Below are 72089 nucleotides of genomic sequence, written 5' to 3' on the forward strand. Positions count from 1 at the left end.
AAGGCCGTTGTATTACTTGATGAGATCACGTACACTTGTGTGTGCACTTGGGCCCAACAGTGGCCGCACGAACTAGAGAGTATACGTATGCACTAAGAGAACTCGAACCTCCCATTTTATGAAGGTGAAACGAGAACCAAATCATGTGATATAATGTGGGGGAATCGAACCTCCCAATCAAAAGATAGTAATAAGGGAGAGTCAAACCTCTCAGTCATATAGACCCCCATGTCGGCAACCGCAGTTTTTAGTGTTGGTCTCTTTAGACCTCTACTTTCACAAATCAGCTAAACAACCCTCATTAAATCTCAATTAAAACAAGCATCACATATTCCCATTCGTTGAACCATATTACACATTAAGGTGTACATTGTTGGTATCGTCATACCAACTACACTTTCAAGGTAAAAACGGCATGCAAAAACTATCTTATCACTTAGGGGAATTCACAACCCCATTGGTTCAATTAAACATTAGCTTGGGGAATCATACAACCTCATAAGGTTCAATTAAAGATTATTATGCTTCATTAACCTTTCACATTATTCAATAGTTCAAGAGTAGTCATCATGCATACTTTTCATATTCAACACCAATTTCACAATATGGGGTTAGGGTTATCACCACTTCAAAAGTCACAAGTTTGGGAAAATCATAATTCCCTAGTTCATTCACCATACCTATGTACTCACTAGTTCAAAACCATAATTAAAGCATGAATTTTATTATGTAAACCACTGGAAAAACATTGTTCAACAACAAGCATTCAAAACCCTCAACCCTTGTTTTCAAACCAACATATATATATATATATATATATATAAATATCTCATGAACAATACTTTAAGAAATATGATTTTAACAAATTAATAATGAGGGAAGAGTAACATGCCTTAAATATCAAGTTTTACAAAAAGAATGCAACCCTTTAGCCATTGGATGACCTACTTCTTGGAAACCCTAAGTATGGATGCTTGAGTGAATTTGAGAGAGCTTGGAAGTGTTTAAGTATGTGATGAATGAGAAACAACCCCTCCTAAGTTCTTTATAAACATGGGGTTTTAATTGGGTGAGAAGGGAATTGTCCAAAGTTCCCTTAATTTAAAATTAAAATTTAGTCGTCAATGACTATGGGTCACCATATGACTTGTATAGACTCATTACGACTCATCACTATGATTCATAGAAAAGATAGTTCCCAAGACAACCACACAATGGTGACCCTACGACTCAACTAGTACCACTCGTAATGGGACCCTACGACTCATTGGGTCCAATCGTAGTCAACATAAAACCCAATTGGGTAAATACAAGACATTCTATGATTTATACCCAACGACTCGTAACAAGTCCTTACGACTCTTAGTGAGACACTCATACTCAGAGCATAAATTTTCCACATACTTACTGATTTGGTTATGATTGGGTCCTTAGGATCCGTCAAGACTCCCTACGACTCGAATCCCTAAGTCATACTCAGGATAGCAACTCAAGTACCTTTCATTGTACACCTTATGATTAGGGACATATGACCCGTTAAGACACCCTACAACTCGTAGGGGTAAGTCATAGTCAAGATATTAAAGATAAAATATCAGCAATTTTCAAGGACCAAAAATCTGGGGCATTACATACTCCCCCTTTAGGATCATTCGTCCTCGAATGAAAACACAAGGCATTTATTGGTACGATTTGACTCCACACACAACCTCACTCACCTTTAACAAAGATAGAAAACAAAGATATTAAGGAATACACATACCTCAATCACGATTATCTGGAACAAGAAACAAGAATGAATACTTGGACTTTATGTCCTCCTTGGCTTCCCTAGTGTCTTCTTCAACCTTTTGGTTCCTCCAAAGAACCTTCACCGATGCCATATCCTTGGCCCAACAACCGATGGATATGCTGATCTGAAATCTTAATCAGGACTTACTCATAAGATAAGAAATTCAAAATACCCATCTCCTCCAATGGGACAACCATTAAAGGATCACCCACGTACTTTCTCAATATCAAAATATGGAACACCGAGTAAATGGAGCTCAAGCTATAAGGCAACTCCAATTCATAAGTGATATTACAAACTCTCTTCAAGACCATATACGGACCAATATAACGAGGGTTAAGTTTCCCCTTCTTACCAAACTGCGTCACCCCTTCATAGGATAAAACTTTAAGAACACCCAATCACCAACACAAAACTCTAACTCCGTTCACCTAACGTCCACATATAACTTTTGGAGACTTTGGGTGGCCTTAAGTCTATCCTAAATCACCTTCACCTTCTCCATGGCTTGGTGAAATGTACCCGGACCAAATAAATTATTTTTACCAACCTTAAACCCTCAATATGAGACCTAAAACTCCTACCAACTACCACAAAAATAAAAAACACAAGTCCAAAGCATATCTTCCAAAGCCTGAATCATCCTATCTACTTGCCCATTCACCTGCGGGTCGAAGGTGGTACTGTAATACCTCGCATGCTTCTAATCCTGTGATTAATACTTGAGTACATGAATTACCATAAATATACTAGTGATAGGATAGCTTATGATGAATTAAGAAAGTTCATATGAGTCACTTAAGGTAATACAAGCTAAGAGTTTTTGAATCCATCAAGTTTTAGTGTTTGATTTTTCAAGGGTCATATTTGAATGAGTATAACTCAATGTTAATATGGTATTTTGTCTGATTTAGACCCACCAAATTGTAGATAATCGAATTATCTTTCCAACGATATAAATTTTGCCTTAATCCAATACCCGAGTGAAAAGTTATGCCCATTTTCGTGAGACACAGTAAGCATAGGCGATTGGTTAGGCGCCGCCTAACGCAAGCATAGGCTATTGGTTAGGCGCCGCCCAACCCAAGCATAGGAGATTACTTGGGCGCCACCTAAGCCATTTCTAGGTGTCAAAAACACTCCGTCTTGAGTTATTTTAAAGGTAATTAAGTCTTTAAATACTCCTTACACGTCCCTAAACTTAACCCTACGAAATATATAGCTTCTAAACCTATTGCAACCCTATTTTCATCTCAAAGCTCATCATCCAAGAGCCCTAAAGGATAAAAACAACTAGGGTTGTATAAGTAAGCTTGAAGATCTGATTTCAAGGAAATTTCTCCATCAATCATCAAGAATCTTCCTTCTAAGGTATGCGTAGTGTTCATTTATGGATTCAATTCATTCATAGAGTTCAAGAATCAATCTTTAAAATACAAAAGCTTGGTTGATTATGGTGATATGATCATACCCATGTTGATTCTTGATTGTTTTCCTCTTTTTCATTATAAAAGTATGATTTCTATATTGTTAGGTGTTGATGATCATGTTGTTGATATTGGGTGATTCCCAAGATGGAATCTTTATATGTTTTTGTGAATTCATGATATCATATGAGTTGGAAACATGTAAATTTGGTTGGTCATGATGTTCAATTTGATAAATTCACCTATGCTTAAGATATGCATGTAAGGTGTTTGATAAAATGCCTAAGGAACTAGAAACCATGCAATATAGCTAAATTGTGACTAAGTGAAGGATTCATGATTTGCCCTTACGTTCCAATGACTTCTATGATTGATAATGTGCCTTGTAAATGTTATTGAAATACTCATGAACTATTCTTATGAGATTATGCTATGTTTACTTGCAAATCCTACCTATGAACAAGATGCATGATAACTATGCAATCCACATGAACTTCCATGCTATTGGTATGTGTTGTCAATATGATTATGCAATGAACATGATATTAAGATTGTGCAAGTACTTCCATGTGATATGAAATCCTTTTCATGCAATACATTATTGATAACCATGCTTAGTATGAGATCCCTACTTATGATATTATAAATTATGGACTCTACTCTTATGATCAAGTCAGTCATGTGTGTCAGTTTCTTTCCATCGAGTCCTGGGGGTACTTGAACCCAAAAACTATAGCTGTGTGCCTAAATCCGTGTCATGTTTGATGATATCCAAACTCAAGCTATGATTCCATAGACTTCAGTCAGTCATGTGACTCAGGAAAACATAATGATCTTAGTCAATTGTCAGATATCAGTAACATTCCGCCAGTCAACAAAATTCAGTAAGATGAAGTCATGAACAGTCAGTTATTCATGTCCAGTCCCTCCAGATGGGAGTAGAGGTTAGCACCGAGTGAACCCAAGGATGGGAACTCACCCGTCAATTCAGGGTGTGATTCTTAGTAGCAATCCTTGTGTTCAAGAACTACGTAGCCAGCGTAGGTTGAGACCCACTGTTCTTATTGAGTACCCGGAAGATAAGGGTCACTCATAACTGTCCTTACCAATGGCGAGGAATTGACACCCCTCTAATCGGGGCAGAGATTGGACCCTAGCTTAGCCATAATGGCATACACAGGGCATGTCGGTTAAACACTAATTCCCACAGTTTTAGTAATAGTCTCAGTAAAAGAACTCAGATAGTTCTTCAGATTTCAGTATATATAGGACTGTCAGCTACAGTAATCCATGTTATCAGTTTCAATAACAGTCTCAGTAAAATAACTCAGGGTATTCTTCAAATTTCAGTATATACAGGACTGTTAGATACAGTCGTCCATGTTATCAGTTTTAGTATCAGTCATGATAGTTATCAATAAACCATGTATTAGCTTACAGGTCATGCTATCATGTATTCATGGTCCCAGTTTCTATATATATGTGTTTGCACTCCCACGTTCATATTAGTCAGTCAGTTTATTCATGTATGAAACCCTTTATGTTCAGCCTACTTTCCTCGTATACTCAGTACTCCAGTTGTACTGACGCATTTACGCTATGGTGCTTTCTTTTCATGTTACACCATAGGTTCCGAGACACGAGCTCCAGCCCAGCAGTAGCGGTAGCATTCCAGTCGCAGAGACACAGTGAGTCCTCATTGATTTAAGGACAATATGATTTGATTCACTTATTTATTTCTTTAGTTCAGTTTTACGGAGTTATTTGGACACATGTTCCTTTAAATCCTTATTCAGATAGTTTAGAGGCTTTCAGATTTACTTTCAGATTTAGTTGTTTTAGGTATTTTCGCTCACATGATTGTATGCAGTTGAACCTTGTGGCCTTACAGTTCCATGTATTCCGCATTATTATATCATGATTTGCAATATACAGGTATAGATATCAGTCATGGGTTAGCTTGTGGTCTCTCAGGGTCATGACCACCGTGTAGCATTCCGGTTCAGCAAATCGGGGTGTTACAAACTTAGTATCAGAGCAGAAGGTTCAATAGAGTCCTAGAAAGTCTGTAAGCTGTATCTAGTAGAGTCTTGTATATGGGTGTGTTGCGCGCCATATTTATGTGCGGAAAGCTATAAGATGTTTTAGGAATAGTCCCCTTTCTTCATTATTCATGTCATGCTAGTGAGTATAATCACAAGTTAAACTCTCAGTCTAATCAATTCGTCTCTTATTCCAGACCATGGCCCTAAAGAGAAGAAACCAGCCAGCTCTTCAGCCCGAAGATCCTTTGGGCGAACATGTTTCCCATGCGGAGTTTAGTGCCACATTTACCACACTTGCTCAGTCCATGGTTACATAGAATGAATGGCCACCAGTTATTCTGGCCAATCCAGTGGCCACTCCCAAAGAAGGTAGGGTCGGGACTTCACCCGGATGAACCCTCCATCTTTCTATGGGTCTAAGTCTGATGAGGACCCTTAGGAGTTCATTAAGTCCAAAAGGTCATTGACATCATAGGTGTTACTTTTATTGAGAGTGCTAAGTTAGCCACCTACCAGTTACAGGATGTTGCTCATGATTGGTATAAATAATGAAAGTCTGAGAGGTAAGATGATACAGGCCCTATCGAGTGGAAAAAATTTGTCATGGCCTTCTTAGACAGATTCTTTCCCTAAGAGCTGAGAGAAGCCAAAGTTCTTGAGTTCTTCAACCTTAGGCAGGGGAATATGACGGTTAGGGAGTATTCTCTCAAATTTACTCAGCTAGCCAGGTATGCTCCTCATGTGGTTGCAGATAATAGAGCTAAGATGAGCAAGTTCGTGTCAGGGGTCAACGATAGCGTGGTAAATGAGTGTAGGTCTACGATGATGATCGGTGATATGACCATATCAAGACTTATGAACCATGCCCAACAAGTAGAAGAGCAGAAGTTTAAGATAAGGAAGAGTCAGAACAAGAGAGCAAGGTCAGGTAATTTCAATTTTGCTCACCCCAAGTCAGATGGAGGAAACTGTTCACAGTTTTGCTCCATGTCAGCCGTTCCAGCTCCTTCTTCTTCCAACGCCCTAGTGCCAAAGTTTAGAGACGATAATAGAGACAAAATGCCAGGCTCTAAATCTCAAGGCAGTGTTAGTAGTGCCCAAACAAATCCACTTTGTCAGACTTGTGGTAAGAACCACAAGGGCATTTTCAAAGCCGGTAGTGATGCCTGTTTTGGTTGTGGCAAACCAGGCCACAGAATTAGGGAGTGTCTGTAGTCAAGTCTTTAGGGTCAACAAAATCATTCTATAGCTCAGTCTAGTCGCCCGAACCAGCAGGGTTCCATTTCCAGTGCTACCAGTGGGCAACGCCTAAACAGACTCTATGCTTTTCAGTCCCGGCAGGATCAGGAAAATTCTCCTGATGTTGTTACTGGTACATTACAGATTTTCCATGTTCATGTTTATGCTTTGCTAGACCCAGGTGCATCTTTGTCTTTTGTTATTTCATACATAGAAAGCAATTTCAGAATCAGTCCCAAAGTCATAGCAGAGCCTTTCTCAGTCTCTACCCTAGCGGGTATACAGGAACTACCCAATTATGATATCTCAGAAATCCACGTCAGCAGATTTAGTAGAGTTAGAGATGACTGATTTTGATGTCATTCTTGGCATGGATTGACTTCATTGTTGCTATGCCACAGTCGACTGCAGAAATAGGATAGTTCAGTTTCAATTCCCGAATGAGCCCGTCCTAGAGTGGAAGGGTAGCATTTCAGCGTTCAGGGGTCAACTTATTTCCTGCCTTTAAGCAAGGAAAATGATTTCTAAGGGGGTGTGTATCATCTCGTGCATGTTAAAGATTCCAATTTTGAGTCTCCCAGCCTCAAAATAGTCCCTGTTGTTAATGAATACTCAGATATCTTTCCTGAAGATCTTCTAGGCATTCCTCCCGAAAGGGAAATAAACTTCGGCATAGACCTTCTTCCGGATACTCAACCTATTTCTATTCTGCCATACAAAATGGCACCAGCAGAACTCAAGGAACTGAAAGATCAGTTGAAAGATCTCTTAGATAAGGGATTCATCAGACCCAGTATTTCCCCATAGGGTGCACCAGTATTATTCATGCGCAAGAAAGATGGTTCTCTCAGGATGTGTATTGATTATCGTCAACTCAACAAGGTCACGGTCCAGGATTGATGATCTATTCGACCAACTTCAGGGTGCCAGTTACTTCTCCAAGATAGACCTCAGATCAGGCTATCATCAGCTCAGAGTTAGAGAATGTGACATTCTGAAGACAGCTTTTCGTACTCAGTATGGTCACTTTGAATTTTTAGTCATGTCATTTGGTCTTAGCAATGCCCCAGCAACTTTTATGGATTTGATGAACCGTGTGTTCAAGAAGTACTTAGACATGTTTGTCATAGTCTTTATAGATGATATTCTGGTCTATTTTCGCACAGAGAGTGATCATGCAGACCATCTCAAGATTGTTCTTCAGATTCTCAATGATCACTAGTTATTTGCTAAGTTCATTAAGTGTGAATTTTGGCTAAGATCAATAGCATTCCTTGGCTATTTTATTTCCGGTGATGGTATTAGAGTAGATCCTTAGAAAATCGAGGCAGTAAGAAACTGGCCCAGACCCATATCTCCATCAGATATTTAGAGTTTCTTGGGTTTCGCTGGCTGTTATAGATAGTTTGTCGAGGGATTTTATTCTGTTACATCTCCCATGTACAGATTAAATCAGAAGAAGATTAAGTTTCAGTGGTCAGATTCATACGAGAAGAGCTTTCAAGAGTTGAAGACTCGACTCACCTCCGCTCTAATTCTAGCTATTCTAGAGGGTTTAGACGATTTTGTAGTCTATTGTAATACATCCAGAGTGGGTTTAGGTTGTGTCCTCATGCAGCATGGTAAGGTCATAGCCTACGCCTCCAGACAGTTAAAGCCACATGAAAAGAATTATCCTACTCATGATCTTGAGTTAGCAGCGGTAGTTTTTGCCTTGAAGATTTGGAGGCATTATCTCTATGGAGTTCATATAGATGTCTTCACAAACCATAAGAGCCTCCAGTATGTCTTTTCCAAGAAAGATCTCAATCTTCGCCAGAGAAGGTGGTTAGAGCTCTTGAAGGATTACGACGTGAGTGTTCTTTATCATTCGGGAAAGGCTAATGTTATGGCCAACGCTCTCAGTCAACTCTTCATGGTAGTATTTCTCATGTTGAGGATAGTAAGAAAAAGATAGCTTAGGAGATCTATCAGCTTGCCAGACTAGGCGTTCCCTTAGTCGATTCTTCAGAGGGTAGTGTATGTGTTCATAGTAGTTCAGAGTCATATCTAGTTTCTGAGGTGAAAGAGAAACAAGACAGGGATCCTAGCCTTGTCAAGGTCAAAGAGTCAGTTCAAAATCAGAAATTCGAGGTTTTCTCCCAAGGGGGAGATGGTGTTCTTCGTTGTCAGGTTCGTCTATGTGTTCCAGGTGTAGATGAATTGAGGTAGCAAATTCTTGCAGAAGTGCATGGTGCACGATACTTTATTCATCCAGGGGACACTAAGATGTACCGTGACATGCGGGAAATCTATTAATGGAGTGGGATGAAGAGAGATATTGCAGATTTTGTGGCTAAGTTCTCTATATATCAGCAGGTTAAGATAGAGCATTAGAAACCTAGTGGTTCCATGCAAGAGTTCACCATTCCTACTTGGAAGTGGGAAGAAGTTAACATGAACTTCATGACAGGTTTGCCTAGAACTCGTCATCAACATGATTCAGCCCGGGTCATTATAGATAAAATGACCAAGTCAGCTCATTTCCTTCCTATTCGTACTTCTTATTCCACCGAGGATTATGCCAAAATCTATATCAGGGAGTTAGTCAAATTACACCGGTGTTCCACTATCTATCATCTCAGACAGAGGTACCCAGTTCACTTCTCACTTTTGGAAAGCATTCCAAATAGGTCTCGGTACCCAAGTCCATCTCAGCACAACATTTCATCCTCAGACTGATGGTCAAGCAGAGAGGACCATTCAGACTCTTGAAGATATGCTAAGGGCGTGTGCAATTGACTTCAAGGGAAGTTGGGATGACCACTTGCCTTTGATTGAGTTTGTATACAACAATAGCTGTCATTCTAGTATTCAGATGGCTCTATTCGAAGGTCTCTATGGTAGGATATATAGATCTCTGATTGGTTGGTTCGAAGTTAGTGAGGCCTCAGTCATAGGTCCTGATTTAGTATTCAACACCTTAGAGAAAGTTTAGTTGATCAGAGAAAGACTCCGGGCTGCTCAGAGCCGACAGAAGTCCTATGCAGATGTTCGTAGAAAGGATCTCGAGTTCGAGGTTAATGACTATGTCTATCTTAAGATCTCTCCCATGAAAGGAGTGAAGAGGTTCGGTAAGAAAGGGAAACTCAGTCCCTGGTATGTCGATCCCTTCAGAATTCTTGGTTGCTTCGGCAAGGTAGCTTATGAGCTTGAGTTGCCTTTAGATCTTGCCTCAGTCCATCCAGTCTTCCATGTCTCTTTGGTAAAGAAGTGCATAGGTGAACCAACATTTGTTGTCCCTATTCAGAGCATCGACATTCAGAACAACCTCTTTTATGAAGAGATTCCAGTCGAAATCTTAGATTATCAGACTCATAGATTGAGGAACAAAGAAGTCTCTCTAATCAAGGTTCTTTGGCGAAATCAGTCTCATGAGGGAGCTACTTGGGAAGTAGAAGCAGATATGCATACCAAGTATCCTCACCTCTTCCCCGCCAATTCAAATCAAGCTCAAGGTAACAGTTCTCCTTAAGCTTATTAAGTTTCATGTTCATGTTTCCAGAATAAACTTGGTACCTATTAACCGTTTCATACTCATTCATGCATTCATGTATCAGTTGTCCGTGCATCAGATATGCATGAGTTCAGTATGTTTAGCATGTTAGTAATGAGATCAAGTTTCAGTTCTTCATGTTCAGTTCAGGTTCTATTGTCTTGTATCCCTTCTCAGTAAATTCTCATTCGAGGACGAATATTCTCAAGGGGGAGATATTGTAATACCCCGTATGTTTCTAATCTTGTGATTCATACTTGAGTACATGACTTACCATGAATATCCTAGTGATAGGATAGCTTATGATGCATTAAGCAAGTTCATATGAGTCACTTAAGGTAATACAAGCTAAGAGTTTTTGAATCCATCAAGTTTTAGTGTTCAATTTTACAAGGGTAATCTTTGAACGAGTATAACTAGATGTTAATGTGGTAGTTTGGCTGATTTAGACCCACCAAATTGTATAGAATTGAATTAGATTTCCAACGATTCCAATTTTGCCTTAATCCAATGCCCGAGCGAAAAGTTATGCCCATTTTCGTGCGAGACAGTAAGTACAGGCGATTGGTTAGGCGCTGCCATACCCAAGCATAGGCGATTACTTGGGCACCGCCTAAGCCAATTCCAGGTGTCAAAAATACTCCGTCTTGAGTTATTTTAAAGGTAATTAAGTCTTTAAATACTCCTTACACGTCCCTAAACTTAACCCTACGAAATATATAGCTTCTAAACCTATTGCAACCCTATTTTTATCTCAAAGCTCATCATCCAAGAGCCCTAAAGGAGAAAAACAACAAGGGTTGCATAAGTAAGCTTGAAGATCCGATTTCAAGAAAATTCCTCCGTCAATCATCAAGAATCTTCCTTCTAAGGTATGCGCAGTGTTCATCTATGGATTCAATTCATTCATAGAGTTCAAGAATCAATCTTTAAAATACAAAAGCTTAGTTGATTGTGGTGATATGATCACCCATGTTGATGCTTGATTGTTTTCCTCTTTTTCATTATAAAAGTATGATTTCTATATTGTTAGGTGTTGATGATCACGTTGTTGATATTGGGTGATTCCCAAGATGGAATCTTTATATGTTTTTGTGAATTCATGATATCATATGAGTTGGAAACATGTAAATTTGGTTGTTCATGATGTACAATTTGATGAATTCACCTATGCTTAGGATGTGCATGTAAGGTGTTTGGAAAAATGCGTAAGGAACTAGAAACCATGCAATATAGCTAAATTGTGACTAAGTGAAGGATTCATGATATGTCCTTACGTTCCAATGACTTCTTTGATTGATAATGTGCCTTGTAAATGTTATTAAAATACTCATGAACTATTCTTATGAGATTATGCTATGTTTACTTGCAAATCCTACCTATGAACAAGATGCATGATAACCATGCAATCCACATGAACTTCCATGCTATTGGTATGTGTTGTCAATATGATTATGCAATGAACATGATATTAAGATTGCGCAAGTACTTCCATGTGAGATGAAATCCTTTCCATGCAATACATTGTTGATAACCATGCTTAGTATGAGATCCCTACTTATGATATTATAAATTATGGACTCTACTCTTATGATCAATTCAGTCATGTGTGTCGTTTCCTTCCATCGAGTCCTGAGGGTACTTGTACCTGAAAACTATAGCTGTGTGCCTAGATCGATGTCATGTTTCACGATATCCAAACTCCAGCTATGATTCCATAGACTTCAGTCAGTCATGTGACTCAGGAAAACCTCATGATCTTAGTCAGTTGTCAGATATCAGTAACATTCCGCCAGTCAACAAAATTCAGTAAGAAGAAGTCAAGCACAGTCAGTTATTCATGTGCAGTCCCTCCAGATGGGAGTAAAGGTTAGCACTGAGTGAACCCAAGGATGGGAACTCACCCGCCAATTCAGGGTTTGATTCTTAGTAGTAATCCTTGTGTTGAAGAACTACGTAGCCAGTGTAGGTTAAGACATCTTAACCCATTAGATTAGGGTTGATGAGGTGACTTAACCCGTCATTTTAGCGTTCCCACCATTTTCATTGTGTACCCGCCAGATAAGGGTCACTCACAGCTGTCCTTACCAGTGGCGCGGTATTGACACCCCTCCAGTCGGGGCAGAGATTGGACCCCATCTTAGCCATAACGACATACACGGGGCATGTCGGTTAAACACTATTTCCCACAATTTCAGTATCATTCTTAGTAAAAGAACTCAGATAGTTCTTCAGATTTTAGTATATATAGGACTGTCATATACAGTCATCTATGTTATCAGTTTCAGTAATAGTCTCAGTAAAAGAACTCAGGGCGTTCTTCAGATTTCAGTATATACAGGACTGTCAAATACTGTCTTCTATGTTATCAGTTTTAGTATCAGTCATGACAGTTATCAGTAAACCATGTATTAGCTTACAGGTCATGCTATCATGTATTCATGGTCCCTGTTTCTATACATATGTGTTTGCACTCCCACGTTCATATTAGTCTGTCAGTGTTGTTCATGTATGAAACCCTTTATGTTCAGCCTACCTTCCTCGTATACTCAGTACTCCAGTTGTACTGACTCATTTTTGCTATGGTGCTTTCTTTTCATGTTACACTATAGGTTCTGAGACATGAGCTCCAGCCCAGCAGTAGCGGTAGCATTCCAGTCGCAGAGACACAGTGAGTCCTCATTGATTCAAGGACAATATGATTTGATTCACTTATTTATTTCTTTAGTTCAGTTTCACGGAGTTATTTGGAGACATGTTCCTTCAAATCCTTATTCAGACAGTTTAGAGGCTTTCGGATTTACTTTCAGATTTATGTTCAGATTTAGTTGTTTTGGGTATTTTTGCCCACATGATTGTATGCATTTGAAACTTATGGCCTTATAGTTCCATGTATTCCTCATTATTATATCATGATTTTTAGTATACAGGTACAGATATCAGTCATGGGTTAGCTTGTGGTCCCTCGGGGTCATGAGCACCGTGTAGCATTCCAGTTCAGCAAATCGGGGTGTTACAGGTACTAAGGTTCACCTTAGTCCTCAAACCTCTCTGAAATAACCTCTAAAGATGAGAACTGAGTACCCCAATAAAATTAAATGGAAATGGGAGTACCGTGCAACTTCACGATATCCTCAATAAAAAACTTGGCATAATACTCAGAAGAGAAATTAGTCCTTACTGGCAAAAACTGAGCAGACATAGCATCCTATCTATGATGCCCCAAATTAAATCAAACTGCTGGAGAGACCGCGGAAGACCAGGAACAAAATCTATAATAATTATTTCCCATTTCCATACTGACAGCTCAATCTCTTGAGACAACCTACCGGGCCCCAAGTGCTCCACCTTCATTTAATGACACACCATGCACTTAGCCATAAAATTTTTCATATCTCGCTTCATATTGTTCCACCACTAAATCTCCTTAAGATCATGATACATTTTCATCGAACTAGGATGAATAGTGTAACACAAATCATAAGCTTTATCCAAAATCCTTCCTCGCAACACATCAACATCGGTACCACATAATAAACCTAGATACCTTAAGATACCATCACCACTAATCTTGAAAACCATCACCTTCTGCCAACCTACATCATTCTTGATTTACATCAGAATAGGATCTAACATTTACTTCTCCTTCCTTTAGCACCTAGGGATGACCTCACCACCCCTTGAACAATCACACCACCATTTTCGAAGTCCAAAAGATGAAATCCAAGATTAGCCAAATGGTGAATATTCTTTGCCAAATCTTGCTTCTATTCATCCAAATTAGATAAGATTCTGGATGACAAAGAAGACTCATGTCGTAGTCCTTGAGCAACTCAATCCATCTCTTTTGCCTGAGGTTTAGATTTTTCTGAGTGCATACGTATTGCGCTAACTCTTTTGATCAGAATAAATATCGACAGAGACCTTATACAAATAATATCACTAGATCTTTAATTCAAACAACACAACTAATAATTCCAAATCATGGGTCAGGTAATTCTGCTCATGAATTTCAATTGTCCAAAGGCGTAAGAAACCACTTTGCCATGCTGCATTAAGACAAAACCCAGTCCCACTCGAGATGTATCACAATAGACAACAAAATGATCAATGCCCTCAATAGAGTCAATATCAAACCGGAAGTCAACTTATCCTTCAGCTTATCGAAACTACCCTCCTAGGCATCAGACCATACGAATTTCACCTTCTTCTAGGTAAAGTTAGTTAATAGGGCAGTAATACAAGAGAAACTATTCATAAACTTTCTATAATATCCGGCTAAACCTAAGAAACTCCGAATGTCTTATGGATTCATGGGCCTTGGCTACTTCTTAACCACTGTAACCTTCTGTGGATCCACCATGATCCCTTTACTAGAAACAACATGAACCAGATAGGCCACAATATTTAACCAAAACTCACACTTAGAAAATTTAGCATACAACTGTTGCTCCTTAAGGGTTTCCAACACAAGGCGGAGGTGATCGACATGATCTGCCTCACTTTTTTAATTCACCAAATTATCATCAATAAAGATAATCACGAACAAATCTAAGAACTAATGGAAAACCTAATTCATAATATCCATAAATCTTGTCAGAGCATTAGTCAAACAAAAAGACATCACCAAAAACTCAAAATAATTATACCGTGTAGAGGAGTAGTTATAAACCCTGTAGACCATTACTTTTCTCTTCTATTATTTTGTATTTCCTTTCTTTCTTTTCAATTTTTGGAAAGCAATCTTTGAGATATCCACCTCCCTAATCTTCAACTAATGGTACCCAGACCAAAGATCAATCTTAGAAAAGAACTTAGCACTCTAGAGCCGATTGAACGTATCATCAATACTCGAAAAGGGGTACTTATTCTTCATGGTCACCTTATTCAGTTGGCAGTAATCAATACATATCTGAAAGGACCCATCATTCTTACACACAAAGAGAATAGGAGCACTCCATAAAGACACACTAGGACAGATAAAACTCTATGAAGAATATCTTTCAACTACTTCTTAAGTTCCTTAAACTCATCTGGAGCCATTCTATAAGGAGGGATAGAAATACATCAGTGGCCGAAAAAAGAACAATTCCACAATCGATTACCCTGTTGGGAGGAATACCAGGAAGATCATCAGAAAATGCCTCGAGAAATCATAGACCATAGGGGCTATTTTCAAGAAAGGACTTTTGGATCTAGAATCCTTAACATGCATAAGGTGAGAAACGCACCCTTTAGAAACCAATTTCCAGGATCTAAGATACGAAATAAACCTTCTCTTAGGTACTAAGGAACTACATTCCCATTCAATCACCAGCTCATTTGGGAAATGGAAAATGACCCATCGGGTCCGATAATCAAGATATGCGTTACACGATAACAACTAATCTATCCTCAAAATCATATCAAAGTCTAATATGTCCAACTCTATCAGATCCACCAGGGTCTCCTTACCATAGAACGACATCACACAACCTTTATAGACCCTTTTAGCCACAATAAAGTCACTTAATGGGGTAGACATAGAGAAAGGGTCCGAAATACATTTAGGATCAAAACCAAAATAGATAGCTGCATATGGGGTTACATAAGTGAGGGTAAAATCGAGATCAAGTAGACAATATATATCATGAGAGAAGAGTTTCAGTGTACCGATAACAACATCAAGGGATACCTTAAAATCCTAGCGAGTAGCAAGAGCATACAAAAAGTTCTAATCAGTCCCAAAGCCAGAAGCAGATGCAACACCTTTTAGTGTAAAGCTGATGAAGTAGCAGCAGGAATTTTATTTGACCCAAAAGCAACTTTACATGGATAATCCCTCTTCATATGACCGATATGACCATATTTAAAGAACTTGTTCCTTCTCACTTTACAACCACCATGATTCACCTGACCATGAAATCTATAGGGAGGGTACGCTGAAGCTTTCTAATCCCCACTAGCCTAAGGTTAGGCTCTTAGTTCTCTAAACCCACTATTATACAGAGAATGATGATCACCCAATGGCTTTAGATAAGGAGCACTAGCTGTAGAGTAGAAACCAGATTAGATTGCCCTACTTTTTCTTAGACCATTTTTCTACGTCTCTACCCCTTTGCTGTTAACCTCCACCCTGATTTAAATAATGAAACTTCTTATTTTACCTTTTATTCATCTCTGCTTTATTATTGTTTTCCTCTTCCACTTGTTTCATATACACAATAAGTCTAGAGATGTCCATATCCTTATTCAACAAGGCATCCTTACTCTTTAAGATTAACTAACGGGACAACCTAGAGGTAAACTTCCTCATTATAGCCCTCATGCTAGACACTATTTTAGGAGCATAACACGATAACTAATGAAACTTAAAGGATTACTCATTTTGTATCATCCTACCTTGCTTCAAATTCATGAATTCCTCGATCTCTACCTCCCTTAACTCTTGAGAAAAAAAGCGATCAAGGAAGGCACTAGAGACATCATCCCATAAAGTGGACTCAGCATCGTCGCCCCTAGACTGGTCCCACTCCTTCTACCACTTATATGCCATATCCTTCAACTGATAAGCTACAAACTCTACAACTCCACATCAGTAACATACATTACATAAAAGATCTTTTCTATCTCATCAATGAAATTTTAAAGATATTTTTCAAATTTAAAATAAGTGAAAATAGTAGGACTCAATCTCATAAACTGGCCAACTCTAGTGGCCTTAGAGGATAGAGCAATAGAAGCAATACACTCAGTTTGGGAGACCACCAAATAAGTAATAAAATGAATCTACTGGCAAAACTCAACATTAGACACACCAGCATGGGGTACCTAAGAAGGGATGAAGGAGCCGGTAGAGCTCCCTTAGGGCAATCAGATGTGGTGACCCTCGACCGGGTCAGAACTCCTATAGTAGGATGAGCTCCGTCCATATTGTTATTAGAGGAGACAAAAAAGTTTCCACAAATATCAGATCTTTTGGAGGTATGATCTAAAAAAAATATATGAAAATTAGAGGAGATTCAAGACCTTAGATTCTATAGTTTAAAATAGAACAACAAGAAAGGGAAACATTCCTAAATTCCTCGTAGCCTCTCCCTTATAAGTGTGGCGCGTAACACATCCATAAATGAGACTCTACTTGACAAGGTTTTGTTGGACACCCAATGATACCAAACCTAGGCTCGAATACCATCTTTTTCATGACCTAAACTTAGGTTTGGCCATGGTGGGTATATCAAGTCCAACGTGGACCAGAGACCACCCCTGAGCACCTATCTAAATAACATAATATCCCCAATGTTGGATGAATTCTAAACATATAACAAGATAAGCTTATAGAATAAAGAGTATGTCTATAGCTAATAACCATTGACCGTCCAATCCAACTGATCAACATCACCCAAGTTCACAGTAATCCAACAAATCCTTCTAACACAAGAGCAAAAAACCAATCTTGGTTAGGACATTTCTCTGACTCTGACAGGTGACAATGACAATGGAAATGATAATAAAAGTAACTATCAACTTAGATCTAAGAATAAAAGCTGGTCAAATGCCTAAGCCTTTCGGGGAATGGAAGTTCACTACTTCACCATAACATAATAAACTAACGAACTAAGCCGACCAACCTAACTTTGCACAGGAAAAGTAGAAATAGCTTTGGTGCCTGCTTCGCATGGGGATTCAACATACAAAGATGGTTAGTGGGGTTAATACTAGCATGTAACTCAGGGATAAAGATAAAATAATACCATGATCAACAGTTAAAAAATCATTCAAAAGTAATACATATAATCAAATACATATACATATACATATATATATCACATGCGAGATAAGGAATAAGGCTTAACATGTTCTTTAAACTTTTGCCTGGATGGTGTAGCTCAACCATCATATCATAAGAAGGCACCCATGGTCTATATGGGCCAAGATCTCCTCCTGCTGGTAGGGCTCTAGTACGTGTGGCTGCCTTAAATAGAGGATATACATATGCACTATGGAGGACTCAAACCTTCTAAAAAATCAAGGTGACATGAGCACCAAATTATGTCATATAATATGAGGGACTTAAACTTTATTATCAAATGATAGTAGTATGGGGCACTCAAACCTCCCAGTAATATATACCCCTATATTGGTAATTGCAGTTTCCAGCGTTGGTCCCTCGGGACCTCCACTTTCATGACTCAGCTACACAATCCTTATTAAAACCCAATTAGAATAAGTATCACACATTCCCATTCATTGAACCACATTACAGATTAAGGCATATATTGTTGGTATCGTCATACTAACTATACTTGCAAGGTAACAACAATATGCCAAAATAATCTCATGTGGGAATTCATAATCCCCTCAGTTCAATTATACATTAGATTAGGGTATAACGCAACCCCATAAGGTTTAATTAATTATCATTATGCTTCATTAACCTTTCACATTATGCAATAGTTCAAGAGTAGTCATCATGCATACTTTTCATAGTCAAAATTAATTTCACAATATGGGATTGAGGTCATAACCACTTCAAAAGTCACAAGTTTGGGAAGATAAAAATTCCCTAGTTCATTCATTATACCCATGCACCCACAAGTCTAAAATCATAACTAAAACTATGGAAAAACATTGATCAACAACTAACATTTAAAATCCTCAACCCTTGATTTCAAACTGGCATAAATATCTCATGAACAATACTTTAAAATATATGCTTTTAACAAATTAACAATGAGGGAAGAGTAACATGCCTGAAATAATAAGTTTCATGGAAAGAATTCAACCCTGGAGTCCGTAGATGACCAACTTCTTGGAAATCCTAAGTATGACTGCTTGAGAAAATTTGAGAGAGCTTAGAAGTGTTTGAGTATGTGATGTATGAGAAACAATCCCTCCAGTGCTTTATGAATATGGGATTTTAATTGGGTGAAAAGGGAACTATCAAAATTTCATTTAATTTAAAACTAAAATTTAGTCGTTAATAAATACGGGTCATCATACGCTCATATAGACTTATTATGACTCGTCACCATAAATCATTGTCAAGATAGTTCCCAGGACAGCCACACACTGGTGACTCTATGACTCAATTGGTACCACTCCTAATGGGAACCTATGACACGTAGGGTCCAATCTTAGTCAATATAGAACCCAATTAGGTAAATACTGGACATTCTATGATTTGCACCCAACGATTCATAATAAGTCCTTATGGCTCTTAGTGGGACACTCCTACTTTGAGAATAACTTTGAAACACACTTACTGATTAGTTTATGGTTGGATCCCTATTATCCGTCAAGACTCCCTACGACTCATATCCCTAAGTCTTACTCAGGCTAATAACTAAAGCACCATTCACTAGACACCTTATGACCAAGATCTCATGACCCCTTAGGATACCCTAAGACTCATAGAGGTAAGTAATAGTCAAGATAGTGAGGATAAAATTTCAAAAAATTTTAAGGACCAAAAACCCAAGTTGTTACATGTTGGGCTAGTTTTCGAAATACAATTTTCATAAATGGGACCCACATGGGATTTTGCACAATTTTGGACCCAAATAACAATGGTGTAAAATGGGAATCATTGTTCTTATTGTGATGTGTATATTGTAATTTTGATAGCTTGGAACATTTTGCAAACTTCTGGTAAGGGAAAATTGATGATTTAGCGGATTCATTGAGCTTTCTATGGTATTCGAGTAGGCTAAGTTTTTCTTTCTTCATAGATTGAGCTATGTCATAGTATTTTTATGATATTATATTATGATTTGGGATGAGTTTTAGGTGTTGGTGATGGAATTTGCAATACTTGTGTTAGTTGGACCTTTTAGGCCATTCAAAGACTGTAATTTAGGCATAATTGGCTTAGTTGGTCATGTTTTAGGTAAAATCTCTATTTTATGGTTGATGTTGGCTTAGTTAATATCTAAAAGTAGATTTATATACCTTAGCCTAGTATGGGGTAATATTTGCCTTGTAATGAATTTCAGGGATTAGTAGTGGTCACTTCGACCCACCTTTGGCCAAGATATGTTTTGATCCTTGTAACCTTTTATACATTTGTTATAAAAATTTAAAATTCTTACTAAGGTAATATTGAGGGTATTTGGCACTTGATAGTTATGATGGGTTGGTATTAGGAGTTAATGCTTATTGGTATTATGATAATGATAGATATATTTACTGGTTTGAGTCTAGGTATTGTTTATGATATTGATTATATATATATATACATTATTTCAAGTCTATGTATTGTCCATGATAATGATTATATAATTATTGGTTCGAGTCGAGATATTTATTACAATATTGATTACCGATTCAAGTCTAGGTATTAACTATGAAGTTGAATAAATAATTACTAAATTGAGTTTGGATATTGATTATGACTACAATAATACCTGTACTGATTTACGTTTGACAAGGTAGTACAATATTGATAATATGGGTACCAGTTTAAGTTCAAAAATAGGAAAATTATTATAGTGTGGCATAACATGGATGAAATATAGTTAGATTAGGAAGGTTGGTAAATAATGGTGATCGGGTTATACTTTACTAGATTTTATCTCTAGGCTTATGGGGGCCTGCATTGGGTTACTTACTTTTCTGCACTTATTAGCTTATAGGGGCTAATTTTGTTGTTATAATTATTTGTTCTTTATGTAATTATTTTTGTTTATTTATTTAATTGTGTACATCAATGTGAAAGTCATTCTTAGGTTTGTACCCCTTTTCTTCACTTAGTTATGTTATCTTGCATTTTTTCATATTTATATCATGGTTTAGCTTAGTTGGCCGATGATGCCTATTAACTACATGTGTTTTTTGTACTTATACTAAACTTCTATAACTTTTTGTTAAAATTTGAGTATTAGTTTCCATTGTTGATTTGAGGATCATGCTGAGGTGGATTTCAGTGATAGGGTGAGCTCTTGAAGTTAGAGTTGCCTCATTTTCTTCTATTTGTATATGTCTAGTCTTTTGTTATGAGATAGATTGCATCGACTATTCTAAAGCTTATGTTGTGGTGTAGTGGCTATTGTACTGATTCTACCAGGTCATGGGATGGTTTTCTATGTATGGCTACCTTTCAAACTATTTCTATTGGCTTACTTATTTGTGAATTGTATTGTCTATTTTGCTCTTTTGGGGGCATTTTCCATCAAGTTAGCCTATTGTAAAAGCTCTGGATTATGATTTAGCTTACCTACTAGCTGGGTTTAATAGGTGCCATCATGACTCATAAATTGGGTTGTGATAAATTAGTATCAAAGCATAGGTTTTACTAATATTATTGGTACAAACGTAAGTGTCTAGTAGAGTCCAGCGAATCGGAGCGATAACATCCATTTCTTATATTTTGGAGGCTATAGGACATTCTTAGGAGTTTTGCACTTTTTCACTCATTTCATGCGAAGTGTCTGATTTTGTTTCTAGGACATTACATTAGTTCACTCTTTCAAAGATAGCTAGGACACGTGCTATCGCTACACATGATGAGGGTCCTAAGACCAAGCATAGGGATCCTATAATTGTTTGTGGATGACCCAAAGGTCATAGACAGACTCAAGATGTGTCCCTAGCCTGGGGAAAGGATCTATGGGCTTCACCAGACCCTATTCCTACTCTTGAGCAAGAGGTTCTTCTGTCCTAGCCAGCGGTAGGCTAGGGACTTGCTCAAGAATCTGATGGTGCATAGTCTACAGATTAGAGTGGTAATAAGAAGAGGCACAATGTGTACCTGTGGCTCCTAGAGTTGAATTTCCTCATGTATCATTAGTTGCTCCGTTGGTTGTTTCTCAACTAGTGGTATCCCAACTTCTATGACTTTTGAGGAAAAGAAGATTTTGGGCAGATTGTTGAGATTGGCTCCAACTAGGTTTTCTGGTGACTGAGCGAGGATGCATATGTGTTTTTGATTGCTTGTGAGAATAGGCTCTATAATTTTGGCCTAATTGAGACTCGTGGTGTGGATTACACTATCTTTCAGTTGGACTTACAGATCAACATTAGTAGAGAGGTCATCTTGATTTTGGATCCTCTCTTTTGACATTAGTTAAGTTCATTAAGATCTTCTTTGTAAGTACTTACCTCACAATCTTAGGGATTGTTTGAGGGATCAGTTCTCTAGGTTAGAATAGGGTTTCATGATAGTTATGGAGTCTGAGGCTCACTTTTATGTGTTAGCTAGGCATGCTACTTCTATTTTTCCTACTAAGTATGAGAGGGTTGTTGCTTTATTTGAGGATTAAGACTTCTCTTTTGCCAGTCTACTTAGAGTTTTATTGCTATAGGTAAGTCTGTTATTGAGGTTTCTGATCATACTCAAGTGATGTAGGAGATCATCGCGAGGCCCAGTAGGGAAATGATAAGATACATTGGTATTATGTAAGGTTTAGTAGGAGATTTTGTAGCTTCTATTTAGAGGTGGCAGTTCTCAAGGTAGATACCCCTATGTTAGCCGTATTAGCCATAGAGTCAGCCTAGTAGACCCGTTTAGGTAGCTCTCCAGATTACTGATTGAGGTCAGTTTTGTCCTAGTGATTAGCCTAGTTAGGGTGGTGGTTATTTGTTGAGGGGCTTGTCTTCTAGTTATGCTAGTCATGGTAGTTATTATGATTCCTCTTAATTTTCTAGTTTTGGTTTGGCTTATGTGACATGCTATAGTTGTAGAGCTATTGGCCATTACTAACAAAAGTGACCTAGTCGCGGGGCGACTGCTACTGACCTTAGAGTGTTCCCCCTATTAGAGCAGTTCATCCCTCATCTAGAGGTGGTTCATATGGTCCCAGGGGTGGCCCCCAGGGTATTTTTGGTAATTCTCAGGTAGGTAGGATAGGAGATTAGTTAGAAGCCTAGATAGGTGCCGAGCGTGGTCAGTTGTATGTAGTATCTTCTATACCTGAGTTTAAGTCTTCAAATGCTATTATCATAGGTACAGTTCTGGTGTGCCTTCAATCCTCCTTTAATTTATTTGATATGTGATACACTTACTCTTTTGTGTTACTTATTATGCCCCACAGTTAGGGCTATATTGGGATTCATTATCTGTGCCTTTATATGCATCTACTCCCATGAGCGATTCTTTAGTAGTAGATCGGGTGTTCAGATCTTATGTTGCTGTTAGAGATATTAATACTCATGTTGATCTCATTACTTTGGACATGGTAGATTTTGATGTAATTCCAGGAATGGATTAGTTTTCCTACTATCATATTGTTATGGATTATTTTACCAAGACCGTTACCTTAGCTATTCCTGGCATAACCCCAATCATAAGCAGGTAACTATTACCCATGACCTGATGGAGATTATTTGTTAAGTTCCTGCTAGGAGACTTATCACGAGCAGTTGCAAGTCTTATATTTCTTATATTTATCATGTTAGTATAAAGTCTGTCGCCTGACTCTGTTCCTATAGTCCATGAGTTTCCTGATGTTTTCCTTATTGATGTACCTGCTATACCTTATACCTATGAGATTAAGTTTGTTATTGATCTTAAGCTTGCCACCTGACCTATTTCTATAGCATCTTATCGTATGGCTCCTGTCGAGCTTAAACAACTAAATTCTTAGCTTTAGGATCTTCTTGGTAAAGGTGTCATTAGACTGAGTATATCTTCTTGGGGAGCTCCTGTATAGTTTATGAAGAAAAAAGTTGGCTCTATGCATATAAGGATTAGTTATAGGTAGCTTAATAAGGTGATGGTGAAGAACCATTATCCTATGCCCTGCTTTGATGATTTGTTTGACTAGATTCCTTGTCCAATGATGTTTTCTAAGATTGATTTGACGTTCGGTTAATATATTTTAAGGATTTGGGCTGAGCTTATCCCGAAGATAGCTTTTAGGACACATTACGATCATTATGAGTTCCTAGTGATGTCTTTTGGGTTGAGTAATGCCCCAGCCATATGAATGGATTTGATGAACCGAGTGCTCAGGCCTTATTTTGACTCTTTTGTGATTTTTTTCATCTATGACATCCTTATTACTCAAGGAGTAGAGAGGATCATGCACAATATTTAAGAATGGAGCTGCAGAACTTTAAAGATCATGTGTTTTTTGCTAAGTTCTCTAAGTGTGAGTTTTGGATTGAGTCGGTGATATTCCTTGGAAATGTGGTATCTAAGGACAGAATTAAAATATACCCGATGAAGACTGAGGCTATTCGTGATTAGGCCAAGCCTATATCTTTAACTGAGGTTTATAGCTTTATTGACTTAGGTGGTTATTAGAGATAATTAGTCTATGGTTTTGCTACTATTTCAGCACCGTTGAACAGATTTGACTTAGAAGGAGGTTTCTTTCTGATGGTTTGAGGAGTGTGAGTCGAGCTTTGGTAAGGTCAAAGAGTTCCTTACATTGGCTTTATTTTGGATCTTTTTGTTAAGAGTGAGGGATTCGCCTGTATTATGATGCTTCTAATAGTGGTTTAGGTTGTATATTAATACAACAGGGTCATGTTATCATTTACGATTTAAGGCATCTTAAGGTGCATGAGCGCAACTACCCCACTCGTGATTTGGAGTTGAAGGCGGTAATTTTTGTGCTTAAGATTTGGAGTCATTATCTTTATGGTGTGCATTATGAGATTTTCATTGACCATCACAGTCTTCATCATCTTATGACCTAGAGGGAGCTTAATGCTAGGCAGCATAGATAGATAGAGTTTCTTAAGGATTATGATATCTCCATCTTGTATCATCCTAGCAAGGCAAAAGTGGTAGTAGATACCTTGAGCCGAAAGGTAGTGAGTATGGGTAGCTTGTCTTGTATTTTAATTTCTCAGTGACCGTTGTCATGGAACGTTCATTCCTTAGCCAAATTGATGGTATGAATTGATATTTCTGACCTTAGGAGGATTCCTGCTAGTGTTGAGGCTAGTTCCTCGCTATTTGAGAAAATTCAGGATCGTTAGTTTGAGGATAATAGACTTTGAATTCTCTATGATCAAGTGTTGTATGGTGAGTCAAAGAGGACTACCATAGACTCTGAGGGTTTCTTGAGATTTGATAGCCATATTTGTGCTCCGAGGGTTGATGACTTAATTCAGTCGATTTTGTACGAGGCTCACAAATTAATATATTATATTCATCCAGGTATAACTTTGATGTTTAGAGACTTGAGACAACATTTTTGGTGGAGCAATATGAAGGGAGATATGGCAGACTTTATAGCTCATTGCCTGTGTTTTCAGCAGGTGAAGGCTGAGCATTAGCGACCTGGTAGATTGATTTAGAGGTTGTCCATTCCTAAGTGGAAATGGGAGAGAATCACTATGGACTTTGTTAGTTGTTTGCCTTGCACTTCCTATGGTTCCGATGGTATTTGTGTCATTATGGATCAGTTGACCAAGTTGGCATATTTCATTTATATTCAAATGTCCTTTAGTTTTGTGAGGTTCGCATGTATCTATGTGTATGTGTTATAGATTTTAGAGGTCAGTGGGAGTAGCACTTAGCTTTGGCGGAGTTTGCGTATAATAACAGTTATCATTCAAGTATTGAGATTGCACCTTTTGAGGCTTTGTATTATAGGGGATGTCGTTCCTTGATAGGATGGTTTGAGACTTTTGAGGTTAGAACCCATGGTACATGCTTTCTTTGAGAGTTGTTGGATAGAATCATGGTGACTCAGGGCAGATTGAGGGGAGCTCTAAGTATCCAAAAGGCTTATGCGGACTGCAGACTTCATGCCTTGAGATTTGGAGTTGGTGATCAGGTATTTCTCCATGTGTCGCCCATGAGAGGTGTGATGAGATACAAAAGAAAGGGCATTCTCAACCTCAAATATGTTGGAACTTTCAAGATTTAGCATCTAATTTCCATGTTTATATGTTGCAACGATACATTCCTAATCCATCTCATGTGCTTAGATGGGTTTTAGTTCAGTTGGATGAGAAGTTTAACTTTGTGAAGGAGCCTATGCTCATTTTGGCTAGTAATGTTAGGCTATTGCAAACTGGGGAGATTCCTCTAGATAAAGTTAAGTGGAGGTACCTCCTAGTAAAGGAGGCAACTTGGGAGATTAAGAGAAAGATGCAGATCCAGTATCCTCACCTTCTTAAGACTATAGGTACATCCTAATCCATTACTTTCACGGACGAAAGTCCTTTTAGTAAAGGATATTATAATGACTCTTCAAGTCATTTTTTGTATTTTGACTCTTCAAGTCATTTTTTGTATTTTTTCTTATTTTCACTATTAGAGCTTTCTTATAGCTTCCATAAGTCATTTATGACTTATTGGAACAAACAGTTTGATTATCGAGCAGTTTATTTGTTTTTTAGAGCTTGTACCCTATTTTGAAGTCTTTATTGGTTCAAATTGGCTACTGAGGGGAAAATTCAGTCAAAGGATCTCGTATGCTAAATATTACCATTCCAATCGCTCCAAAATGTCAATTTTAGGCTAGGTGGACCTATTTTTGGGTCTTGAGGCACTCGGACTCATTTAGAGCTATTGTTTACAAGTAAAGAAAATAACACGTTGAGTGAGCGACCCACTTTTCTTCAAAATAACCTCAGATAAAAATTTTGATTGAGCCATTTTGTCTAAAACATCGAATTTGATAGGGTAGAATATTGTGTTTGTGCACACGGGATTCCAAATGAATTTCCAAGTCTAAGTTAGTGCTGGTGCACCAGCGATCACGATAGCGATCTAGTAGACACCCCCATAGTGAATGGAACATGACAATTCCTAGTTGGCAAAATGACTCTCTGTCCAACTTTACCAGTATCGAGAACTCGATCACTATGTCGCGTAAGCTATTTTTGCCTTTTGACCAGGTATATCAATTATGCTCGTCCAGTCATGAATGTGATACCCGGATACATAGAAAGGGTATAAATACCCCCCCCCCCCCACATTCAACCCTGCTTTGCCTACTCCTCATCCATTATCAAGATACTTAAACCCTAAGGAGTGGAATAGCCTTAGAATAACATTATTGGTGCTTTTGGGAGCCTGGTAAGAAATAGTTACATGTTTTTCCTTCAAATTTAAGGTAAGATCCCTCCATTTTTATGGTTGATTTCCCCTTTTCTTCTCTAAAATCCCTAAACCTTGGTGAATAGATTTTAGCATCAAATAGCTCGAAATTCACCCATTTTGAGGGTAAATATTTCTTGAGACTATGGGGAAGTTGGTTTGGTTTTGGAAATGTGATTTCCATAAATGAGACCCACATGGGATTTTGCATTATTTTGGACCCAAAGCAGACACAACCAAAAATAGAGCCATGCCGTATGGGCATCTCAAGCCCAACATGGATTGGAGATCACCCCGTTAACCCAACCTAACCATCATCCTAATCCACAAGTGTCGGATAAACTCCGACCACAAATCAAGATAGCAAAAACAAAACCAATTTCATAACTTAGACAATGTCTAAACAATTCATTTACATCAATGTATAAGCCAACATACCTTAGTCCACAGTCATCCACAATGTCTCTATACAAATTTGATATCTATATATGTCGGGAGAAGCCCCCAACAATAGACAAACCAAGTCTAATTAAGTCTACGACCAAAGATAAGAGACTATGAAATGTATGCCTTCCGACGTAGGGAATCTCACCACTTCAAATTCAACACATGAACCGCTTCGATCACCTATTCACTGCACAGGAAGAGAAGAAGAAGCCCCAGTCCCTATTTCGTATGGAGACATAACATCCGGAGATAGTTAGCGATTGTGCTAGCCTGTAACTTAACGATATACAGAAAATAGAGTCATCATTATTAAACAAGTTAAAACATCATATTAGACTACATTTATATACATAGTCATACATGTAGGTATACAACATGTTCATAACGTGCCAAAAGGAAACAAGACTTAGCAAGCATTCTTGATTAACTCAATAAAAAGTCATGAAGTGGAGGACTCTAACCTTCCACCCTCACACTTTGGAATAATTGAGCTTCCAATCATATCAAGCAAAAGTACTTTTACCTCAAGTCATTTCTTGTAACACCTCGATTTTCTAAACTGGAATGCTACACGGTGCTTATGACCTCGAAGGACAAAAATCTAACCTATGACAGATATCTATACCTGTACACTGCATAATATACATGGGAAATGGAAAAAATATGAAAAATAGGCCATAAGGTTCAACTGAATAAAATATCTGACAAATCATAACATCCATATGGGGTAATAAATACCTAAAACAAGTGAAGTCTGAAACAAATTTGAACTAAATTTGAAAGCCTCTAAATACTGTCTGAGTAAAGAGTTGAAGTAATATGTCTCCAACTAGCTCCGTAAAATGAAAAGATAATCGAAGAAAATAAATGAAGTCAAATCATATCATCCTCGAATGAAGAGGACTCACTGCAACTCTGTATACTGAAATACGACTGCTACTGTTGATCTAGAACTCGTGGATCTGAACCTATGGTATAATATAAAAGAAAGTAGCATAGCGCAAATGCGTCAGTACAACTAAAAGTACTGAGTATATGGGTGAGGTAGGCTATATACAAAAGGGCTTACATGCATGAGCAGTGCTAACTGAATGACTAATATAAACGTGAGAGTTCAAACATGCATACATAGTAACTAAGATTGTGAATACGTCATATCTAGATCTGTATGCTAATATATGGTTTATTGATATCTAACATGACTAATACTGGAATTTCTGATAACATGGATGACTGTGTCTGACAGTCCTGAATATGATGGAATTACTTAAGTTCTATACTGTAATTGAATTGACTATATCTGACTGTCCTGGTATACTGAAATCTAAAGAACTATTTGAGTTCTTTTACTGAGACTGATACTAAAACTATGGGAGGTAGTTGTTTAACCAACATACCTCAAATGCGTTATAATAGCTGAGCTTGGGGTCCAATCTGTTCCCTGATTGGAAGAGTGTCCATACTGTGCCACTGGTGAGGACAAGCTGTAAGTGAGCCTTATCTGGCAGGTTACTCTAATGATAACAATGGGAACCTGGTCTGACAGGTCAAATCACCTCACCAACCCTAATCTGACAGGTTAAGATCTCTCAACCTATGCTGGCTACTTAGTTTTGGAACACAAGGATAACTGCTAAGAATCACACCCTTATCTGGTAAGTGAGTTCCCATCCTTGGGTTCACTCGGTGGTAACTTCTACTCCCATCTAAAGAGATTGAACTAGATTAACTGACTGTACATGGACTGAGTAACTGACTTCTATTAACTGATGAAATAGTACTATTATCTGAGAATTAACTGAGATCATGAGATTTCTGATATTTTCTGAGTCACATGACTGTCTGAGTTCTATATATCATGGCTTGACTGACAGTATCATGATAACATGACATGGCTCTAGGCACACAACTATATTTTTTGGGTACAAGTACCCCCAGGACTCGATGGAAGGAAACTGACACACATGACTAACTTGATCATAAGAATAGAGTCACAATTCACAATATCATAAGTAGGGCATTTCATACTACACTTAGTTCTCAACATATTATACATGGAAGGGGATGCGCACAACATGTATATCTCGTGTTGCTTCAATATCATGCTCATTCATATCACTACAATAACACACAACACTAGCGTGGAATTCATGTGGAGCCATAAAGAATAGAACATGGGCTTGTCATTTAAGCACTATTAAGTCATAAAAACATGTATTCTATCATTCTTGGCATTTTATCAAACACCTTACATGCACAACTTTGGGCATAGGTGTACTTATCAATTTGACAATCTTAATCCATCCAAAATTCATGGGTTTCAACTAACCTAATCACATGCTTCATGAAAAACACATCAAGATACTACCTTGAATCCAAAAAACAATCATCAACATGAATATAGTCATAAAACAACAGGAAAATCACAATTTATAATTTAAAACATGATTCTTGAGCTCCATGGATGAAAGGGATCCATGGATGAACACTACGCATACCTTAGTGATTGAATCTTGGAAGAGATCTAATGTTTTTGAAGGTTCTTATATAAATCCTTAGGCTTTCTCTTGATTTTTATTGACTAGGGTTTAACTCCTTTGGGAGAGAATGTTCTTATTCTTGAGAAGATGATCTTGAGAGAAAATCTTAATCTTGTGGTTGAGAGTGTATGAGAGAGCTTTTTGAGATGTTTAACTAAAGAGAATGGAAGATAATATGCTCTTTGAGGGTTATAAATCATGGAAGTGAAGGAAAAGATCAAAATAACCTTGCAAAAATGTCCCTCAATTGCTGGAAAAAAATAGCTGACGACATTCGTGATAAGTCATCAAGCTGGTAAGTCATCATGAAATGTCGTCACAAAAAGGTGAAATCTTAATTTTATGGTTAAGGTTGACGACATTGGTGATAGGCCGTCACGGGCATGATGAATTATCACGAAATTTCATCACTGGGGGTGGAAATCTGCACAGGGCTAACGACATTGGTGATAAGTTGTTACGTTTGTGACAGCTTATCACGAATGTCGTCACTCAATTTCCCAGTTTGCACAGGTTTTCCAGCTTTTGTATTTCTCTTCCCACTTTGATCCTCTTTCAGCTTATTTTTCCTCTTTTTGTCTCAATATTCATGTACCTACAACATTGGAGAATTAGTGCAATTTCATGACATTTTCACCTCATTCATACCTTCAAGATACAGTAGAGTACGCACAAATTGGATGTCAATGAGTGGTAAATTCACCACTCATCAACTTCTCAACTTAAATCTTTGTTGTCCTCAAGCAACACTACTTCTCATCATAAGACAAAACACATGTATGCCAAAATTATATTTCTCAATGATCCCAATGAATTCAACTTGATTGCTTACCCACATAGCTCTTAACACATGGGCAAAGTAAATATAAAGACACTCCTCAACATAAATTTCAATTTTCAAGGGTGCAAAAGACTTTAAAGAGCAATCATGCAACTATTAATGATACTCAAGAAATGACTCCTCTTTCACCTCAACTCCATTATACTCCTTTTACCTCATTTTTTGGGAGATGAAAAAGTCGCCCACCTCAACTTGTTTAAATACCTCCTCACAAGAAAGAAAATTCCACACACCAAGTTATCAACTATGCGACAAGGAATTTAAGTGTAAAACACTCTTTCTCCCAAGAAATCTTGATCAAGTACCATACCAGATGCTTTCCTCTATTGTCAATTTCCACTACTATGAATGCACTTGGTTAGAGATCTCAAAGGTATTTTTGAGCTTATAATATAGGTTTGGAGTAGGGTAGGATATTATTTGGGAACAAAATGACTATACCCTCTTTGAACATCTTTATTACACTTTTTCATCCAACTTTTGACCATGGGCCACTTCTTTTGTTTTCACTCTTTGAACATGTGCCTACTTTTACTACCTTGATTAACCCATCTTTTGGAAAGCATTTTTTTTCACCTCTTTCCCTTGTACATTTCATGGTTTTCTTTCCTTTCTTTGGTCTCTTCATTTTTCTATTTATTTGTTCTCAAAATTTATCTTTTAGTCACTAGCTTGCATTCTTATGGCCTAAGTATCCTCTTCCAACCTCCACTACCCCCAACTTAAGCTTTTAGCCTCAATTTGCATTTGTAAGTCCAAGGAGGATAGGGTTCAAAAGAGGGATAAGAATTAAAAGGCTCACAGTTTGCAATGTGTTTGCCAAAGAAAGGTATAAAGCCTTAAAGTAGGTGACTAGGGATAATGTCTATGCAATGGTAGGATTTTTAGGCTAAAGTAGACTTCCAAATTGTCCAAGATGGCCTAATATCATCTCCCCAACCAAGTACAATCAAAATTAGCTTTGAGAGACTAATGAGTGAAGTTCTAGATGATACAAGTATACATGAGATTCAAGCGAATAAGCTCACCACACATGGTATGCAAATTCGCGAAGAAGGCTCAATTGCCCCTCCCGCTCGAGACAAAAATAAAGTATCTACCAATTTTCACAAGTCATAAATTTGGAGTCACAAAAAGAGAAAAAGAATTGTTACAATTCTGCTCATGTCCATGCCCTTGATTTTCAAAAAACTTTGGATGAAGGGGGGTGTTTTCTTTGCATTTGCACCATTCATAATTTGCTAACCATGGAAACTACCCAAGTCTCGGTCTCACATTTTGGCATCATAAGGGAAAACCAACCATATGGCTACTCATACTTCACCAATGGTATGAATGTAATCCCAAATCCACAATGCACGGGTACTCAGACTTCCCCTGCATCTGAGGATCAAAACCCAATTACAAAGCTTTTCCCTTAAGAATGTCGTCAATCAGTCCATCATATAGAAAGGCTAGTCCACCATCATTATTAAAAGTAAAAGATAACTAAAAATTAAAATAATTAATTCACAAAGATCCATGCTTCGCATGAACTATGTTCAAGTATTGCAAACCAATGAATACACACAAGGGTAGGGCTACACCCCTAACTAAAGGACTTGTAGTGACGTCACTACATAACACAAAAGCATAAGGAGAGTAATAGGACTCCCTGAAACCACAGTGATAACTAATGTGTAGTCTGGGTGAGCTGTCATAATCGCAACATAGGTGGCACGATCGCGGTGGCGTTATCGCGATCCTCAGACCTCGATTGCGGTACCTGAGGCATTCTGCTCCCCTATTGTGCCCTATTTTTCGATAAGGCTTCCACACTTCTCCAGCTTGGTTTTTCCTTATTTTTGGCTTCCAACCTATCCAAAGCACCTACAAAACATCAAAACTATGTGACTTATTCCAAAAACATGAAGATGTAAATATGAAATTGATAGGTTGCCTCCCATCAAGTGTTTGATTTAATGTCACAACACGAAGCCTCTTTAATACTCATTTGTGTCTATACTTAGAGGATTAAAACCTTTTGCCCAACTTTTAATAATTTCATCTTCGATGCTCTATGAGAAAAAGTAGGGGCATGACAACATGTGTTATATCACACCATTTCGAAAACTTGAACCTTTTACCTAACTTCACATCAAATTTTTGAGTTGGATCCTTGGGTAAAGGTGAGAAAATCAATAGGCCACTAGTTGAACTTCTAAAATTGTACTTCTAAAAGTGTGGGGCTTCCGTGTGCTCTTTTGGGATGTCAAACTCCAAAATGTAGGGATGGATTTCTTTCTCCCTAAAATCCATCATTTTCCCGGGTGGAGGACTTTCATCGAATCTACTAAGCATAATGTTGAAAAATGATTTGAATAAGGTCTGTCCCTTAATTCTGGAGTTTCTTCCCTATTGGCTTTCTCATCCCGAAATGGACTAGAGTCTTTATAATAAATTTTCTTGGATTTTTATTTTGACTCTAGAACCATTTCCTTTATTTTTGCAACTTCAACCATATTGTACTCGGTTGGTTGGGAAATCACCGAGGACTCTTCAATGTCAAGCTGGTTTAGAAGCATGGGCATGGTTTTAGTACTTTCATGATTAAACTCCATGCCCATATCTTCTATCCTCTTTCTTTCCTCGTTACATGCCTCCACAAATTGATGTATGTCATGTATATTATCCCCCGTTGATGTAACACTATCCAATATAAGTTGAACCATTGGTTCAACACTATTATTTTCGATGCGCCATTCTTTATTTTCTTGATCATAAGACCTATCAATATCATAAAAAAACTAGAACTTGGGTTAGCATAATGGGGGTAGGGATATTTGGACAGTCACTCCAATATCTATCTCGACCACCATATACAGAACAACCATACTCACTGTAAGATCGAGATGGTGCACACATCTCTCTTTGAGGAGCATATCTACAATCTTGCCAAAAGTAGGGTCCATTATATTATGGACATGGATTGTCACGATAGGATCTCCAACCACCAAACTCATGTTTATTCCATGATGCCATAGTGACAAACAAACAAAACATAAAAACCTATCTAAGAAAAAAAAACAAAAGAAAATCACAAACAAATATTTACAAGTTTGAATCAAAGTAAGAAGGCTAAAATTTCAAACTAACTCAATACACCAATTTGTTCCCTGGCAACAATGCCATTTTTTATAACGCTCAACTTACACGTCTATTTTAGTGTAAGATGGTTGTTGTCAATATATTTACCCAACTAAGAGTCGATGTCGAATACACAAGGAACAATGTGAGTGTTGATGTAGTAAGTTCGAAACAAAAGTTACTTGCTAAGTTCAAACCTATGGTACAACATGGTTTGGGGGTTTTCAATTTTTTATAATGTGAGAGTAATTCTTGGGCTTTTAAGGGACTAATTCGAGACTAAAAATAATTAAAGTATAATTAATTAGGAACATATCTTGGGATTATGCTATCCTAGGGGTAAGTTATGCATGGGTATGTGATGAATCGGTACAAATTCTATTAATTGATAATATGGTATGCTAGGTTTAAAGCCCTTGAGGCTAGTTCTTCAACAAAGCATCAAAGATGTCACCCATTGACCCCTTCGAGTACCTAACGAGTTCGACATTTAAAACAACCCAACACCTAAATTGGGTATCCTTATTTCTAGGATGATACCCATAGTATAGTCAACCTCTTAATCACCCTTATTTCTAAGATAGCAAAAATTACCAAACTATTTCCATAATTGTCTACTATTGCCTTGGTTCCCATATACCTCTTTCAAGGATGATATGGGTTCCTAAAGTTTACCCTAACCCCTCTTTCAAGGATGGTTTAGGCTTCATGAGCTTGGGATTTTCATTCATCAAACCATTTGGGTATTTGGGGTATTCACCCACAAATCCCAACAAATTTAGTTAAGCGATAGAAGAAAACACCAACAAACAAGCATTAGCACATATAAATCACAACCCCTACAAATTACACCCTATTCTAACCTAATCCCAAGAGGAAAAACTAGCTACACATGATGATAATAAACAAGAATAAACCAAAATCTCCATTAAATTGATTCATCAAAAGTAAAGAGAATTCAAACCACACTTTAATTTTGAATGAATCCTTAATGGGATATTCTAATTCTCCACTTGGAGGTCACTATAATGTCTTTTTAGCTCACAATTAGTGTAAATTTAGCTCTAAGCTCTAAGAAGCTACAAAAACCCTAAACTAAAGTTGGGAGGTAGGGTTGTATGTACAATGAATGAATAGAATAAGGGTTTTGAGATCTTTTTATGAGAATTTGGAGTTGGCTATGTACTTTTACAACTTTTCCCCTAGCTCAAAATCCTGCTATCCTGCAATCACGTGTGGAGCTGGCGCGATCGCGACTCCACGATCACTGAATTCTTTAAACGATCACAGCCTACTGATTTCTTGAATTACCATGATCACGGCTTCCCATCCGCGATCATGGTACCTGAGGCCTAGTCTGTATAGGTTTTCTAGGTTTTGTACTTGTCTTTCTACTTTGATCCTCTTTTAGCTTATTTTGCCTCTTTTCATCTCAACATTTGTGTACCTGCAACACATGGGAATTAGTGTAATTTCATGACATTTTTTACTCATCCATCCCTTCAAAACATAGTAGTGTATACACAAATTGGATGTCAATGAGTGGTAAATTCACCACTCATCAATCCAAAAGAACATAAAAGGGGAAGAAAAAGAGGTACTCTCGAGATCGATTATTGGAACACATGTGGAAAGGAATAAAGGTTCTCCTAAATTTAATTTACCTATAGAAGAAGATCCCCAAGGAGAGGAAAAACAACATAAGAGTTCTTATTTTTTAGCAGGCTTATAGAAGAAGGCCTGGACACATCTATCCTTGGAGATGATAGTGTGACCAGTCAGGCCTAACTTGGACTCCCCCTATTTCCACACTATTTTGTTTTTGCCCTTCTCAAGAATGTTTAAGGCATCTCTTTATTTCCCTCGCCAAATATAGATAACTCATTTTTATATTTTTTTTATCGTTAGTGGCATCCTTGGATGATGGTCTTGATTTGGTCCCGTTGATTCTTGGAATATTATAGTAACATCTAAATATTGCATTAAACATGTACTTTTGTAAAATAGAGTTTTTTGAAAATTAGGGCCAAACTTTTTTCCTATGATTGTTATAGCATTACTTCGTTTACTACTTCAGTCCCACTCTAGTGATTATGGGCCAACTACCACGGCCTTGCCCAGCCTACTACCATAGTACCTCTCCTGTTGAAGTGGTCTCACTATAGCAATAAAGGGTCCACTACAATGTCCTCGACTAATAGCTTGGAGAAACTTTTCCTAGATCCCTTCCTCGTCGCGTGATATGACAATGTCATTCGTGATTTTATAGGTCTACTACTACCCACAATGGCCATAAAAACTCCAATAATTTTAAATTTTATTGTAACAAGAGTTTCACTATCACACCCATAGATAAAGAACATTTAAATAGAGCTTAAAGCAACACACTACTTCAATTATTTCACCTCTTACCCAAACATATTACAATGAGCATGAGGTGAAAGGTAGGGGAACAATTGTTAAGAGTGGGATATGAAATACTATAGACCAGAAAGTCACTGTATGTGCATACAAAATGCCTAAGAAATCCCATAGAATCTAGAACTCATTATAACAAAATACTACAAATGTCAATAAAAAGTGTGTTCAACCTAAAACAACTCAAAAGATCCAAGTCCAAAACAATGGACCAAAAATTAAAAGAAATGCTCATGGCATCCCACAAGCTATAGCTCACCCTTGTGTTTGAATGTTATCCAATCTATTGTTGTGGTCTTGAAACAGTCCCTAAAAATATTTTGCACTCAACAAAAAGTAGAGCACGTGTAGTATCAGTTTACAAGAAACAACAGTGGACTTATAGGGTCATTGGCTAGCCCAAAATGAGATATATGATCAAGAAACCATAACTAAGTAAAATAAGAACAACAATGAACATCCACCAAGTAGCCTTACCACAAGTTATGATACCTAACCTTATTCATCAAATGATAGAATTCAATCAATATAAGTCAAGATGAACAACAATCAAGTAAAGATCTTGTCTACCAAATAAGACTCCAAGTCAACAAACCATGACTAACCACAGTATCTCAACCATAATTGAATTACATAAGTAAGTAGACAATATAGAGTTATGTCAAAACTCGCAATTAAAATCGAAACACTCAAGGATCCATTCCAACAATAATAATCAAAATAATCATAAATCATCATTTATATCAAGAAACCAAATATATCAAGTCAATACGAAGGTCTGGTTCACTAAAAAATTAATATAAAAAGTTAACACATAGGACCAGTTCACTTGAGGAACCAATATTACAAGTAACACATGATCCCCTGTTCACTCAAGGAACCATCACATGTACCTATACCTTGTACATACATGTAAAGGTGCTTATGGTTGCCCACTAGTCATGACCTACAAAGGTGAGCTCTTGTCCATGTACCAAATCCTAAACATTAAGTGTCTACCAACCAATCCAGTGAATATGTCCAAATATTGGTACATCTTACAATAATAAAATAGATATCATATAAATCATAATAATAATGATAATAAGAATAACACTGGTAAAACCAACAAACTTTCTATATAATTTCATTGCATGTGATTTACACTAAGGATATCAAATAGTCAATCAATTTCCTTGAACATGCATTGTAACAAACAAAATAAAGGAAAAAATATAATTCATACATAAAACAATTTGGGTTTCAACTATTTTAAACTATCAACTATCTCAATCCAAGCTCCAATGCTCTAATTAACTTGAGATTTGCCCTTTCTTACAAACTTGACTTGGTTGTTGTCTAAAAATATGAATATAATACGTAATAAACCAAATTACTTACAATATCAAGGATTATTACCTAATCCTAAAACCCTAAGCCCAATTTCATGATAAATTCTCCTATTTAAGGGTTTCTACCATAATTCCACCTTAATCCTACCAATTTCATATCTATAGTAGTGGGGGACCATAAGACCCTTTGCATATATGTATAAGGTACAAGTGTGTGTGATGGATCTTTGAGTGAATAGGGTATCATGTGATCCTTGAGTAAAAAAGGGACCTCATGATGGATTTAATTTTGGATCTCGTTTCTCAGCCCCATAGGCTCATTCTTGAACCAAATTCTAACCAACCCTTTATATAGAAATATAGGTCTTATTTTAATCTTATGGGTATGTAGATGACTATTTTAATAGTATGGTAGAATTTTGGGATCATAGAGCAAAGGCAGGCGATTTATGGTCAACTCACAACTTACGATTTGACATTGATGTAGTCTTCAATATACTATAATTCATGAGATAGTGTATGATATATTGCATTAAGGGAAGTGTTATAGGATATGATTATAGGTGTGATATTGTGACTTAGCCTAAATTAAGAGTTTAGGGATAGAAGGTTGAAGTACCCTTAAGTTAAAATATGTATTATAATGATAAGAGTTATCGCCCTAGATTATAAGTATGTTAACCATAGTCTATACTAAGTATCCTTTAGTATAAGGTTTATTACTTAAAATAATGGATTAGATCATATTTTCCCAATTTATAATATTAATACAATGATATTTATGTTTTATTGGGCTCAAGGTCATGGTTATGATACCAGTTGGACTCTAGGTGAGTATCCTATTATAATGACCCTTATTTTCCATATTTGTGCTTATATTGACTATTTGAGCTTCTGTATAGCTTTCTCAAGTTATTTATGACTTATAGGAACCAACGATTTGATCACAGAGCAGTTTATTTGGTTTTTAGAACCAATTCCCTATTTAGAAGTCTTCGTTGGTTCCAAATAGCCAATGAGTGAAAACATCAGTGAAATGATCTCAAATGAAAATATTAACTATATTAGTAGATCCAAAATATTGATTTTAGGGTAGGTAGACCTTTGGTTTGGATCCTAATGCACCCGAGCTCATTCTGACCTATTGATTGGAAAGTTAAAAATTTGAAAGTTTAGATGTGGGACCCATATTTGGTTGAAACAATCTTTGATTGAAAATCTAACTCTGTCAATGCATCTATAATATCGAATTTAGTGTGGATACATATTTTATTTGTGTAAATTCCAGATGTATCCCTAGGCATTGGCCAAAACTTAGAATCAAATTCCAAGTTTCAGTTGTTATTTAGTGCAGAAAAGTATCTTGATGGTGATGGCTTCATATCAATCACAATGTCATAATCACAGCACACGTGGGTTCGCAATTGCGTTAGCTGAAGGCCTGTGAAAGGTTGTTTAAATACCCATTTTGGATGAGGATTGGCCATCTTCTTCCTACATTAAGACCTAGAAACCTTAATATGGTGTGCTAATCACAAATTGGTCATAGTGGGTGACTTGGGAGCTTGATTATCATTTTTTATCTCATTTATCTTTAAATTTAAGGTAAGAATCCCTTGAATTCATGCTTGAATTTCCTAGTTTGGACCCAAAAATCCAATTTTCCTTAAGGCTTGATTTTATCCAAAGGTATGCTTATTTTTCACCAATTTAATGAGGGTTATGATTCCATGTTCATGTGTGAACATTGGGCTGGTCTCGGAAACTCATTTTTTGTATGTGTGACCTACTTAGAATTTTGGTGTCGTTTTTAGACCTGAAAGACAATAGTGTAATATAGTTATCATTAGACTCGTATTGATAAGTAGATTATGTTCTTTATAGCATGATGAAATTTTGAGGATTGTGAAGTGAAGTCGAGCATATGGAGCATGATGTGAAGTTTTGCAGTTTAGCTTTGAATTAGGCTCCTGTCTACTTTTTTTCATAGATGATGTGTGATATATATATTGCATGTGAATATGGATGTTAGTCTTTGTTCTGAGTGAAATTACTTAGCCTTGATTATTGATGCGTGGGGATTAGATAAGGTTTTTGACCCGTAAGATAGTATGATTATAACCCTTTTAGGACTCTATTACCTTATCCTTAGTTTATGAATATTTGTAAAATAGATATGATATAATGCTAGGTTTGAGATATGATTTTAGTGTTGCTAGTATGATTAGTATATTTAATCTTATTGGGATAGTGTGCTGTATAAAAATTGTGATTTGGGTAGGGTTGACATGAATGCCTTTTTTCTGGTAGAAGTTCCTATCTTAAGGCTTGAATATGGCTTACTTAACATCTAGAATTTGAACTAGATACCTTAGCCTAGTTTGGGGCACAAATGCATAAATATGGGAACTGAGGATTAGAAGTGGGATTGTCCGGCCCACTTAGGCCAAGACTTTTGTTAGTCTTATTGACTTAGCTGCGGATGTTAGGCATAATTGACATTAGTAAACCTTAGTATAAGGCTACTTCATGGCTTATTGAATGATGATATATTTTACTTGAATAATTATATTTGGGCCTATAGAGATGCTAATTCCTTTTTGATGTGATGTTTAGCCTATAGAGATGTTATTTTTTCTTAGTTATGATTATTGGGCCTATAAAGGTGACTTTCCTCTTAGATATGATTATTGGACTACAGAGATTCCATTCCTCTTAGGTGTGATGTTGGGCCTATAGAGATGATATTTTTCTTAAATATAATGTTGGCCCTATAAGAATTCTATTCCTCTTAGATATGATGTTGGGCCTATAGAGAAGCTATCTCCATTTAGCTATGATTCTTAGACATGTAGAGACATTATTCATCTTAGATATGACAATTGACCGAGAGAGGTGATACCCCTAATAAGTCATGATAAATGACCTACTAACTTGAAATATCTTATAGGTAATTATATGCTTATTGACATTATGCCTCCTAGATGTGAGTTACCTCCTATGTGAGAGATGATTACATGCTTATTGATATTATTCCTTCAATATGTGAGATGACTCCTATATGTGAGATAATTAGAGATATGCTATGACTTATAAATATTATTATTGATATACATTCAAATATGCATATGGGCTGAAGGCCGTGATTATGACATTGTTATTATTTCGAGCATATTATTAGGCTAAGGGCTATGTTATGATATTAACCGAATATCCAAGAAGTGTTTATCATTATAAAGGATGTGATTACAGTTTATAAATATACATATATATGTTTGTATACATATCTCTCCAGTATGGGATGGAGAAAGATATGGTATGATGCTTATTGTTCCATTGATTAAATACAGGTGATGGCATGCATAGATTTGGTACATTCATGATTATTATATCAATAATTGATATGATTTTTGCTGGAATACTATTTTATGACTATTTTCCTATTTAAGGGTTAAGTTATGTGGTAGCTAGTTATCTATTAAATGATGATAGCAATTGATGGTGAGGAATCTAATGTTCTAGTTAATGAACCTTTCTTAGTGAAATATGGTAGCTAGAAATGGTTTATACAGAGATAATGATGATGTTGGGTTTAACATAGGTGAAGAATAGTTGATATTGATGACTAAGTTCATGATATCGATTTTTTTTAAATAAGGAGTTGTGTATAAATGAGGCTTGATAGTAAGAGATGTTAGTGATAAGAGATGACCAGTTAACTTTGTTGAATAGTTGATAAATAAGAATTGGTTGGTAAACAATGGTTAGTTAGTTAATGGTGTTAGCAAATAAAAGATTGTTAGATACTAAATGGTAATGTGTTGTCTAGTAATGAATTTCAGATATAGGATGATTAGTTTATAATATTGTTTAGTGAATAACTAATGATTATGGACTAGTGATGAATCTTGACTAGATGTTAGGCATTGGCTGCTAAATTAATAATGATTAGTTGTTGTCACATGAATAAGGATTGTGTGAAGGATATTGTTTGGGATATTAATTAAAGGTCATGTAAAGACTAGTAAACTAGTGGTTTAATGATAATAAGCGTTGGTTAGATAATATCAAATATTCAGGAAGTCTCAACAAGTTAGATGTTTAATAATGATATGATTATGATTATGAGTGTACTAATAGGATTATAGATTTACCCTCCTCTCTCTTTGTCTTGAGCCCATGCACCTATTATATGCCTATAAATATATGTGTATTGATTTCTGTGATGATACATTGATACCCAATAAGTTCAAAGAATATTGTGATGATATATTGATACCCGATAAGGCCATGTGATATTATAATGATATATTGATACTCGACAAGGCGAGAGAAGATTATGATAATATATTGATACTATGTTATTAATACCCAACAAGGCCAGAGGATATTGTGATGATATCTTAATCCTAACCAGGATAGAGAATGTGATGATGATATTGATAGTCGATAAGATTGGAAGAAGGACAGAGATAGATTATGCTAATTATGGTCATGATGATGATAGTTATGATGGAGATAGTTATTATGATGAGATTGTGATATTGATTGTGTACTTCATATTCATTCCTACATATGCATCACCTATCACCAGTATGCATTTATGTCTATCAGTCAGTATGGGAGGGTTGCATAGATATGGGTAAAGAGTATGTCTTGTGTTATTGTATGTCGATTGAACCTTCCAAGTTTGGGATGGTAGGGGTACGGATAGGCTCATCTAGGTATTTATTTGTCTGGAGTAGGCGGTTATTTACAGTGTTATTGATATTTTTATTATCATTATTATGATTATTATTATGGATAGCTTATGATAGATTGGTCATTGACTTGATATCAAGATTTGAGGTATGTCTATGACCTCATCTATCTTATGATAGTACTATTACACATGATTATTTCATCTCTATCCATGTGGATTAGAAACCCTGAGTATGATAGTATTAAATACTAGTAGTATTATAATGAGGTCCTAGAATAAGGATACGGTGATCTAGGTTATGCTTTGAGATTACCTCATGTTTATATGTATATATATATACATTTATATATATATAGATCTATGAAGTTATTGCCCTACCGTATATCCCTTCCTTCATTTGTACATATTGTATATTGTTCTTGGCCTTGTATATGTCTATATATAAATCTTTCTTCTTTCTTTATTCGTATATTGGCCTAGGATATATGGTTTAGTATTGACGTCTGTTGATTGTTGCTGGAATAGGATAGTTAACCTTGATACTTCCTTAGTTTTATTATGTTAGACTGTTGGACTTAAGCAAGATAGTTGTCACTTATTATTCTCATTGACTTGTTATTTGATTTTTGGACTATTTGGTGTAGATTCCATTCTTTTTATATGCTGTAAATATCTACTTTATCTTTGTAGCTCAGTTGGCAATTTTCTACTAAGTACTCTTCGCTTGGTACTCATACTACACTTCTATAGCTTGCAGATCATAGTATGGGTTATCTCCATTGGTGAGTGCATCGTGTGGAGTAGCCATGGTTTAGAGACTTAGAGTGAACTCCTGACTTTTGGAGTATTAATTATCTCTCTTTTTTGTATTAGGCTAATCTCTATATTGTGTTTAGAGATAAGTTGTATCAGTGTAGTTCCTTTATTGTTTCATTTTTGTATTCTTATGATATTAGAAGCTCTTGTACTGATATCATCAGGTTTTTGGATTCTATTATGTATTGATATTTATTTCATTTATTCTATATTTATTTTTTATATTATTGAGTGGTCTATTAGTAGCTGTTCCGAACTACTAGTTGGCTTGCCTACCGGTAGGTTATGGTATACCATCATGACCTGTGAAATTGGGTCATGAAAGATTGGTATCAGAGCCTGGGTTTCACTAGTGTGTTAGTACAAGAGCTAAGTGGTTAGTAAAGTCCTATGGATCGATGTAGAGACGTTTATAACCTATCTTTGAAAGGCTAAAGTGATATTTTAGAGATTCATTTCTTGACTCCTTCTCGTGTACCCGCATTCCTATGAAACTCGAACATATTCTTTGACTCTATTCCATCCCAAATGATGATGAGACATTGTCAATAGATATAGATGAGACCTTTGTATGCATTTCTTAAGTTTTAGTTCAACGTTGGACTAAAGAGACTGACATGGATATCAATGATCTTTAGTAACCAAAAATAATTTTGGCCAGCTTAGGCTTCAGTAAATCTCATGACTACTTCAGCCTTCGAGGTTCAGCATTGGGAATTCGAGTCATGTTGTAGATCCCTCTCAGCCATGGATACTATTTGATTCATCGAGCAGTCCTCAAATTAGAGTTTGGTATATTGGTGTTCATTACGTTTCTTTATCGCTTTTGAGTACGAGATTGGATTTCTCATATGGTACAAGTATTTTCCTATGCTACATCCTTCTGAGTTAGACATTCACGCATAGATATGTTAGATGGTTAGTATTGTCACTCTATTTGGTGTCAAAGCACTGGATAGTAGTTTAATCTTCCTTCAATAAGGATGTTGATCATGAGAGGACCGTAGTGAGCACAAGTATTGAGACTTATGGAAATTATGGCAAAAGGCATGCTATAAGTATAGTGTTATTGGTATTTTATCCGTGAGTGAGGATTCATCCTATAGAGTTCAACCTCACCTATAGCCCATCAGCTCTATGCAGACAGTATTCCATACTATGATTAGTACGCAGATTAGTCATGATAATCATAGTGGTTAGAGTCCCCATCATATTTGTGGAGTGTGGTATGGTTTTTTAGGCTATGATGATTATTCTGGATTATAAAGGGCAGTATCTCAAAGTATTTTAGGATCTTGGTTTGGTTGTGTCGTGATAAGATACTAGTTGTGAGAATGCCCCAGCTCTAAGATAGTTGATCAGCTAGCATTAGCACGTATGCCCCACCAGCCTAGAGTTTTGAGACAGGCTATCATTTTGGAAGTATGGACATAATTCTAGATATTTTCTCAGTGTCAGTTGTCCAGCCATTTGAGCTTAATTTTTGTTCTCTCTATGTCGATGCTACCGGAGTTGCTATGACTACTGAGAGATTGACTATTGAACTATAAAGTGTCCCCGACATAGAATTTCTAGTCATTCAGCTAATTCAAATTAGCCTCGTGATATTGTTATATCTTTATTTAGAAACAGTATGTATGGTACCTTAATTGATGTTTCAGACGGTTGGTTCGAGTTGGACCTATTCAGATTTATTTTTCCCTATGCCAGACAGGCATGTGATTGTGAACTTTACCATAATAGGTGTGCTTTTATCTCTCGCATATATCTCTTATTATGTGATTTGGGGTTTTCATACCTATTGATGATTATATACCTTGATAAATTGATATCAGTTATTATGTGCCTTATTATTGAATTCCTAATTATGCTACTACTTCGTGGTATATTTTTTTTAGTAGTTGATGGAGTAGATCTGTATTTATATTTTCCCCTATGGGTGTAGTTTTTGGGTTTGATTCCCCTTTATCTTGGCACATCGGCCTTATTGTGGCCCTTGAGTGGTACATGATATTAATGTTCACTTTGGTATCGCCTGTTAAGTATGTTAATATTGATATTGCTATGGCTATTGCTGCTACTGTGTGGGGTTATTGATATTACCAAATATTATTAATTGATGGTGTTACTTGATGAATTTCATCCTCGTTGGGTAACTATATAAACTAGTGTTGTCTAGTTAGAATTTTATTTTCTTGTTATATTATTTGGTGGCTTGAGTGGATATAGCCCGATGTAATGATTTCTTTCCCCTAGTGCAATGAGGTTGACTGTGTTTCCTCTTGGTTAGCTGTATTAGATTAATTCAGGGATGTATTATGATGTCAAAGGAAGGTTGACCTTTTGTGTCTCTGTTATGACCTTAGAGTTGGCAATTTAGTTTTATTGCCTATTATTGAGTTTGAGATCCTTAGGCTTGCCTTCTAGGTTGTGAAGTTTTCCATCTTGGCAATTCTTTTTTATATAGCTTGTGTTGAGCTTGACTAGTTTGAGGTCAGTTCTTTATTTATTTCTATTTCTTTGTTTGATAGCAATTTTAATATTGATGTTTAGATGTCATGGGATCACTTCTTAGATTTGTTGGGTTCATTCCCTTTGGATAGTTTTCCCTGTTGTTAGTTTCGGCATTAGATACTCTTTTGTTATTGTGATATAGTTTTGTCTAGTAGAGTTGGAAAGTTAGAGATAGGTGGATTTCTTGTGATCGCTTCATGAGTTGGAAAGTTGGATATTCTTTATCTCAAGTTGTTGATTTTCTGGTGGTGCTTTTTGACCTTGACCTTGGTTTTGATATTGGTATATTTCTTCTTCGGTGATATGATTCTTTGGTGGCTTCAAGAGATCCCTATTTTGGAGTTTGTTCATCCTAATAGCTTATTGGAGTATTTCTCCTTGGTGATATGTGCCCGTGCCTATTCTTTGCTGAGATGGAGTGTTAGATTTATTAGTTACTGGATAAATTACATTTCTTCAAGTTGCTAGAGTTTTTACGAATACTGGTATGGTTTTCAGCCTTGGGAAATTTTTGAGTATGTTTGGATAGTTCATGCTCTCCAGCGGATATGTAATGGGTTAATCACATTTTTACCCAGTGATTTACCCTTTGACATAATTTCTATTTTGTGGCTATTTCTCATACCCTCCAGTTGATATAGATTTGGTTACTTGTGTTTTAGTCGACGATTATCCCATTCGTGGTTTTTGATCTTCAAATATGTCTCAACTATGGATTGGTATGATTTATCTTAGAAATATCTGATTTGGATACTAGAGTTGATTTGGGATAATGACATTGATATAGGCTTATTGGCTCAGTTCTTGATTTGACACCTTGGAATGGTGATTTAGAAATATGATAGATTAGGAGCATTAATGTCTATCGATCTTCAGGTTTGGTTTGGGTAGTTGAGATCGAGCGATTCAGCTTTGGTATTAAGATTTTAGTTTGGTGTGTTGAGCTTGCATGCAGCTTTTATTTAGGGCTTGTCTTTACTCAAATTTAATTTATAGGTTAGTTGATCCTACTCCATGATTGCCTATTCGATCTTCTCGACATCGATTGGATTATAGTAGATAAGTGTTCAGATGATAGCCTATAGGCCTCGTATTGGTTATTTCAATTTTGACCTTGAGTTTTAATTTTCTTTAGGAATTTTGGATGATTTAATCAATTGGAGTAATATAGTCAAGTTAGATTCAGTATGTCTTTATTCTTGAAAAATGAGACATCCTGAAGTGGAATAATCAGTGATGAGTAGCAATACCTTGGATTTTGAGATCTCAATTTGATTTTTCATACGGATTAGTTATAGCATTGGTATGGATTACATTCCTTGATTATCTCTATTTGTGTTCCCAGATAATGACTTATGAGCTTATTCTCATGTTTGGCGTATGCACTTTTCATGGGTCCTCTTCAGTTCTTTGAGTTCTCTATGATGAGACTTCGTGGTCGAGATTCAAGTAATTTCCTCTTGGATTAGAGTAGATAGCATGTGCAAAATAGTAAATTGAGTGTACATTTAGATTTAGATTTGGTGGCATGACTCATGACATGAGTTGGCTTGAGATCAAATAAGCCCCTATTGATTTATGTAGTATAGAGATTGCATCAACATGATATGGTTCATAAATGCGTGCATCAGTTTTCTTGGTTCAGTTTGAGGCTAGTTAGTGGTAAGGTTGAGTTTTGTCTGTTTGGAAGTAGAATGATAGTGCTGGTTGAAAAAGGGATACCTGTGGTAAAATTCTTTAGAAGTGTTTCTCTCTGCTGAGGTTATCTGGGAATTCATGCTTGGAGAATGTGGACCCAATATCTTATCCCTTTGAACTTTTGAGATTTTTTTTATTCGTTGACTTTTGGGGACAAAAGTCCTTTTAGTAATGGATCTTATAATGACCCTTCAAGTCAATTTCTATGTTTATGCTTATCTTTACCGTTTGAGCTTCTCCATAGCTACCTCAAGTAATTTCTGACTTGTAGGGACCAATGGTTTGGTCACCGGGCAGTTCGTTTGGTTATTAGAATAAATTCCCTATTTTGAAGTCTTCACTGATTCCAAATGGCAACTGAGCAAAAATTTAGTGAAATGATCTTGAATGCAAATTCCAACTGCGCTAGCAAATCTGGCATATAAATCTTAGGCTAGGTTTGGTTCCGATCCTAATGCACCCAAGCTCATGTCGACCTATCAATCAAAAAGTTGAAAATTTGAAAGTTTAGGTATGGGACCCGCATTTGGTCGAAATGACCACGAATTGAAAATCCGACTTTGCCAACCTATCCGAAATGTTGAATTTAGTGTGGTTACATACTTCATTTGCAAAAATTTAATTCTAGATGCATCCTGAGGCGTTTCAGCTGTCATTTAGTGTAGAAAAATACCACGATCGCGGCGGCTTCTTAGCGATCGTGACACCGCAATCATGGCATGTATGGATTCGCAATCACCCTTGCTGAGGGCCTAGGAAAGGTTGTTTAAATACCCATTTTGGATGACAATTGTCCATCTTGTTCGTTCATTTAGTCCTACAAACCCTAAAAGAGTGTGTTAATCGTAAATTGGTCATGGTGGGTAACTTCGGAGCTTGATTATAATCTTTTATCATGTTTATCTTTAAATTTAAAGTAAGAATCCCTTGAATTCATTCTTGAATTTCCTAGTTTGGATCTAAAACCCCAATTTAGCTTAGGGTTTGATTTTAGCCCAAAGTATGCTTATTTTTCACCTATTTCTTTACGGTTATGACTCCTTGTTCATCTGTGAAAATTGGGTTGGTCTCGAAAACTCATTTTTCTTATGTAGGACCCATTTGGGGTTTTGGTGTCATTTTTGAACCCAAAGCACAATAGTGCAATACGGGTATCATTAGACTCAGATTGATGTGTAGATTATGTTTTTGATAGCATGATGACATTTTGAGGATTGTGAAGTGAAGTCGAGAATATGGTGCATGATATGAGGTTTCACGATTCAACTTTGAGGTAGCCTTCTGTCTATTTTACTTCATAGATGGTGTGATATATATATATATATATATACATACATATACATATACATCTATATATATATATATTGTGTGTGAATTTTGATGTTAGGCTTGATTATGAGTGAAAGAACTTTGCCTTGATTATTGAAGCTTGGGGATTAGATAAGGGTTTTGGACCCCTAAGATAGTATGTTTATAACCCTTATAGGATCCTATTGCCTTATCCCTAGTTTGGGTAAATTTGTAGCATGGATATGATATAATACTCGGTTTGGGATATGGTTTTAGTGTTAGTATGAGTAGTATATTTAATCTTATTATGCTAGTATAGTGGTATTGAAATTGTGATTTGGGTAGGACTGACTTGAATGACCTTGTTCTAGAAGAAGTTCCTATCTTAGGCTTGAATATGGCTTACTTGATATCTAAAAGTTGAACTAGATACCTTAGCCTAGTTTGGGGCATAAATGCATAAATATGGGAAAAATGATTAGAAGTGGTATTGTCCGGCACACTTAGGCCAAGACTTTAGGACTTAACTGCAGATGTAAGTCATAGTTGAGATTAGTAAACCATAGTGTAAGGTTACTTCATGACTTATTGAATGATGATGTATTTTCCCTAAATAATGATATTTGGGCCTATAGAGATGTTACTTTCTTTTGATTTGATGTTTGGCCCATTGAGATGTTATTTTCTCTTAGTTATGATTGTTGGGCCTTAAATGTAACTTTCCTCTTAGATATGATTATTGGCCTATAGAGATGCCATTCTTCTTAGATATGGCGTTGGTCCTATAGAGATGTTATTCCTCTTAGATATGATGTTGGGCCTATAAAGATGTTATTCCTCTTAGATATGATGTTGGGCCTATAGATATGTTATCTCCATTTACCTATGATTCTTAGACATATAGATATATTATTCCTCTTAGATATGATAATTGGCCGAGAGAGGTGATCCTCTTCATAAGTCATGTTGTCTGGCCTATTAACATAAGATATCTTATAGATGATTATATGCTTATTGATATTATGCATCCTAGATATGAAATGCCTCCTATGTAAAAGATGATTACATGCTTATTGATATTATGCATCCTATATGTGAGATGATTAGAGATATGCTACGACTTATAAATATGATTGTCGATATGTGTTCAGATATGCATATGGGCCAAAGTCTGTAATTATGATGTTATGATTATTCAGTGCGTATTATTAGGTCGTGGGCCGTGTTATGATATTGATTGGATATCTGAGAGGTGTTTATCATTATAAAGGTTGCAATTTCTATTTATGAATATGCATATATATATTTGTATACACATCTTTCCAGTATGGGATAGAGGAAGATGTGATATGATGCTTATTGTTTTATTGATTGAATACTGGTGATGGCATACATAGATTTGGTATATTCATGATTATTATATCGGTAATTGATGTGATTCTAGATAGAATACGATCTTATGGTTGTTTTCCTACTTTAAGGGTTAAGTTATGTGGTAGCTAGTTGTCTGTTAGGTGACTATAGAACTTGATGGTTAGGAATCTAATGTTCTAGTTAATGAACCTTGCTTAGTTGAAATATTAGCTAGCTATGGTTGATACATTGCTAATGATGATGTCGAGTTTAACAATGGTAAAGAATAGGTGATATTAATGTCTAAGTTCATGATTTTGATTTGTTGTTAAATGAGGAGTTGGGTATGAATGAGGCTAGATAGTAAGAGATGTTAGTGATAAGAGACGACTAGTTAATATTGTTGAATAGTTGATAAATGAGGATTATTTTATAAACAATGGGTAGCTAGCCAATGATGTTATCGAATAAAAGATGGTTAGATGCTAAATGGTAATATTTTGTCTAGTCATAAATTTAAGATATAGGATGATTAGTTGATAATGTTGTTTAGTGAATAAAATATGATTATGGCCTAGTGATGAATCTTGACTAGATGTTAGGCATTGTCTACTAAATTAATAATGGTTAGTTGTTATTCCATGAATAAGGATTATATGAAGGATAATGTTTAGTCTAATAATTAGAGGTCACATGAAGACTAGTGAACTAGTGGTTTAATGATAATAAGCGTTGGTTAGCTAATATCAAATAGTTAGGAAGTATCGACAAGTTTGATGTTTTATGATGATATGATTATGAATCTGAGTATACTAATAGGCTTGTAGATTGACCCTTCTCTTTCTATGTCTTGAGCTAGTGCACCTATTATATGTCTATAAATATATGTGCATTGATGTTTGTGATGATATATTGATTCCCGACAAGTTCGGAGGATATTTTGATGATATATTAATACTTGGCAAGGACAGAGTAAATTGTGATGATATATTGATACCTGATAAGGCTGGAGAATATTATGATGATATATTGATACCCGGCCAGGCTAAAGGATATTGTGATGATATATTGATACCCGACAAGGCGGGGGGATATTATAATGATGATATTAATATTCGGCAAGGCCGGGAGATACTGTAATGAGGTATTGATACCTGGCAAGGCCGGAGGTAGATTACACTGATGATGGTCATGATGATGACATTTATGATGGTGATGGCCATGACGATTACATTTATGATGGAGATAGTTATGATGATGAGATTATGATATTTATTGTGTCTTCGCATTCATTCATGCAAGTGCATCACCTATCTCCAGTATGCACCTATGTCTATCAGTCGATATAGGAGGGTTATATAGATATGGGTAAAGAGTATGCCTTATGTTGTTGTATGTTGATTGAACTGTCTGAGTCTGGAGAGGTAGAGGTACTCAAAGGATTGGATAGGTATTTGGTTGTACGGAGTATCCGGTTATTCACATTTTTATTAATATTTTATTATCATTTTTATAATCATTATTGTGGGTAGCTTATGATAGATTGGTCAATGATCCGGTAAAAAGATCTAAGGTATGTCTATGACCTCTTCTATCTTATGATGGTACTATTATGCATGATTATTTCATGTCAATCTATGTGAATTAGAAACCCTGAGTATGACAATATTAAATCCTGCTACTATTATAGTGAAGTCCAAGAATGAGACTATGGTGATCTAGGTTATGCTTTGAGATGACCTCATGTTTCTATGTATATATGTTTATATGTATATATTTATTTATATATATATATAGCTATATGAAGTTATGGAACTACCGTATATCCCTTCCTTAATTTCTATATATTGTATATTGTTCTTGGCCTTGTATATTGCTATATATAAATCTTCCTTCGCTATTCATTTGTGTAGTGGCCTAAGTTATACGGTGTAGTATTGACATCTATTGATTGTGGCTGGAATAGTATAGGTCTCCCTAATACGTCCTTAGTTTTACTATGTTAGACCCTTGGACTTGAGCAGGATAGATGTCCCTTATTATTCTCATTGACTTGTTATATGATTTCTGAACTCTTGGGTGTAGATTTCATTCTCTTTATATGTTGTATCTATCTGCTTTATCTTTGGAGCTCAGTTGGCAGTTGCCTATTGAGTACCATTTGTTTTGTACTCATACTATACTTTTGCAGCCTGCAGATCATAGTATGGGTCATCGTCATTGATGTATGCATCGTGCAGAGCAGTCATGGTTCAGAGACTTAGAGTGAACTACCAACGTTTGCAGTATTGCTTATCTCTCTCTTTTGTATTAGGCTAATCTTTATATCATGTTAAGAGATAAGTTGTATCAGTGTAGTTCCATTGTTATTTTGCTTTTGTACTCTTGTGATATTACAAGCCCTTGTACTGATACCACCAGGTTTTCAGATTCTATTATGTATTGATGTTTATTTTATTTATTCTGCATTCTTTTTCTTATATTATTTAGTAGTCCGTTACTAGCCATTCTGGACTATGAGTAGGCTTGACTACCGATGGGTTGTGGTAGGTGCCATCATGACCTGAGGAATTGGGTTATGATACTTATCAATACACAGGACGTGGTTTAGTCTATCGGCACTTAGATGCTTATGATAGTATTGTTTGGATCTTAGAGATGGCATGCATAGATTATGGTACATTCATGCTCACTTAGTAGTATGATTGCAACTAAAATCTTAGTTTTACTACTGTTTCTTAAGAAGGGTTTTATTCCCACTTTTCACTTTTCAAATAGGTTCTTTTATAAAAAGCAAATCATACCACAATAATGGATGACTTGTGAGCTTTTGGAACAAAAATTGATGTTTTAGAGATTTGATTAAGATAGATTTTGGTCCATAGTTTTACCACTACTTCTTACTTCGGTTGTGATAGATTCTGACCCTTTCTACTATATTAGGATGATTTAGTCCTGGAGTTAACCATGAATAATGGATTTACAGACTTACTTTTCTCTAGCCACAATTTTAGTCCATTCATTTATTATATATATATTTATATATATATATATATCTTAAATACTAAACGGAGGAGATTGATAATGGTAATAATGATAATTGTAAATCCTAGATCAGGACCTGGTCAGTGTATATGGGTACTTTTGAACCCCCTAGTGGCACCTTTATCCATAAGCTATTGTGTTAGAAAAGAGAGGTTATCGTAGGTCCTTCCATTGCAACACATAGATCTGGAGAAGGTGTATACACTATGTACATTATGGAACGTGGGTTGGTTATGGTATTATAGATTTACTTTGCATTCATTCATGTATGCTCATTTCCTATTACTAATATATTATTTGGTTCCTATATCTATCGGCCTTTTGGGGGGTTACATAGGTATAGGTTATAAGTGCTATTTGTTGTGTGTTTTATGCTAATTGAACCTTCCAGTTCATGGGGCTCAATGAAGGCATTTTTTTTGGACTATCTGCTTAATGTATTGTTGTTATTATGTTTGGTTCGGCAGGATGATTAAGCATTAATATTGAGATTTGGGGTATGATTCTGATCCTTTTTCTTTTAATGGTATTTTACAATACGGATAGTGTATTCATGGTTAGACATTGAAATATAGGCCCCAGTTATTCCAGCACTAGTTCCTACTTGGATAAGAGGCCTTGAGATGTTAGAATGACTACCTTAGGTTATACCTTTGAGTTAGTCTTTTATACCCGTATATATATATAGTTATGATATTATCGTATATCCCTTTTCCCCCATTTATTCACATTGTATATGTAGTTTTTTGACATGTATACTACTATATAACCTTCTTCTACCATTTAGTTATATATTGGCCTGTGATATACGGTATGGTGCTTTAGTGCCTAAATAGTGCTGGAAGAGGTTAGTTTATGTAACGCCCCAAATTTGGCCCTTGAAAATTTCTTGAGCTTTGATTTCACTACCTTGATTACGACTTGACCATAAAGTCATATGGTGTCTTGACTGTTAAAGTAGCCCTAGTCATAGGGTGTCCCGTGGATCGTGTTTAGGTTTCTGCCTTGGTTACAACTTTAGGGGTATGAGTCGTAAGGACTAGTGACTGGTCTTTAGGATAAGCCATAACCATATCAGTAAGTTTGTGGCTTGACTCTACTTTAAGTATGAGTGGGTGACTAAGAGTTATAGTGATAGATTATGAGTCGTAAGATGAAATCATAGGTTGGCCAGTGTCTAACCCCTTTAAGTTCTGTGTTGCCTAGATTGGACCTTACGAATTGTAGGGTCTGGTTACAAGTTTGTTCATTGAGTCATAAGGTTGACAGTGTATGTAGTTCATGGTCACTATTTAGGTTACGACTCATGGTCATGAGCCGTAAGGAGTGGTTACGAGTCAATTGTTGATTCATAGTCAAAGGTGACATTTTTTAGCTTTTAAGTTGGGGGCACTTTCGATATTTCCCGCTTTAATCCCTTTTATTCCACGACTTAAAACCTTCTTTGGGACTTTATTATCATATCATTCCTAATAAAACACTCCCAAATTTCTCTCTTAAACTCTTTGTTCAAGCTAAGGCTAGGGTTTCAAGAAAAGTGATCATCTAGGGTTCTATGGGTGCTATCTCTTCAAAATCTCTTGGTATTTTAGGCATGTTACTCCTCCTTCAATGTTATTTTATTAAAAGCACATGTTTTAATGTATGGATTTCATGGTATTGTTATGGTTTTGAAATAAAGTTTGGGCATTTTGAATGTTTATATTTAAATAATGTTTTCCCATGGTTTAATTATGCTTTTCCATATTTTAAATATGGTTTTGAACATATGGGTGCAAGGCTATGGTGGTTGAACTTCAGAATGGTAATTTTCTCTGAACTTGTGACTTTTTAAGTGGTTATGATCCCAACCTTGGATTGTATATAAGAAAGGTGGGAGTTTAAATTAAAGGTATAATGGAATCCCCAAAGTGTTTGGTTTGACTTATTTCTTAAAACTATTGTAATGAATAAATGGTTATGGATGGTTTTGAAAACCTTATAGGGTACAATGGAATCCCCTAAGCGAATAATTTATGAAAACTTTGCGTGGTATACAGAGATCTCTAAGCGATTTTAATAACAGAGTTTGCGGGGTAAATGGGAACCCCCTAAGTATTGGCTTAATGACATTACTTGCAAGCTATAGTCAGTATGAAAATACCACTTAATAATAAATTAATAATTGACTCTTGGAATTAGTTGTTTATCATGTGTTAAATATTTTAGTTGGGTAATAATAGAGGTTGTGATAGCTAGCCGTGAAGGTGTGAGTCTGAAGAACGAACACTGGAAACTCATGTTTGCCAACACGAGGGTTGGTATTGATGACCATGTTCTTTTGGGGTACAAGAGAATCCCCAAGACTATACACATATATATGTATCATAGAGGGCAAAAGGTACAAGGAAATCCCCAACCATCTACGATATCTCTGGTCGCAACTATACGTACTAGGGCCCATTCTGGGGGTAACACTGGACCCATATATCTTGTGGGTGGATTTATAATAGTAAAGCTATGCAACACTAGATAATGTTTTAAAATTCATGCTAAACCTTGTTCCCTATCTCAGCACGGTATATATGAATATATGTAATTGCATATGGTTATTTATATTGGTTTGATTTTATCTTGAATTAATGGAATTACTTTATCTTTATTCCTGAGTTATATGCTAGAGTTCACCCCCCTAACCGTCTTCACGTGTTGTATCCCCACGCGATGTAGGAACATCACATACTTCCACTTCTCCTACTCAGTGATGTGGTGATTCAGGGACAACTTCTGAGTAAGACTGAAATGGTGAGCTTCTATACTTCAAAAGACCCTATTTCATACTAGGGATTTATTTATGTCATTGTTATTTCTTTGGTTTTGGTTTTGGCTATGGTCGGGGGCATGTTCCAACTGAATATTCTTTGGTTTTGAATAGAGGCTTTGTTGGACTACTATGGGCATGGGCGATGTCAATATTGGTATTAACATTGGTATTAGTATTGGCATTTGGATTGGTATTAGATGGTTAATTTTTTGTGGATTTGGGTTTTGGTTATTGACTCATTACAATGTTCTTAATTTGATGTTACCTTATCTTGTTATATGTTTAGAATTTATCCGACATTGGGTGAAGGGTAGTCAATGATTTGGGTTTTGGGGGTGGTCTCCAATCTTGGTGGGACTTGAGATACCTGACATGGCTAGGCTCTAGTTCAAGTCTTGTCAAATTGTTATTAGAGCGTTATATTTACGATCATTTGGGTGTCCACAAAGCTGTGTTGAGTAGAGTATCTTTTAAGGGTGTGTAGCGCGCAACACTCATGAGGGAGAGGCTACGAGGCATTTAGTAATATTTCTCATTCTTGTGTTCTTTTATCAAGTGTTAGAGTCAAATGTACTAAAATATTCTCTAATTCCCATTTGTTTGCTTCTAATATCATGCCTCCCAAATGATCTCAAGCTTATGAAAACTCCTCTATCCCACTCGTAGACAATGTTGATAAGACATGTGTTGCTTATGAGGTCCTGACCCAGTCTAGGGGTCTAGTTTCTCATTGCTTTTCTAGAGTTCCACTGGTCCCCTTCTATCCTTCTCAAGCTCTATAGGTTGATATGATGAATGCTAAGTTTTGTCAATTTATTCATATGTTGGTACAGTTGGTAGGTTCTTATTTGGAGTGTGGTTCTTCTGTTACTCCATCTTCTGAGTTCACAAGGGTTGGTCAGTTTATGAGGTTGAACCCTCCAACCTTTACTGGTGCTAAGGTCTAGGAGGATCCTCAAAGTTTTCTTAATGAGATGGAAAGATCTTTCGTGTGATGCATTCGACTAATGTAGAGGACGTGGAGTTCGCCGCCTACATATTGATAGATGTGGCTTATTAGTGGTATGAAGAATGGGACCAGTCAAGGGGTGACAATGCTGAGTCAGCCCTGTGGAATAATTTTTATAGTACTTTCTTGGACTGATTCTTTCCACAAGAGCTGAGGTAGGTAAAGGAGAACAAGTTTGTTAACCAAAAGCAAGGCAAGATGTAAGTATAGGAGTATGCCTTGAAGTTTTACCAGTTATCTCGGTATGCTCTAAAATTGGTATCTAGCTTAAGGGCTAGAATAAGGAAGTTCCCTTCTAGGTTATCCTGAGACTTGATTTTATTGAGCAAGGCTGCCTTATTGAACAAGGATATGGATATCTCTAGGTTGGTTATGTACATGCAGTAGGTTAAGGAAGAGAAGAAAAAGCGGGCAGAAATAAAGGAGAGGCAGAGCAAGAAGTTTAGATTTTCTGAGTAGGGTGGAGGTCAACAATAGAGTGGCAGGGATGGTGAAAGCGGTCCAAGAAGATTTACAGAAATTCTGGGTCCTACTCGACTACTAGTTCTCCCTATCCAAAGCCGTCTCATAACAGGCATTTTTAGGGTGGTAACAGTACTAGGGTACAGGGTTTCCAATCTCAAGCTAGTGTAGCCCAATTAACTCCATATATCCTTTCTACAAATTTTATGGTTTATTGCATCGGGGTTTCTGTGATGAGGGAAGGGATAAGTGTTTCAACAGTGATCAGGCAGGGCATATTCTTCTAAACTGTCCCTTTGGCAAGATTGCTTTTAGGGAAAACAAGGTTTCGGTTGCCTTTTTATCAGCTCATGTATAAAAAGGTGTACCATCTGGCTCTGGCACTTGTCAGAATCGACTCTATGCTCGCACCACACATCAGATGTCTGAGAAATCTCTTGATATTGTTATTGGTATGTTGAAAATCTTTTCCCATGATGTTTACTGTTTACTTAGTCTAGGGTCCACTCTTTCTTATGTAACCCCATTTATGGCTGTGCATTTTGGTTTTGGTCCCCAGTGTATTTCAGGATCCTTTTCAATTTCTACCTCAGTTGGTGAGTATGTAGTTTCTAGAAGAGTTTATAGGGGTTTTGTGGTATCTATGGGTGGTTGGGAGACTTTGGTGGATCTATTTGAATTAGACATGGTTAATTTCAATATCATATTAGGGATAGATTGGTTGCACTCGTGCTATACTTTTCTACACTGTCAGATCCAAATAGTCATTTTTAAATTCCTTAATGAGTTGGTTCTGAGTGGTAGGGTGGTTCTCTAGCACCCAAGGGAAGGTTCATATCGTATTATAGAGCCCAAAGATTAATCTCAAGGGTTTCTCTATTATCTGGTTTGGGTTAAAGATTCTAACTCGGAGAGTTCTTCTTTACATCTGTCTCAGTGGTGAATGAATTTACTGAGGTTTTCCCTGATGACCTTTCTGGTGTACCTCCCAATAGGGAGATTGATTTTGGGATTGATCTTGTTCCGGGCACTCGTCCTATCTCTACTCCCCTATATAGAATTGCTCCTGTTGAGTTAAAGGTTCTTAAGGAGAAATTAAAGGACCTTTTAGACAAGGGTTTCATCCTAGTGTATCCCCATAGGGTGCACCAGTATTGTTCATGGGTAAGAAGGATGGTTCCCTTCAGATGTGTATCGGTTATCGACAATTGAATAAGGTGATGGTAAATAATAAATACCCTCTTCATTTGTTTTCTCAGCTTCAAGGTGCTATATTTTTCTCCAAGATTGATCTTCAGTCTGGGTATCATTAGTTAAAGATTAGAAAGGTATATATCCCTAAGACAGTTTTCCGTACCCGATATGGGCATTTTGAGTTCCTGCTTATGTCTCTTGGGTTGACTAATTCCCCGACGGCAATCATGGACTTGATGAACAGGGTCTTTTGTTAGTTTCTGGATTTGTTTGTCTTTGTCTTCATATACAATAGTCTGGTGTACTCTAAGAGTGAGGTAGATCATATCGATTATATCCATATTGTATTGCAGGCGTTGAAAAAGAAAATGTTGTATGCCAAATTTTTGAAATATGAATTCTTGTTGAACGTTGTTACTTTTCTATGTCATGTCATATCTACTGAGGGGATCATGGTAGATTTCCAAAAAGTTGTAGTGGTTCAGAAGTGGCCTAGACCTATAACTTTAACCGATATTTAAAGCTTCTTGGGTTTATTCGGATATTACAGAAGGTTTATTGAAAGTTTTGACTATAGTTGCCCCCTTGGCTAAGTTAACTTACAAAAAGGTGAAGTTCTTATGGTCTAACACTTTTGAAGGAGTTTTGAGAAGCTAAAAGATAAGTTGGCTTCAACTTCAATTTTGACCTTGCCCGGAGGTAATGATGGATTCGTGGATTATTTTGATGTGTCTCTTGTGGTAATTTGTTGCGTTTTGATACAACATGACAAGGTTAAAGCTTATGCCTCTAAGAAGTTTAAGGTGCATGACAAGAATTATCCAACTCATGACCTGGAGTTGTTAACTATAGTGTTCACATTAAAAAATATGGAGTCATTATTTGGATGGTGTTCATGTGGATATCTTTTTTTATCATAAGTGCCTGCAATATGTTTTCTCCCAGAAAGAGCTTAATCTCATGCAAAGGAGATGGCTTGAGCTGCTCATAGATTATGACATGAGCCTTCACTATCACCTAGGTAAAGCTAATGTGGTTGTTGATGCTCTTAGCAGGTTATCCTTTCGAAGTCTTGTTCATGTGGATAAGGATAAGAGAGAATTGGTGAAATATATTCACCATTTGGTTAACCTTGGAGTTCACCTCTTAGACTCCGAGGATGGTGGTGTGTTTGTGAATAAAGTGGCGCAATCATCATTTGGTACTAAAATAAAAAAAACAGGTATTTGATCCTGACATAATGAAGATTAAGGAAGATGTAGGTCAGGAAAGGGTAATGGATTCTGAGATTGGTGGTGATAGTATCATAAGGTACCAAGGTAGACTATCTATTCCCTGTGTGGATGGATTATGAGAAAGGATTTTGGCTAAAGTTCACGGGTTGAGTTATACTACTCATCCTGGTTCGACAAAGATGTATCGTGATCTTAAGGAGATTTATTGGTGGAACAATGTAAAGTGAGATGTGGTAAATATTGTGGCTAAATGCATGATGTATCAACAAGTGAAGGTTGAGCACTTGAGGCCCAGTGGGTTTTCTCAAGATATTGAGTTGCCTGTGTTGAAATGGGAGGTAATCAATATGGATTTTGTTACCGGTTTTCCCCAGTCTCAGAATTAATTTGATTAAATTTGGGTCATTGTGGAGAGGATGACTAAGTATTCTCACTTCTTGTCAGTGAGGACTAATTTTTTGGCTTCAAATTATGTTAAGTTGTATTTTGCGTAGATCGTAAAGTTACATGGTACTCCCGTTTCTTTAATTTTGGATCGTGGTACTCAGTTTCATCTCATTATTTGTGATTGTTTCATAAAGGTTTGGGAACTAAGGTGAGCCTTAGAACTGCTTTTCACCCGCAGATGGATGGTCAAGCATAAAGAACAGTTGAAGTACTAGAAGATATGCTTTGGGTTTGCGTAATTAACTATGGTGGTAGTTGGGTCTATCATTTGCCTCTCATAGAGTTTGCATATAGTAATAGTTATCACTCTAGCATTGGTATGGCTCCTTTTGAGGTACTATACGGTAGGAGGTTTCGTTCTTCTATTAGGTGGTATAAAGTTTGTGAAAATGAGTTATTCGGTCCTAACTTAGTTTACCAGGCTATTGATAAAGTGAAGGTGATTTGGGATAGTCTTAAGACCACCCAAAGTCGCTAAAAGTCCTATGCAGATATGAGGCGTAGGGAGTTAGAGTTTGAGGTTGGTGATTAGGTGTTTTTAATGGTGTCTCCCATAAAGGGGTGATGCACATTGGTAAGAAGGGAAAGCTCAATCATCGTTATGTTGATTGTACCTATCAACGATACTGGTATTTTGGATTCCTTGTATTTTGAGGAAGTCCCCATTGAAATTTTGGATTAGCAAGTTCTTCAGTACCGGATGGAGGACGTAGATTCGGTAAAGGTTCTATGGAGGAACCACAATGTTGAAGAGGCTACTTAGGAATCCGAAGAGGACATGAACTCCAAGTATCCATTCCTGTTCTCTACCCCGAATAATGTGCCTAAGGTATGTGTTATTCTTAACGTGTTTGTTTTCTGACTTTTTTAAAGGAAAGGGTAATTTCCTTGGCATCTTTATTTTCTAAGTTAGTTAAAGGTAAGAGTTGAGGTATATAGAATCAAATAGTGCGTGTGTTGCCTTGACCCATCCTTCGAGGATGAATTATCCAAGTGGGGGATAATGAATGTCCTGAATTTTGTCCCTTGAAAATTTCTTGAGCATTGAGCTCACTGCCTTGATTATGTCTTGACTATACGAGTTGTATGGCGTCTTGATGGGTCAGGTTTAGGTAGCCCTAATCGTAGGGTGTCCAGTAGATGGTGTTTGCGTTTGTTCCTTTCTTTCGACTTTGGGGAAACAAGTTGTAAGGGTTGTTCGTGTATATTTATTTAGTATTTGACCTTGTACTCTTATTGTACTAGAAACTATTTTGCAAATTTCACAAGGTTTTGGGATTGATTTGTGTATATTAGCCTTTGTACCATATGTATTCCACATTTTCCTTTTATTTCTTGGATAGTCCATTACTAGCTGTTCTGAACTATGGGTTGGATTACCTACTGGTATGTCATAGTCGGTGCCATCATGACTTGAGAAATTAAGTTAGTGACAAATTGGTATCCGAGCCTAGGTTTATCAATGTGTTTGTCACGACCCATTTTATGAGTAATGATGGCATCTACTTTATCCCTTAGTAGGTAAGCCAAACCATAGCTAGGAGCTAAATGCAATGAACTAATTTGGTAGAAAATCGCCTAAAAGCCTGGAATTAACATTTAAAGAGTTAAAATAGAAATAAAGTCGTCATAATAGTGTAACAGATAGATAGAAGAACAACAATCATCCCAAGACTTAGTAATGTTGGTACAAGAGCTACTACAAGTGAACCATATGTAGTGAATAGTCAAATACAATCTGGCTCAAAAATGAAAGACTAGACATAGATAAATAGAAGAAAAAAGGGTAACTCCGACTCCAAGAGCTCACATAATCTCTTAAATTAGCTCTGCACGAGTGTCACGTCAACACCGGCAACTAGAATTCGGATCTGCGCCAAAAAGGTATAAAATTATAGTATGAGTACAAAAAAACATGGGTATTCAGTAGGCATCATCGATCGATTGAACTAAATCATGATATAAATATGATAAGATACAAGATAAAATAACAAAGTCAAGGTGAAAGAGCAAACCTGAAAATAAGCTCCAACACCACTGTGCAAAAGTAAATATATAATAAGGAAAATAACATAAAAATCATACCATTATAACTACTAAATTGGCCCCCATAAGACAATAGGTGCAGAAAACAAAAATAACCCAACGCAGTCTCCCATAAGCTTAGAGGTTATAATCAAAAAGAAAGAAATAACCGAAGATTCATAAATCTACCAATATCAGTTATAACAAACAAGCTATCCATAATGGATTATACACTACAAATCCCAATGCCGACTCGAACAAAAACTCTTATCATCATCATATCATCCTCAATAGTATCAAAATTATAACATTTGTTGCTGAACTTTAAACGAAAATTATATTATAAATGTCATCATCATAACATCATTTGTCGGACTTGAACAAAAACTCATATATCATTATCATCATCAATTGTCGGACTCAAACAAAATTTTATAAATCATTATCATCATAAATTTTCAGACTTGAACTGGAACTCATATATCATTAGACCATGTAAATAAACCATAACCATAAGCTATATCACTAAATCACAATAATTAATGATCAAAACTACCTGAAATTAGCACTAGCTCTCAACTACCAAACTACCATAGTCAATAAGCATCTAAGCTCTTCAATGTCCAAAAATAAGCATTAATAAGGGTATATCATGCATAAATAAGTCTACAAAAGCTAACTCAAGTCTTGGTCTAAGATGGACCAAAGGACCCCCACTTCAAATCTCTGAAATTCATTTAAGGAAAATTCTATCCTGGACTAGGCTAAGGTATCTAAATTCGTTTCTAGATATTAAATAAGCCCTAATTAGACCAAAGATATCAACTTATCCTAAAACATGAGCAACTAAGTCAATTGCACCTAAATTATGATTTCAAGATAGACTATACAATCCAACTAACCCAAATAGTTCACATTATACCTCCAACACTTAAATCCCACCCCATATATAGCATAGTCTCATAATCATACTACGAAATAGATCAATCTATGAAGAGAGTAAACCTAGCATACCTAGATGCTAAAGAAAAACCTAGAGAATCTGCTAAACCACCAATTTCCCTTTCCGAGAAGCTTCCGGAAGATGCCACACTATCAAAATCATAATCTACTCATCAAAATGAGAATAATGATACCCATATTGCACTATTGTGATTTGGGTCTAGAATTATGTAAAAATCTCATGTGGGTTCGATTTACAGAATCGCACTTTCAAAACCTACACACATTCCTCTATGATTAAGGAATGTTAACCCTAAAAAAAGGATGAATTTCGAGCTCTAATGGTGCTATAATCAAGTCACCAAGCTTTTAGGGATCTTAGAAAAAATATGGAGAAATTACCCCTGCATTTAATGGAATCTAACCACAAATTTGATGAAATTACCCCTGCATTCTCCTATGAATTCCCACATTTTAGGATTCAAAATTCTAGAGAATGGATAAAAATGGTTAAAATCAGACAAAGTGAGGGTATTTATACCTTTCCCAAGCCCACAAATGTCGCTTAAGTGGAAATCAGGTCGCTTAAGCGATCATCGCTTCAGCGACCGAGTGTCACTTAAGCGACACTCGCTATCTCAGCATAAGCCGTGTAGGCAGCGATGGTATCACTTAAGTGTCATTCACTTATGCAGGGATACATACCTCGCTTACGGGATACCAGTAGGCTAAGCCAGATCACTTAAGTGAATGGTTGGTCTCATACGCGATGCACCAGCACCCTAAGACTTTGATCTTTTCCAAGTCTCCGCGGATTTCTTGGGATTCATCTTAAATCTCATATACAAAAATGAACTATGCTACCCTAACAAATTCAATGTTTTAGCTCTATAGAACAGTCAAAATTTCCATCCGAGGCTGTTTAGATGAAAGGTGGGTCCCAAACACAATTGCTATTTTTTAAAACTTTTGGCCAATAGCCCGAAATGAGTCCAAAAACCTCGAGACCCAAACCAATCGTCTACCTAGCCTAAAATAGATGTTATGGAGCTATTGGAATAGTTAGAATTGGCATATAGGGTTGTTTGACTGACTTTTTTTCCAGTGTCCAATTTGAACCAGCATATACTTCAAAATAGGTAATTGGATCTAAAACAAAACAAACATCTTGGTAACCACACTGTCAGTTCTAGCAAGTTATAAATGACTTGGACAGCTATCGAAAATCTCTATACGGCAAAAATGAATGTAACTACAAAAATGACCTAAAAGAAATTTCATCCGTAAAAGTAAAGGATTAAGATGTACTTAATATCTTGAGCAAGTGAGGATACTAGGTTCGCATATCGCTCTTGATCTCCTAAGTAACATCCACTACTGGGCCGTGCCTCCAATGAACCTTAACTACTGGAATCTCTCTAGTGTGCAACCGTCTAATATCACTTGCTAATATGAGCACCGATTCCTCTATGAAGGTCAACTATTATCCAACTAAATCAAGTCCCATCTAAGCACATAATAAGGGTAAGAAATACATTACCACAACATAGAAACATGGAAAATTGGATGGATAACAATAAAATCTAGGGGTAAGGCTAACTCATAAGTCAACTCACCAATTGTGCAAAGAATCTATAAGGGTACAATATACCGAGGGTTGAGCTTGTCTTTCCTTTAGAACCTCATTACACCCTTCGTAGGAGATACATAGAGGAATACCCGATCACAAACTCTAAACCTCAGGGCACAAAGTCTATGATATTTATAAGCCTTTTTTCTATTCTGAGTTACCTTCAAACTATCCTAAATTACCCTAACATTATCTAACAACTCCTGAAGCAAGTCAGTGCTATAGGATCAAATCTTAAAAGTCTCAAATCACCCAACAGGAGAACTGCAGTACCTACCATATAAACCTCAAAAGGCAGCATATCAATACTCGAATGGTAACTATTATTATACACAAACTTCACCAAAGCAAAGTGTTTTTCCCACTTATTAGCCTTCTAAGTCTATGTTTTAATAATGATAAACTAACAAGTGTATCTTTACAGGATATCATGGACTGCTAATGTTTGAAAGACATCAATTCACAATCCATGGCATCCAAGTAAATCAATCATAATGAGATCAAATGGAAAGAGAATCTCAGCCCTAAAAATCTCACAAAATCAGATCAATCACCATGATTGAGTAAAGGAAAAAAAGGTTATTGGAGGATTGAAGAGTATTTCACCCAATGATATAAAGGATAAAAAGACTAACTCATCATGGAAGCAAGTAAGGGAACCAGCTCCAAAAATGAAAGAACATTCAATCATGAAAAAGAGGATCATGACATTCAAACAATATGGCAAGCGAATCAATCAAATATCTTGAAGAAGGATCACAATCCTAGAATCATGACAGAGCAAATCAATCAGCACATAAAGCAAAAGGAAGAAAGGCCACAATTGTTACATGGACATATCTTACATGGACATGTACAATTATGGAACTGTACCACGTATAGACATATCTGATATGGATATACATTATGGTGCCATCCCTCAATTAAGGAATCAATTCAAATCCTTGATTGGATAGAAATATTTTGGGTTTCCTTATGAAAAGTGGCAACAGAAGAATATAAAATAAGATGAATGAAGATGGACACGGGTCACGCAACTTCAAAGAGAAAAATCAAAGTGTCTCAATCTTAGTTTCACAAGGCTTTGTAACTTTTAATTTACAATTGTTATATAAAGAATAGGATCGAGTCAACTTTGTAATATCAACTAAAGTTGTGTCACAAGATCTGAAGAGCAAAATAACTCTTTAGAACTTATTTCCTATCATTGTACTCGAGCCCGACATTGATAGATCTAAAGAAACTTTGAAACCCAAAGGAACTAGAAGTACGCACCGCATTGGTGTTCCAAAATAAGATAAATCTCTATGTCATTACTTTATATTCAGTTATTTATTTGCTTAACCATTTTAAATCCAATCTATTTTGTGAAGTGTACTGATCTACAGGCGAGTCGACTGTGACGAGTCAGTAGTTGACTTACAAAAAATTTTCAATTCACCCCTTTCTTGAATTTCAATTGGTATCAGAGTTGGTCTCACCAACAGCATTTCTTAACTACAAGTGAACAAAGATCAAATGGCCTATTATCAAATTCTTGGTGCTCTTCTTCAGGATGGTCACTCCTCCACAAGACCACCATACTTTAATGGACAACATTTCTCTTACTAAAAGAATAGGTTTAGAATCTTTGTCCAATCAAATAACTTCAAGGCCTGGGTTGTCATTAAGGAGGGTCCAAAGTTGATTCCAGGACTTAAAGTGATGTCAAAGGACAAAGAAAAAGAATCTAGCAATTCTGACATAGAAAACCTTTAAAGCTTTAAGGTCACCAAAGAACAGCAAGAGGTAATTCCAACTAATGCACGTGCTATAAGTTTACTTTTGTGTTCAGGTAGCGGGAAAGAGTAGGACAATATATCAACTTGTAAAACCACATAACCTATGAAGGAACCACTAAAGTCAAGAAGTCAAAAATTGTTGCCCTGGTCAATAAATATGATCTATTCAAAATGGAAGAGAACAAGGACATTAAAACAATGTTGCCAGATCAATAAGATCGTATGCAAACTGAAATCACTGGGGATAATTTATCCACACAACCTGCAAGTCCAGAAGATAGTTTGAAGTCTTCCAAAGATTTGGGAAACCAAGGATGCAATTCTGGAAGACGTAGATCTTCATAACATAACATATAAAGTAGTATAAAGCAACCTTATTGCATATAAGAAAAATTATATTAATAGGTACCACAAGGAAGGGAAGAAGAAACAAGTATCCTTTATTGTTGCTCCAACCGAAGAAGTAGGCATTCTTGAAGAGGATAATATTGAAGGAATGGCTCTTATAAATCATGGAGTAAGGCAAATCATGAGACAGAGACAACAGAGATATCAAGGAGCTAAGAAGTATGATTCCACCCGAAATGATGATCGTTGTTATTACTGTGGAAGGCCTGGTCACTTTAAAAAAAAATTATCCCGAGTTAAGAAGATGATCTTTCAAAAGAAATAAAAACTTTAGAGCCTCGAGTAATGAATATGAAACCAAAGAAGAAATAGAAGTCGCCAATATGTGCTTTATGGAAACAGGTAAATCTAGCGAGGTAAGAATACACGATTTTCACAACTATAATATTATTAAATCCAACTTACATTTGATAACTGACGAGCTTCAAAAGGTTATAGATGAATATAACAAAATTGTTCAAGAAAGAAAAGTTATGAAGCCCATTTTAAACAAAAACTTAAAGAGGAAAAAAGAAGTCATCAAATAAAAATTGAAGCATGTCAAATTGAAATAGACTTGCTTTAGTGAAGAGCTTGATGATGTAAAAATAAATTTAAATAGTATTAAGAGAACTTCTAGTCACATTTTTGTTAAATTCAACTCTTTCCAAAACAAATCTAGTTCCTCATTAAAATCGTTTAAATCAGCTAAGATCTCTTTTTTTCTCGAGGACCTGTCTGTTTTATATGTGGGCATAGAGGTCACAAATCATAAAACTACAGGCATAAACCTAAAAGTGTGTGGCTTTGGAGGCCCAAATGAAGCACATCTAACCTTCAAGGACCCAAGACCACTTGGGTACCTAAACAAAATTGATCTTCTTGCATTGCAAGAATAGGTCTGCAAGAGCTATAAGAAAGGATTGTGGATCATTGATAGCGGATTTTCCAGACATATGACAAGAAAGAAAGAAATTTTTTCTTCTTTAGAGAAAATAGATCACAGATCAGTAAGATTTGGTGACAATACTAAAGGAAACGTCATCAGAGTTAGCCTAGTAAAACTCAGCTCATCATGCAAATTCATAGAAGTATATCTAGTAAACGGCCTCAAACACAATCCGTTCAGCATCAGTCAGCTCTGTGATGCCAGATTCAAAGTACTCTTCAAAGCTGAAAATTGCTCAATCAAACACGACAAAAAGACATCTCTCTCATTGGTGAATGCATTAACCATATTTATGTTTTAAATAGTCATGATTTTACTACCTTAACTTGCCTTACTGTGTAAGCCAATGATACTTGGTTGTAGTACAGAAAGCTCAGGCATGCTAGTATGCATATCATTGAGAAGTTATCCAAACTCGAATTGGTGAAAGGTCTGCTAAAACTCAAGTTTGAAAAAGATCACATCTATGATGACTGCGAATTGGGAAAGCATGCCCGAACAATATTCAAGGTCAAAGACATTGTCTCCACTACAAAACATCTTCAAACAATCCACATGGATCTGTTTGGCCCCACCAAAACTGCCAGCATCGTTAGAAAGAGATTTGTGTTTGTCATAGTTGATGATTATTCACGTTTTACTTGGGTAATGCTCCTTGCTCATAAACATGAGGCTTTCACAAATTTTGAGATTTTTTGTAAATAGGTACAGAGAGAAGCCAGACACCTAATCATTTATGTTCACAGTGGTCACAGAGGAGAATTTAAAAATAAGTCGTTTGATGAGTTTTATACTTAGAACGGATACTCTCAGAACTTCTCTTCACCTTGAACCTCTCAGCAAAATGGTGTAATGGAGTGGAAGAATTGTCTCTCTAGAAAATTTCCATGACAATGCTTTTAGAACATAATCTCCCAGATTATTTCTGGGAAGAAGCTGTAAGCACCTCATGTCACATCATTAATAGGTGTCTGATCCAACCTATCCTGAAGAAAATGCCTTATGAACTCTAGAGAGGAAAGAAGCCCGACATCAGTTATTTTCATATCTTTGACTGCAAATGCTTTATTCATAACAATGGTAAGAATAGCCTGGGAAAATTTAATCCTCGAAGTGACAAAGGTATTTTTCTTGGGTACTCTCCCACAAGTCGTGCCTATAGGGCCTTTAATAAAAGAATTTTCTATGTTGAGAAATCTATGTATATTGTATTTGATGAATGTAATAAATTCCTTACAAGTTTCAGTGCTGATGAAGAACAGGAGGGTAATCTACAATCTGAGAAATGTAACAACACAACCTCTGACCCATCACAAGATAAGTCAATTACACCCTCCCAAGAGTCGACTTCTAAAGAATAAACTATAAAGCCAAGTGTTTTAAAAGAGTGGAAGCATAATGCCAGTCATCCAAACAAACTCATCATAGGAAATCTAGAGGATAGGGTGCAAAAAAGTGTATCATTGAGGAGACAATAAATTGTGGCCCTTGATTCTCAAATTGAACCCAAGAAGACCAAAGAGGCCCTCAAATATGAATCATGGCTTGAATCTATGAAGGAAGAACTGGACCAGTTTAAATGAAATCAAGTTTGGACTCCAGTTGAAAGACCTAGAAACTACTCAGTAATTAAGACCAGATGGGTCTACAAAATAAATTATATGAAGAAGGAAAAGTTGTTATAAATAAAGCCATCCTTGTAGCTCAAGGCTACTCCCAGACGGGGGTATTAATTACGATGATACCTTTTCCCCCATGGCAAGGTTTGAGTCAATACGATTTTTATTAGCTTTTGTTGCATTCAAATATTTTAAGTTACATCAAATGGACGTAAAAAGTTCTTTCTTAAATGGCTTTATTCATGATGAATTTTTTGTAAAACCACCCATTCGATTTGAAGATACATCATATCCAAATCATGTTTTCAAATTATCAAAAGCATTCTACGGCCTCAAATAAGCTCCAAAAGATTGGAATGAGAAATTGAGTACTTTTTTTACTAAATAATAATTTTCAAAGGGGTTAATTTGATACAACTCTGTTCTTACAAAATATTGATTCAAATCTTCTCATTGTGCAAATTTATGTTGATGATATCATTTTTGTTAGTTCTAACATCTCTCTGTGTGAGGATTTTAATAATTTGATGAAAAAAGAATTTGAAATGAGTCGTATGGATAATCTTACATTCTTTCTGGGATTACAAATTAAACAAACTCCCAAAGGCACCTTCATCAGTCAAGCCAAGTACACAAAAAAAACACATCAAAAATCAAGCCAAGTACACAAAAAAAACACATCAAAAAGTTTGGTATGGTAAAATGAAAGGCCTATGGATTACCTATGAGCCCATCCACAAGTATTGATTCAGACTTATTTGGAAAATACACTGATGAAAAGATGTATAAAGGGGTGATCAGATCTCTACTCTACCTGAATGCAAGTCGACCAGACATTATGTTCGATTTGTGTGAATGTGCCACATTCTAGTCGACTCCCAAGGAGTCTCATCTCATTGACGTCAAACGATTCATCCGATATCTAATAGGAACTCAAGACTTTGGACTATGGTATCCCTACTCCTTACATTTGTTTTAATCGGTTATTCAGATGCTTATTTTGCAGGAGAAAAATGATTGAAATAGTACTAGTGGAATATGTCTAATTTTTTATGATGCCCTTATATCATGGAATTGCAAGAAGAAAACTTTCGTTGATCTCTCAACCACTTAAACTGAATACATAGCTGTCGGAAGTTGTAGTACTCAAATCTTATTGATTATGCATCATCTTCTTGAGTTTAACTTATCTTTTAAATCTGTTCCTATTATGTGTGATTACACCAGTGCTATTAGCTTATCTAAGGATAAACTTATTGATATTAAACATCATTTTACTCGAGATTATATTGAAAATAGTGATTTTACTCTAAAATTTGTTGATTCTAAAAATCAACTACAGATATTTTCACAAAACCACTACTAGAAGAAAGATTTTGTTCCCTTAGAAAAAGGCTCGGTATTCTTAGATTTAATGATCTTTAAGTCCTATTTTAAAGTGATTTTTGCTAAATAAAAAATTATTATATCTACATTTGTTTGGTACACCTCTTGTGAAAGAGGAGTCATCATTACTCTGTCTATGTGTATCTCTATGTGTGGATTTCTTTGTCTGCATTTTGCCTGCATGTTTTTTCTTTTTTATTATGCCAAAGAGGGAAAAAGCAGATTCATCAGATTCCCATACCAGTCAAGTGGAGAAGATCAAGTTAACTGATGTTACATGGAAGTCAGAACAATACTTGTACAACTTAGGGGGAGCAAGCTGACAGACAAGGAAGTCAACTGATGTTTAGTCTTGTTTGTCATTATCAAAAAGGGGGAGATTGTTAGCCTCCTAAATCTACATTTTAATAATGACAAACTAACAAGCGTATCTCTATAGGATATTAAGGACTTCTAGTATTATGAAGACATCAATTCACAATCCACGACGTCCAAGTAAATCAGTCTTACTGAGAACAAAGGAAGGAGAATCTCATCCCCAACAATCACAAAAAATCAGATCAATAACCATGATCGAGTAAAGAAAAAAAGATATTGGAAGATTGAAGAGTATTTCACCCAAAGATATGGAGGATCAAAAAGACTAACTCAACATAGAAGAAAGCAAGGGAACCAACTCCAAAATGGAAGAACATCAATCATGAAAAGGAGGATCGCGACATTCAAACAGTATGGCAAGCAAATCAATCAAATACCTTGGAAATGGAAGAAGGATCACAGTCCTAGAATTATGGCAGACCAAATCAATCGGGACATAAAGCAAAAGGAAGGAAGGCCACAACCATTACATAGACATATCTGATATAGACATGTACAATTATGGAAACTACACCACATATAGGCATATCTGATATGGACAAACATTATTGTGCCATCCCTCAGTCAAGAAAATAATTCAAATCCTTGATAGGCAAGAAATCTCTTGGATTTCCATACCAAAAGTGGTAGCAGAAGAATATAAAAGATAGAAGACTTAAGATGGACACGGGTCATGCAACTTAAAGGAAAAAAACCAAAGTG

This window comes from Capsicum annuum, chromosome 3, assembly GCF_002878395.1.
Source record: "Capsicum annuum cultivar UCD-10X-F1 chromosome 3, UCD10Xv1.1, whole genome shotgun sequence".
Lineage (NCBI taxonomy): Eukaryota > Viridiplantae > Streptophyta > Magnoliopsida > Solanales > Solanaceae > Capsicum > Capsicum annuum.